The sequence below is a fragment of the Brassica napus genome, chromosome C7, assembly GCF_020379485.1.
Source record: "Brassica napus cultivar Da-Ae chromosome C7, Da-Ae, whole genome shotgun sequence".
NCBI classification, from domain to species: Eukaryota; Viridiplantae; Streptophyta; class Magnoliopsida; order Brassicales; family Brassicaceae; genus Brassica; species Brassica napus.
The window spans coordinates 10,481,090-10,537,140 of record NC_063450.1 but is presented as its reverse complement, the minus strand read 5'-3'; the positions used below and the strand labels follow the sequence as shown (position 1 = coordinate 10,537,140).

Below are 56,051 nucleotides of genomic sequence, written 5' to 3'. Positions count from 1 at the left end.
GGAAAAGGGGAGGAATGTGATATTTCACTTGTCATGCAAACTATAAAGTTATTCTGATAATTTATGATAGGTTTTAGTATGCAGTTTTCAATTTTAATTAGTTTTTAGCATGTGCCCTTTTAGCTTAGGGATCATATATTTTTGAAATGGATAAAGCGATAGAAAAAATAGATACAAAATCAAAATTCTAAAATCTAAACTTTGATATATCAAAATTTTTGTAAGAGAGAAGTAAACAGATGAAACAAATCGAAGTATCGAACCACTATACAAGCAACTCTTGTAACCATCTTGGAGAGTTTGTTGCATCATATGGACATTTCACAGTTAAACTCTCTCCTTTAATTATCTGTGACAGGGACTATGTTTCATTTTTGCACTAGTTGGGTGGAGTAATCAATTTTAAACTTTAGTAGTTAGTCAGAAATATATTAATTAACATAAAATCAGTTATATGGTGAGCCCTATTATACGAGACCATCTCTTTTATCATATTCCTTGCTCGTTTGCAATCTGATCAGTAGGTGTACTAGTAGGGCTGGGTAAAAAAAATATAGATCCAACAATCCAAAAAAATATAGATCCAACAATCATGAAAACTAATGCAAGCATCTATAATCCTTCATGAAACACACAACATCTTACGTAGGACTAACAATTGGTAGTTAGATGTTGTGTGTTTCATGAAGTTGCCATCTGCACTGGATGAGGTTTTTGTTGTGTGTGAGACTATCTCAATGGAGAATTGTGTTATTGTTATAAATCATTAAGTGGATGACCCATAACTAAGACCAGAAGATAAGGCCCAGCCGGCCAGGAGGTTTAGAGTCGGTCAGATTGGCCCAATTTCCTTTTCCATGTTTTAGTAGTTTTCCTAATTATATATGGATTAGGTTTTTGTACTCTTTTCATATTTCTATGTTTTGTAATCCCTATATAAAGGGACCTTCTGATTTATTAATAATACACACAATTTCCCCATACTTTTACAACACGTTATCAGCACGATTGTTCTCTGCAATCTAAAGCTAAAAGTCCGACCAGTAAAACCCTAAAAACCTAAACCGGCGACGATCTAAGGCGTTCCACGTCTCGTCTCAACTCCGACGATCAGCTCCGCACCTAGACGTTCCCCGTTCACGTCCGACGTCCTCAACCAGCTCACATTCCCGAAGGACCAGCTCGTACACGCATGAAGCCGACGAACGACCCCGTTAGCAGTTGGCGCGCGATCCGACAGCAACCAACCCGCGTCCGTGCGTGTGCAGCTCGAGGTTCATCCGTTCATCTTTGGTGGTCCGTTTCAACCCTACAAAACAAAGGTATACCGATTAATCTGAGAACATAATGATCAAACCCTAAAACCCCTAATCCATTATTATGGAAATCCGATTGTTCATGATGAAACCTAAAAAGCTATACCTTAAAAAAACTGATCATCTTATAACCACTAGTTTGAAATCGATTCCTTAGAACATGTTGATTGTTTTATTGATTGTTCTGATCTGAATTTAAGAAACCCTAAATTCTGGACTCAAAACCCTAAACCTAAAATTTGAATCATGTTTTTAATTGTTCTTGTTTGTTTGAATGATTGATGATCTGAGGTTTTAGGATTGATAGATTGATTGAATAATCTAATCTCGAATTTAAAATCCTAAAGACCTTGAAACCTTGATTTCATATTGCTAAAACTGGCTGCTTATATTGTTTAAATTGAAACCCTAGACTTTATATATTGTTGCATAATAGAAACCGATTGTTAAGTTTGTTTGCATAACATATAAAGCTGAATGATATTATTAATTGCATTCTCGACCAGCATGATATATAGATTGCATAACTTGTATAGTTTGCATCATGATATTATATGGCCGTGTGGCCTAATCTTTTTGTTACATATAGAATCATAAACTAGGACTGTTCGCACCATGGTCAAATAGATTTTATATGGTCAATACTATTGATTGATTTATGGTCGTATAAGACTTGATTGTGGCCAACATTCTTGTTTGTCTTACGGTCGCATGATCACATTATGAAACCCTAAAATCTGATTGATAATGTGATTCAGATGTCGAAAATCTCAAATCTAGACTATGCTGCCCTTAATCTCTCTGGAGATAACTATTTGCAATGGGCGCTAGATACAAAGATCAACCTGAGGTCAAAGGGACTCGGTGATACTATCATCGAGGGCAACAATGAGAATGATAAGAATCGATATAGGGCGATGAGTATAATACGCCACCACCTCATTGAAGGTCTAAAATATCAGTACCTTACCATGGAGAATCCACTAGACCTTTGGACCGCTTTACAGCGGCGATATGATCACCAGAAAACGGTGCTACTACCAAAGGCTAGATATAAGTGGAAGAATCTCAGATTCATGGACTATAAATCTGTGGATGAATACAATTCAGTATTGTTAGTTTCAATGATGAGACTATGTGGTGAAGAAGTAACCGAGAAAGAGTTACTTGATAAGACCTTCTCCATGTTCCATTCCACAAATGTGTTACTGCAAGAGCTTACACTGATCTGATCTCGTGCCTACTTCTGGCCGAGGCTAATAATGAACTCCTGATGAAGAAACAGTGAGATGAGACCTCCCGGATCAGCACCATTATCAGAAGCCAACAAGGCTGAACAAGAAAAAAAAGATCCCAAAGAAAGCAACCACGTCTATAATGAAAGAAGATCACACGGCAAAGGCCGTGGTGGGTACAAGGGACGTGGTGGTCGTGACAACTACTCATACGGCCGTGGGCATGGAAACCACAATAACTGTGGTCGTGGTTCCAGCTATGGCCGTGGAAGAGCCATTTTTGGCTGTGGTCGAGGCGGCATATCCAAGCCTCCTTACTCGACCAAATCCGTTTGTCACAGGTGCGGGATGAGTAACCATTGGGCTAAGAATTGTAGAACCCCTAAGCATTTATGTGAACTCTATCAAGAGAGTCTTAAGAACAAGAACCCGGAAGCCCATATGGTTCATGATAACGGGTATGATACTGATGATGATTTCGACCATGAAAAGGATGACCTTATGGATCATGAGACTTCAGATTGTCTCAAAGACTAATTCGACATCTTGTTTGATTGTTTTTATGATTGCTATGTGTTTCATTACTATTGATGTTTTGGATTTATAATATGAAGTTTTATTTTATAAAAGTTTTACAAAAGTCAGATTATAAATCTTATTATATATAGAATGAAAGATGAGATGAGTATACTTGTGGTGGATAGTGGATCAAGTCACACAATTCTTAGAGACAAAAGATATTTCATAAATCTCACAATGCAAATTGCCAATATACATACCATTGCGGGTGTAGCCAGCCTTATTGAAGGCCACGGCCAGGCATACATACTGATGCCTAAGGGCACTCATCTAGAGATCAAAAATGTCTTATATTCCCCCAGGTCTAAAAGGAGCTTATTGAGTTTCAAGTACATAAGGTTAAATGGTTTCCACCTTGAAACATGGGAAGAAAGAAGTAAAGAGTTCCTTAACATTATTTCGATCATACAAGGCAATAGAAAGATCCTAGAAACCATACCTGCAATGTCTACTGGTCTATACTATGCAAAGATCAGTATGATCGAGGCTAATGCCTGCGAAAATTTCACTCTATGGCATAACCGGCTTGGCCATCCCGGTGCTAGTATGATGCGAAAGTTGATAATGAATTCTCAAGGGCACACATTCAAAGGAGTTTTCCCAAATAATCTCACATGTGTAGCATGTACACAAGGGAAACTCATTACTAGGCCATCACCAGCCAAAGTTAATAAGGAAATCATAAATTTTCTGAAAATGATTCAGTGAGATATATGTGGACCAATACACCCACCTTGTGGGATATTTAGATATTTCATAGTCCTGATTGATGCACCGGCCAGATGGTCGCATGTCTGCCTACTATCCACACGAAATTTGGCAGTTGCAAGTGATGTGATATTGGGCTCATATGTGAAGCTATGGACATGGAAGACATTCAGAAATTGACCCAAGATGTTAGCTAACATGTCGAGCCCATTTTTATCAAGTTACAAGCCCAAGAAGATTCAAAATTAAATGGTTTTTTGCTTTCCAAAGAGAGTGGCGAAAATTAGGAAGTTAATTGCATGGAAAGTTTCTCTCTCCTACATGCAAGGAATGCTTGTTTCAAGAACACTCTCTCTCCTCCATGCACTAGTTTTATCATTTCCAATGTAATAAATATCTAGCTTTGTGAGCAAGTTTAGTCTCTTATAAATAAGTTGTAATCTCCATTGAAATAAAATAAGCTTTGAGTGATTATTTTTGGAACCTTGAGAGTGATTCTCACTTTTCTTTCAATGATGTTTAATATCCATTGATCTTTTCGATCCGTCTTGGTGCGTCATATCCAAGGGATCAAACCGATTTGTCCTGGTGCGTCATATCCAGGGAATCATCCTCATTGCCGTCTAGGTGCGTCATATCCTAGGGCATTGACTTGGAATATCAGAGGCCTTCCGCATCCTTCATGCGACAATTCACTCCACATCCCTTGTCTTTGAAGCTTTACGGTTTCATAGCAGCAAGGTTTATCCCCTTTACCAACTTAGAGTGTCGACTCCTCGGGAAGTTTTCATCAATTGGTATCAGAGCGACCATTCACTCCACATCCCTTGCCTTTGAAGCTTTACGGTTTCATAGCAGCAAGATTTGAAGACAAATCTTTTTGAAGAGGAGGAGTATGATGTGATATTGGGCTCATATGTGAAGCTATGGACATGGAAGACATTCAGAAATTGACCCAAGATGTTAGCTAACATGTCGAGCCCATTTTTATCAAGTTACAAGCCCAAGAAGATTCAAAATCAAATGGTTTCTTTGCTGTCCAAAGAGAGTGACGAAAATTAAGTGGTTAATTGCATGTAAAGCTTCTCTCTCCTACATGCAAGGAATGCTTGTTTCAAGAACACTCTCTCTCCTCCATGCACTAGTTTTATCATTTCCAATGTAATAATCCATGCACTAGTTTTATCATTTCCAATGTAATAAATATCTAGTTTTGTGAGCAAGTTTAGTCTCTTATAAATAAGTTGTAATCTCCATTGAAATAAAATAAGCTTTGAGTGATTATTTTTGGAACCTTGAGAGTGATTCTCACTTTTCTTTCAATGGTGTGTAATATACATTGATCTTTTCGATCCGTCTTGGTGCGTCATATCCAAGGGATCAAACCGATTCGTCCTGGTGCGTCATATCCAGGGAATCATCCTCATTGTCGTCTTGGTGCGTCATATCCTAAGTCATTGAGTTGGAATATCGGAGGCCTTCTGCATCCGTCGTGCAACCATTCACTCCACATCCCTTGCCTTTGAAGCTTTACGGTTTCATAGCAGCAAGATTTGAGGACAAATCTTTTTGAAGAGGAGGAGTATGATGTGATATTGGGCTCATATGTGAAGCTATGGACATGGAAGACATTCAGAAATTGACCCAAGATGTTAGCTAACATTTCCAGCCCATTTTTATCAAGTTACAAGCCCAAGAAGATTCAAAATCAAATGGTTTCTTTGCTGTCCAAAGAGAGTGACGAAAATTAGGTGGCTAATTGCATGGAAAGCTTCTCTCTTCTACATGCAAGGAATGCTTGTTTCAAGAACACTCTCTCTCCTCCATGCACTAGTTTTATCATTTCCAATGTAATAAATATCTAGCTTTGTGAGCAAGTTTAGTCTCTTATAAATAAGTTACAATCTCCATTGAAATAAAATAAGCTTTGAGTGATTATTTTTGGAACCTTGAGAGTGATTCTCACTTTTCTTTCAATGATGTTTAATATCCATTGATCTTTTCGATCCGTCTTGGTGCGTCATATCCAAGGGATCAAACCGATTCGTCCTGGTGCGTCATATCCAGGGAATCATCCTCATTGTCGTCTAGGTGCGTCATATCCTAGGGCATTGAGTTGGAATATCGAAGGCCTTCGCATCCTTCGTGCGACCATTCACTCCACATCCCTTGTCTTTGAAGCTTTACGGTTTCATAGCAGCAAGGTTTATCCCCTTTACCAACTTAGAGTGTCGACTCCTCGGGAGGTTTTCATCAGCAAGGCTGCTTGCTCAGAACATAAGACTGAGAGCACATTTTCCAGATTTTTCTTTAAAGACTATACGTCTAGACAATGCTGGTGAGGTCACGTCCGAGGCGTTTAATGAGTACTATATGTCCATGGGGGTAAGTGTGAAACACTCTGTGGCACATGTACATACACAGAACGGCTAGGCCGAGTCTTTTATTAAACGCATACAGCTGATTGCCCGACCATTACTCATGAGGTCTAAACTCCCGGTATCAGCATGGGGACATGCATTATTACATGCAGCAGAACTGATTCGCATCAGGCCATCTAGTGAGAATAGATATTCACCATCCCAATTACTCACGGGTCATGAGCTAGACGTGTCCCATATCAAAACATTTGGATGTGCCGTTTATGTTCCAATTGCTCCACCATAGAGAACTAAAATGGGACCACGGAGAAGGATGGGAATATATGTTGGATATGACTCCCCAACCATTATAAAGTATCTTGAGCCAACCACGGGTGATTTATTTAAGGCCAGATACGCAGACTCACACTTTGATGAGTCCACATATCCGACCTTAGGGGGAGACAACAGTCGGTTAGTAAAAGAAATAGAATGGTCTCGACCATCAATATCTTGGCAAGATCCTCGGACTAAAGAATGTGATATGGAAGTCCAAAAGATTATACATCTACAAAAGCTAGCTAATCAGTTGCCAGATTCATTTGCTGACCCGAATAGAGTGACTAAGTCGTACATACCGGCTTGTAATGCACCAATAAGAATAGAAGTCCAGAAGGGACAAGGTCAAGTTGCTACAGAGTCTAAACAAAGTTTGAAACATGGTAGATCAATTGGTTCCAAAGATAAGTAACCTCGGAAGTCCAAGAAAGGTGTTGGATCCGAGGGCATTAGGGAAACCGTCCATGACATTGATGGACCGGCCGTGCCGACCATACTGGTCGAGCCGAGTGGGCCAGCCATAACAACTGAACCAGTTGGACCAATTGTGCCATACAATGAGGTTCGGGACGCTGAACTTCATGGTACACCAGGTCCGGATAATCAAGAGATCTCGATCAATTATATAATGTCTGGAACACAATGGAACAGAAAAGATATTGACGTCGATGATATATTTGCATACAAGGTAGCACTTGAGATCAAGGATATAAATGAGGATCTAGAACCCACGTCTATATATTAGTGCACTCAACGATCAGATTTGATCAAATGGAAAGAAGGTATAAACGTGGAGTTAGAATCATTAAGGAAAAGAGGCGTTTTTGGCCCTATAATTGTGACACCAAGAGATGTCAAACCAGTGGGATACAAATGGGTCTTTGTGAGGAAGAGAAATGAGAAAGAAGAAGTAGTGAGATATAAAGCACGGCTTGTTGCACAAGGATTCTCACAGAGACCAGGAATAGACTATGAGGAGACTTACTCCCCTGTGGTGGATGCAACTACATTACGATTTCTAATCAGTCTGGCTATAAAAGAAAACTTAGATTTACGCCTAATGGATGTAGTGACTGCATATTTATATGGTCCACTGGATAATGAAATTTATATGAAAGTTCCAGAGGGCATTGAGCTCAAAGATAAGAAAGGTTCTCGAGAACAGCATTGCATTAAGCTGAATAAAGCCTTGTACGGTTTGAAACAATCAGGTCGAATGTGGTACAATAGATTATCTGAGTACCTAGTGAAAGAGGGCTATAAGAATGATCCAATAAGTCCATGTATTTTTATCAATAAATTCGACAACAAGGGTTTTGTAATCAAATCGGTATATGTGGACGACCTGGATATCATAGGAACCTCTGAAGAGATATCCCAAACAGTTGAATGTCTAAAGAAAGAGTTTGAGATGAAAGACTTAGGAAAAACTAAGTTCTGTTTGGGACTACAACTTGAGTATGTAAACATTGGAATCCTCGTGCATCAAATGGCATATACAGAAAAGATACTCAAGAAGTTTAATATGGACCAGGCTCATCCGTTGTCGAGTCCTATGGTCGTAAGGTCTCTCGACCCAGAGACAGATCCATTCGGACCAAAGAAGAAGGACGAGGAAGTACTCGGTCCGGAAGTGCCATACCAAAGTGCCATTGGAGCTTTAATGTATTTGGCTAGCCACACTAGACCAGACATTTGTTTTGCCGTGATTCTACTATCTAGATTTAGCTCTTGTCCAACTCAGAGGCACTGGAATGGAATAAAACATCTATTTAGATATCTGCAAGGAACAAAAGATCTTGGTTTGTTCTATACTGACCGGCCAAAAGAGAGTTTGGTCGGATATGCTGATGCAGGATACTTATCTGATCCACATAATGCTAGATCTCAGACTGGATATGTTTTTATACATGGTGGAGCTGCAGTATGTTGGCGATCCACGAAACAATCACTTGTCGCCACATCTTCCAACCATGCCGAGATCATAGCAATGTATGAGGCAAGCCGTGAGCTTGTATGGTTGAGGAATATGATCAACCACATCTGAGTAGATAGTGGTTTAGCCGTGGGAAAAGAAGCACCAACAGTTATCTATGAAGACAATGCATCTTGCATAGCTCAGCTCAAAGATGGATACATCAAAGGAGATAGGACAAATCATATCTTGCCCAAGTTCTTTTTCACCCACGACCTGCAGAAGGCTAAAGAAGTTCAAGTGGTTCAAGTTCGGTCCAGTGACAATTCAGCCGACCTTTTCACCAAGTCTCTGCCAACCTCAACATTCAAGAAACTTACATATCAGATAGGAATGCGCCAGCTGAAGGATCTTCAGTGATGCATTCATCAGGGGGAGTAACAGGTGTTGTACTTTTTTTCCTTAAACCACGGTTTCCATTTTTCCCTCATTGGGTTTTTGGTTTTCGTGAAAAGGTTTTAATGAGGCAACATTAAGCATGTTACAAACCTATATGGTTATGGCATCCAAGGGGGAGTGTTATAAATCATTAAGTGGAAGGCCCATAACCAAGATCAGAAGATAAGGCCTAGCCGGCCAGGAGGTTTAGAGTCGGCCATATTGGCCCAATTTTCTTTTCCATGTTTTAGTAGTTTTCCTAATTCTAGATGGATTAAGTTTTTTTATTCTTTCCATATTTCTATGTTTTGTAATCCCTATATAAAGGGACTTTCTGATTCATTAATAATACACACAATTTCTCCGTACTTTTACAACAGTTATATATGTTCTTATTTCTTTTCTTTTTTGCGAACTTATATATGTTCTATTATAGATGCTTGCATTAGTTTTCTGGTTATTGTTGATTTGTTCTTTACCTCCAACTCGTGTTTTGTAGCTGAAACTTGAGTATATATGATTGGGCTCCTCCTTTTTAAATTTTTTTAACTTTTCTATATTATTATCACTCGTGGTAAAGTTATATTTTACCTTTATATACTTATTTTTTCTTTATTGTATTTTTTTATTAATCGTGGTTACACTCACCGTGATAATAAAATATCCTTTTGTTCTTTTTATTTATATTGTGTTGACCAGTTCAGACTATAAGTGTCTAACAATGATTTAAAATTTTGACTACCTAACAATCTGTATGATAGGCTGCAAACGTTTGGTTCACCTACTATGGTGCTGGCTTGGTTAACATATAGGAGACTCCTAGATTGTTGCTACAGTTTTCGAAATAGCCAAATTTAAGAATCTTAAATATGTGACGTAGCCTATTAATTAATTTTTCGCGTTGTTGTTATTGGGTGGTGAAGCTTAAAGATATATTGAGTACTATTAAAAATCTATTATATGTTTTTGGTGTGGCCAGTGTAGTTATATTTTATGGAGGAAGTGTATGTTAATTTTTGGTCTTTGGGCAGTTTCGGGCTACTCAACTTGATTTAGGTTTGATCAATGAGAGTTGGAAACTATTTTACGTGAACATTTTCTGAATAATTGTTGGTTTTATAGCTAATGATTGAATAAACAGTGTTATAATGAGACTCATTGGCCTTCGGACTTATAGTAAGTGAATCCATATACGGGATCAAAGTCCTTAGAGCATCTCCAACCCCACTGTAAAATTTACTGTAAAATAGAGTGGAGAATGCAGTCATAAACAAACATTCATTTATAGAATAATTATTTTTTTATTTGTTCATGACTACATTCTCCATTCCATTTTGCAGTAATTTATAGTGGAGTTGGAGATGCTCTTATAGTGAGGCGCACAAAATATCTAAGCTGGACCATCACACAAACTGAAAACCACTTCGGTGGAACGCATGAGCAGAGGGTGTAAACTCTATAATAAAATGAGGTGATGCTGCGCACCAAGGATGATGGGAGGTTTTGGGCCGTCATTTGCCAGATCTGAACTCATGCTATTGTTTCCATTTATGTAAAAAAAAAAAAGCGTTGTTGTAGTGAAGACCTAAGACAGCTATCATATGTGTTGCAGAGATATGAGATACTATAACTTGGTGTTTTTTTAGTATTCTATACTCTGATTTTATGATTTATTTCGTTGTGGTTGTATACTTAATGTAGCATGCTTGAAAGAAGCATAAAGTTTCTTTGATGTTAATATATATATATACTAGGGATATACCGGCGCTACGCGCCGGATTCGGATGTTTTATTTGATAAGGATTTAAAACTGTTGTGTTCTTGTTTGCAAGGTATTTTCTGAAATAGCTATTGTTGTGTTGAAATGGCTATTGTCGGGAGGAGAAATTAGTATAATGAATGTGTATGTTTTGGGGTCTACAAATCATGAAATGGTTCGCATGTTTAGAGCAATAGATGTTGTTGTATTTTAGTGTTTTTCATTCTAAGGAAATTTGACGGTTGGATTTTATTCATAGGAGAATAGTAATCGTTTTAAATAGGGGTAGGTAAGAAAACAAAAATGAGACAGTAAGACCAACAGCATTTTGAGGAAAAGGATCTTGACTGATTTGTTATTTGCAAATGTGGACGTTGTTATGATATACTGTTTATTTGGGTTATTAGGGATACCGAGAGCAAAGTTTTGGTTTTTGGTTGTGTTTATTGTAATGGGTATGAGTTTGATTTTGATTAAGGTTTGTAAGAGCGAACTTATATTTGTAAGGAGTAATTTTTACACACGTTACAACAAAATATCAAATTTCACACTTAACGTAGACATAAAGGACGTAAAACATTTGTGGATATATTTTTGTTCCGTACTTAGATGTTTAATATGTGCGGGAGTTGGTGCTATTTGGACTCCAGTCTATATTATTTGTAAGCAAGGCTTCTTAGGGTGTGGCCCATTAAAGTTATGCTAAACTCTGAAAGCCCATAAAGGATATACTCAAACAAAGCCTTAAATAATCGATTGTGATAATCATTCATATTTCGTAGCATGGGAATAACATATAGTTTTATTTTTAGCAGCTAAGAAGGGCTTGTTATATTATTTTGCAAATTATTTTATTAAAATTCGAAAGGGAAACTGGAAACAAAGCAATGGTTACAAATTGAAGATCAACATAAATCTTTAACTTGTAGCACAAAACCAAAATGAGAAATAAAAAGAAAATGGAAGACGTGAACGTGTAAACGCCAAGAACGTTTGGCGTATAGCTTGTTCTCTAAATCCAAGCGATCAGTTAAGGCCCAACATCATCACAAAGAACTTGGTCAGCAAAAAGAAGTGGAGACAGTTGGAGCAGACTGTGTTGTCCTCTGGAGGATGGCAGTTTAGATCTGGCCACATCTTCAGAAGGGAACTCACGTAGATATCCTTCATGTGAAGATCGAGGCGTTCGAGAGAGCGCTGGAAATTTGCCATGCAATCTTCCACCACTGAAAAACCTTGCTCATCACTGAGTTTGTTGATGATTTTCACCCCTTTCTCTGTTTGGCCGATGGCCATGAGGAGAACACCATAAACGTACCTTCCTTTGAGGTGACCACCCTTTGAGGCTATGCGGATGTGATGTAGACCTAGGAACTGATTTTGAGAATGTAAGTATTCAAGCATACCTTTAACAAAGTGAGCATCAACATTGTTGGCTTTGAGGCAGCTGTCCATCAACGTTTTGTATCGGGTAGCTAGAGCGGGCTTCTTTACCAAAGGTGAGAGTTTGAGATCTTTGGCAACAAAGTAGTTGTCAAAACTGAAGTTGAGGCTCTTGGAAGTGATGATTGTATTGAAGTAGTCGATAGGGGAAGTGGTGCCTACTTTCGAAACAATGAACAGACGCATGTCTTCAGGCATGGTCTGAAGAGTAAGCATATTAGCTTGTTTTGGATTCATGGAACTGATGAGAAATGCTAGAGTATTGTATTTTTCTTAGGATGTTTCAGTACGGTGCTTTGCGTTGGTCATTTGTTTATATAGGACCGAAGAGGAGGTGTGCTGGTTGGTTTTCATTGTGTTAGTGGATTGTAACTTATTCGAAGGCATAATTCTACATTTACGTTTTTTTTTGCGTTGATTGTTAGTACTTATGTTTTAACGTTTCATGTAATCTGGATCGACTGATTGGCAATGGTTAATAAATCAATTTTTGTTAATATTCACAGCTATTGTTTATGAGTATGATTGTTGTATTTTTGTAATCCAAACTAAAAGATAATTTATATTTTGTTATGAAATAAATAAACATTGTTGTAAGGTGTACATGAGATAAGTTTGTATGCTGTGGTTAGGGTTTAGATTAATTAAGAGTATGAAATAAATAAACATTGTTGTAAGGTGTACATGAGATAAGTTTGTATGTTGTGGTTAGGGTTTAGATTAATTAAGAGTTGGCCTTTTTTCTGGCAAATGTGATTTTACTCCTTGTGTTTTGTTTTTTTTTTTATTTTCAATTCCAAAATGTCAAAATAGAGAATGTCTCTTACGTTACATTAAACACAATGATTGTTGTATTAATACGTGTCCATTAAAAATTCGGCAAGGAAGCCCAAATACAATTTTGCACACAAAAGGCAACATTTTGTTGCGGCCCAATCGAGATGAAATTTTTTTAAAAAAAAATAGGAAAGCGTGAAACACTTCACGCGAGCAGAGAGTCGAAACGCGTGAAACACGCAAAGCGAATAGAGAGTCGACACGTGGCGAGAAAACTCCTCTTCTCAAGAGCGACGTGGACGCATGAAAAGGCAGATATGTCAACTTTATTTATAAAGATATTTTTTTTTCTTTTCTGATAACTCAGGAGTAAATCTCAGGCCCAAACAAACCCAGACTAATCTCCTAGAGGCATGTGACCCATGGATAGACTCACGCACCGGCTTTCAAAATGAGCCGAATGCAAGGGCTCATATCCATGTGGGGTGTCCAGATACATCATGCAGTAGTTCCCTCCAGCAGGGTTCAGACTCGAACCTCGATGCAGGAAAGAACCCGTCTTTACCATTGGGCCATGATGTTCCGCACTTTGATGTTAATATATGCATTGCAAAAGGTGGTCGAATACAGATACTGCGCGTCTGCGCGCACCCCTTGTTTGCTTTGTTTTTATTGTCTTGGTGGTTGATTTTCCAATTTCTTATTATTTTCGGCTCCCTTGAGTGACCCGCTGGTCATGGCAGAGACTCTAGGTGTTCATAAGAGCTCTGAAACCCCACAAAAGGTTAAGGATTCGCAGAAACAGTATCTTTTTAAACGAATAAATGAAGGAGGTGTGTTTGGCCAAGTTGAATCAAGTTCAAGCTCGGGCTGTGGTGGATCTAGGAAGGAAATTTTGTATACGATGTCCAATGAAAAATCAGCAGCTTGGGATTGTTAGCATGGATTAATTTACATCTTAAAGGGCATTTATTCCTGGTAAGAAAGTCTGTTTCAAAGCTCTCTCTCTCTCTCTCTCTCTCTCTCTCTCTCTCTCTCTCTCTCTCTCTCTCTCTCTCTCTCTCTCTCTCTCTCTCTCTCTCTCTCTCTCTCTCTCTCTCTCCCTCTCTCTCGGTGAAGAAAAGGATCTAAAAGGAGAGTCAAGAGACACATTGCACATGTGAAGCACTTTCCATTGGCAAAAGATAAAAAGTAGACTAATATACCCTTACCGAAGGCAGTTTGATGTTTTCCTTCCCAAAGGGAAACCGGTTTGGTCTGAGTTAAGTGCCTTAATCTTGACCGTCGGATCTATATCTTGTTTTTTTCAATCAAAGGCCAAAATTGAAACATGATTATTAAGACAGCTGTGATAAAGGACGTGAGTTTGTTGTGTTGGGTGTGGAGGATGCGACGAGCATACTAAAGTTTATGTCTTTAGTGGAGCTGTTCTTGGTAGAAATTGAAGGTGTCTGATTAGTTCTTGTTTTTGGTCAGACGTTTATCGATCCAACTCATCTCCTTAATAGTTGGTTGTTGTGTTTCAGGTTGGTGCGATGGAGGACCAATGCATGGTCATGTGCGGCGAGTGGGTTTGTGATAACGGAGGGAAGTGGGATTTTGTGCTTGACAAGCGTCAGATGGCGCGTCTGGTTCCTTTGTACGAAGGAATGAGCTTGCGAGAGCTTCAAGGAAACGTCTTGCGTGAGTTTGGCGTTGAGGAGGGTTTGTTTGTGGCTGCTCTTAGCTACTGGCCGCTATCGAGCTTGGAGCTAGCGACCGGGATAAAGACCCCGCCGGTATTACTGACAAGTGATGGAGCCCTAAGGTACTTTCTGCAGAATTTGAGAGTGAAAGGAGATATGAATTTGTTTGTGAGATTTGAGAGGAGCAGCACCAATAATGATTTCGTTGATGATTCCGAAATGGGTTTGTAACGCCGGCGACATGTAAACCAAAGTTGAGTTCTTGCGCAACACGAAAAAGCACAGCTTTTGTTTGGCCGGCGACTTCAAAGTTGAGTTCTTGCTCGACCCAAAAGAAAGCACCTTTTGTTACGCCGGAGACTTGTAAACCGAAGGTGAGTTCTGCCTCGTCTAGTCATTGTTTTGGGACGACAGAAGGTCCAAGAGATGCTCGAAAAGAGGCTCCCGAGAAGACTCCCAATGCGCGTGTTGTTAATCTTGAGGAAGTTGAGTTTGTACGTGAGGTTGAGAGGGTTGAAGAAGTAATCAATTGTGGGAGTGCGTTCAGACAGGAAGAAGTTCTAGGCGGCAGTAATGTTGGGGAAGATGCGGTTGATGAGAGAGACGTGAGGCCTAGAGGGTATGACAAAGAGTTTTGGAGTCCACTTCTTAAAGACGACTTCTGGGGGTCTAATGCTGTCAATGTTATTTACAATGAGGATGAGATAGTGGAAGATTTGATAAAGAATAGTGGTGGTAGAAGCAGCCTTAAGACTGGTCCTGTGATGACAAACACCCGTGGACGGGTACTAACAACTATAATCCGTGGACGGGTGGGGAGAACAGTGGTCCAAGTGTGGACAGGATTCCACGGGTTTCAACAAGAAAACTTGAGGAAGTGGATGACGAGTAGTTTGACATTCCACCACTTTTTGATGACACAAGCTATGCTGCAGCAGAGATACCAGACATGGACTTGGACGAAGGTGATGGGAAGATCTATGTTGGGAAGGTGTTTGGTAACAAAGAAGATTGTCAAATATCACTGGCTATATACGCTATAAGGAATCAGTTTCGCTTCAAACAGACTAGGACAAAAGTTGATTCTTTTGTGGTGGAGTGTCCTGACCCAAGGTGTGATTGGCGTGTGACAGCCCATGAAATTAGAGGTTGTGGCTATTACGAGATCAGGAAAGCACAACTAGATCATAGCTGTCCAATTGAATTTAGACAGGGCTATAAGAGTAAAGCTACAGCATGGGTGATCACAGCTGTGTACAAAGAGAAGTTTGGTGATCCCGGGAAAGGGCCAGTGGCGTCAGAATTGCAGAAGCTTGTGCTTGAGGATCTTCGTGTGACTGGTTCTTACATGAAGTGTTATAGGGCTAAAGAGAAGGTTGTAATCGACATTCATGGCTCTGGAGAAGATTCTTATCTGAAACTGCCTGAGTATTTGCACATGTTAAAATTTGCGAATCCTGGAACAGTGGCTGATATTGAAACGGAAGTTGATGACGATGGTGATGAGCGGTTCTTTTATCTGTTTCTTGCCTTTGGAGCGTCTATACAAGGTTTTAAGAAGCTACGTCTGGTGCTGGTTGTAGATGGAACACACTTAGGAGGCAAGTACAAAGGTGTGTTGCTCACGGCAAGCGGACAAGATGCAAATTTTCAGATTTTCCCTCTAGCTTATGCTATTGTGGACAGCGAAGATGAAGAATCATGGACTTGGTTCTTGATGAAGTTGGAGAGGATATTAGGTGATTCTCCAAGGCTTGCGATCATATCTGACCGTGCATCATGCATTGCAACATCTGTGAAACGTGTGTACCCTTATGCTAATCACGGTTACTGCATTGTTCATTTGGCAAGAAACGTCAACTCCCGTTACTCAAGCAAAAACTTGGCTAAAATGGTAACATCAACTGCAATGGCTTTCCGTTTGGGAGATTACAGGGATCTGTTAAGCAAAGTAATGTCTCAGAGGAGTGAGTGTGGAGTGTATCTGGCTAAGATTGGTTTTGTTCATTGGTCAAGGGCTAACTTCCTTGGAGACCGCTACAACATCATGACTAGTAACATAGCGGAGCAGCTGAACCATGCACTCGTGGAGGGGAGAACTTCACCTATTATGGAGTTGGTTATTTTCATTCAAAGGATGATGACAAGGTGGTTTAGTGCAAGGAGAAAGAAGGCGGAAAACCACAAGGGTATAGTTAGTGTGGAGGTGGACAAGGTGATGACAAACAATATGGCAACGATGAAGGGGAGTAAAGTGAATTCTTCTACTGAATGGAGTTGTGAAATTATAGGTAAGTATGGTAGGAAAGAACGTGTGCATCTTGCCACTAAGCAGTGTAGTTGCAAGTATTTTGATAAAATCAAAATACCCTCTGGCCATGCTATGATTGCTGCAGACAGTTTGGGAGTGCGTTATGAGACTTTGGTTGGTCACTACTACAAGACATCCACATGGAGGGAGACATATGCTGGGGTAATCAGTCCAGAAGGGGACCCTCGTGACGTGGATATCCCTGAAGATGTGAAGAAGATGATGTTGATGCCCCCTTGTGACAAAGAGACAACCAGGTTGCAGAAGGAAGAACAGGATTCCCTCGATTGGTGAATATCCGGCAAGGCTCTTGTTTGTAGATTCACATAAATTGTGGTCAACATCCGAGCCCTTTATAAACACATGTGCTTGTGTCAGGTAACGAAGAAGATGAAGCTGGTTCCAAACAAGTGTGGTAGGTGTCGCATGGAAGGGCACAACCGTTCCAGCTACACCAACCCCATATAGATTGACGTGGACGGCAGTAACGTGGATGCTGGTGTCGAAACATGAATGGCTTGAACGTGGATGATGGTGTTTTTATGTGGATAATAACGTTTTTTGAGAAATAAAAGTTGTTTAGTTTTTTGAGTTTATGAATACTCTTGTTTAATGTTTGATTGTCGACCTTAGGATGGTGGGTTGAGAATAATTGAATACTATGGTTTTGAGAATAATTGGATGTTTAGTGTGATTTGTCAAAGATTAAATTCAATTTAACCGTGGTGGACCGGATTAGGTTGGCTTGAAACTGATGTAATTCAATTAAAATTGTGGTCGGGCATAACTCTGTCCACAAGATGATAGTACTTCTACACCGTCCACAATAGTTTTTAACGTTCTAAAAGAGCAGAGACTGTTTGTTGGTATGTAACCCACAACAGTTTTTCCCAACAAACACAGCAAAACCCAAAAATAGACGTCATTGCACATCTGAAAAGAAAGCCTAAAGCAAGTACTTAGAGTTAGGTTTCCAGATTACATTGTTTGTGGGTTAGATTCACCCCACAATCACAAAAAGACGATATTGTTCTGAAAAGAAAGCCTAAAGTTTGCATAACCGATATTTTGTGGAAAGTGAAAAGCCTATGCTGGAGAGTAGTAAGCAGGCAGTACAATGGTCTTGTAGATGTCAAGCACGAACTGTTTACGGAAATCATCAACATCGCGGTCTATGATGCTTAACAAGTTTGTTGGATCCCCGTGTGCGTGCATTTCCAAGAATTTGGCAGTAACAGGTCCACAGTCGCCTCCCCTTTCGTTGATGTAGAGGTCTTTGATACGATGCCATGTAAAAGGTGCAAGGCCGCGGAACTGAGTGAGCTGGTAGTTTGCAACCTTCTTAACAAGGTAAGGTAACGCCTTGAGGACCGGAGCCATGAAACGACCAGCAGTACTGTCCTTGTACAAAGTGGGGAGAGGGTCTGAGACTTCAACAACGCCCAAGTCGAGGTTTATCGCAAGACCAACCCAGTGTTTATCACCCCATATCATGGGTGTGTAGACAGTCAACACATCTTCCATCCATTTCTTCCCGGGCTGGAGAACAAGACCCGTCAGCTGCTCGTCCCATGCGAAGGTATCTCTCTTTCTTGACTTGTTGGAATCCTTGGATATTGCCTGGATTCCAGAAGTAAGGTGAGGGGTAATGAAGGCAAGTTTTTGCTCTTCGAAGAGGCGACTATACTTTGCATCTAGCATGTGCATGAGGATTTCCATGTGCTGCAAAGAAAAATAGAACAAACTCTTGTTAAGCAAATGACATGATAATAAGTTCAAGCCACTAGTGTAAAGGTAAAATAAATTTCATAAATGTGAAAAGAGATGTGATGGAAGTGTACGTAAGTTGTTGTCCAATTCATAGGCTGTGCTAGTTGGATTAGGAAGTTGTTGGAGAAGTCGAGTTTGGAGGGAGTTATATGGAACCTGACAAGGAAAGGTGGTTAGGTAAGCTTTAGCAAGCAAAAGAGTAATCACATTTTGAAATGCACTTACGCAGCACTAAACTTCAGAATGATCTTTTTGAAAATATCCCACTCAATTTGAGATAGTGGGCTTAACAGGTCTGGCGCAGGGACAGTCTTGCAGCACAAGAGTTGTTTTGCAAGGTGGTCTTCTTCCATTGATGGAATGTGCTTGGGCGTTTGTGGAGATGGAGAGCCGTCGCTCAAAGACACAATGTCGCTGTCGTCAGTTGGTTGAGCCTAAACAGAAACAAGAGGAATTACTTGCATGAGAACCAAAATACATTCTAAGTAGACAGTTTAAGCATATACATAAAATCACTGAAACTGCACACATGTACAGCAGAGAAATGTTGGGTTTTGGGAACTGAGGAAGGTTTGGATGTAGCGGTGGCTGAGAATGCGTTGATTGTTGTCGCATGGCCTACGAAACCTGGGAGACTGTCAAGTTCGGGAGTTAAATGGAGGGGTGACAAAGGGAAGATCCGTCTAAGCGAAGATTAATTGCATGATGTGTCGTATTGGGGTTGGCTTAGGACGGGGGGTCAGGAGTAATGGCTTCGGGGCAGTTTGGGTGGGCACTAGCATCGTAGATGGCCGAACAAGGACGAAGAGATGGGGGAGTAGTTGGATTTGGAGCATAGGGGGTGTGCTGAGAGTTGAGTTGTGGACGGGTGAGCTTTGTACAGGCGGCTTTCGGGGATTAAAAAAATCATGGACGGGAGAAACACTGTGGGAACCAAAATTCGCACTGTCGATTTCCGTTTAAATAAGGAAACTAGGAAAACCCTAATTTCCCAGAGGTCCCGGATATCTGCTAATACCACACGCCAAGCAAATCAGAACACAATAATGACGACGAAGAAGTATAAAAATCGTAAGAAGAGAGGAAAGAGAAGTCTTATTCCGAATTTGCGTATGAGCGTTTACAACAAGGTATAAGCCTGGGTTCGAGAGCTGTCGGCGAGATTCCTAGTTCTAGCAACCCTAAGAGGGCTAAACCTAATTGAGTCGCAGCTCGAAATAACAAAAACGGAAAGTTGCCTAATTGCTCTAAGTGCTAAGTTTTCTCTGAAAAAGTTCCTCTTCATGCCTCTCGCCTAGGACCCCTTATATACTGGCTCCAAGGTCGGTTTACGCCTTTCCTCTTCTGCCCTTAAGCCGCCATAGCATAAAAATGGAGATATTCCATTTTTTTCGATTTTCGTAATTATTTTCAAAATTTCGTATTTATCCGCGGAAACTTGACATTTATCTTCCCTTGCGAACCAAGCGTAAACCGACATGCGGTTTACGGGCTGTTGGTTAAGAAAATCGTAAGTTGGGCCTCGAGTCATGTCTTAGGTCCCTTTGGGCCGTCTTTCGACTCGAAGCGTTTATTACGGCTTCTTTCGATAACGAATGAAATTTCCGCGGTTTTTACGGTAAAGTTTGATTGATAACTTAGAAATGGCGGGGAACGTGAGATGGGTTCGCTACGGGATTCGGGAGATAGCATCGAAGGGTAGACGAGAATGCTTGGACGTATGTCGTATCGACGTTTCGGAAGAGCTCGGTCGCTACGTAGCGACCAAGCGGAATGGACGTTTGGTCGCTACGTAGTGACTGAGCTTTGGCTCGAACTCGGTCGCTACGTAGCGACCGAGCGGAGCACGTGTTTGGTCGCCGCGTAACGATCCTTCTCGAGCTCTTGTCCGATGATTCGCTTTTCTTCCGCAAAGCTTTTCGTAAAGAAGAATCTATTTCGAAAAAGTATTTGTCGAAGAAGTTTTCTACGTTTTTCTTCTTCGGGGATTTGGACGTCAACTTCGTCGTAACCGTTTTTGACCCCAACAAACACTGATGGGGGATGAAGGTGTTTGGGAATTATGGATGGGTGAGGTATGAATGGGTGATGCATGGATGGGTGAGGTATGGATGGGTGAGGTATGGATGGGTGAAGCGTGGACGGAGGTAGCGTGGACAGGTTTACCAGTTGTGGACTTGCTGTGAGAAGTTGAGCCGTAGAGTTGTGCCGCGTATTGTCTGACGACCGGCGAGTGGCTGTGATCTTCCTCCATAGGAGCTTGCAACTGTGACAAGGTGAGGAAAACACACAAATTAAGTAGATAAAGCCTCACAGTTAATGGAACCTACAAGAAGTAGCATATAAATAACATTACCGTATGGTGAGAGGAATCAGCTTTTAGCTCCGTGTGGCATACATCGTGTGAAGAGACAGGAACGTTGACGTTTGTTGCTTCAGTTTGACATCCTTTGTGTGCAAGAGCAGTGTTGCCTTTCTTTACCAATCCTTCTCCGAGTAGGGTGTTGAAGGCAGAGCGCTTTAAAGAAGTTGTAGTCTTCTTGCTCTTAAGCAATTTGCGAAGCAGCTTTGACTCCTTTTGAAGCTTGGAGACTTGATCTAAAATTGCAGAGAGGAGCTCCAGTATTTTGTCTTCTGATGTGCTGGATGGAGCCGCGGCATGAAAGTAGCTACCGATGTGTCTCTGCTTACGGACCGTGTCTTTTTTCTTTGATGTCTTCCTTGCTTTGAGAACTTTTTTGGTGAGTGGTTTTGGCTTGTAGGCATTTTTGGGAGGTGCTTCCGGCTTAGTCTTCTTAGCTTTGGGTTGATCTTCATCATTTGTAGTAGTAGTGATAAAGGGCTCAGATGTGACTCCACCATGCCAAAGGTCGTTCGTGAAGGGGCGATGGTCAGGCCAAACTCCCCATCCAGGTTGTGGTTGGCTATTTATTGGTATCAGCGATGTGACCTGAAGCTGGAGTTTACCAAATTAACATTAACACAAATGTCAAAATCTTCAGAAGATAACAGCCATGCAAAATATAAAGAAAGTTAGTATATCGTTGAGTATATAACTTACATCAGGGTCGGCTTCAACCCTTATAATATCGATGGCGCTGGGCGCTGGGTGGAAAGGAAGATTGGGGCCGTCTAGGTCCATAATTGTACGAGAATCAAACGGGATTGAAATTGTTGACTGTAGTTTTGGCACCGCCTGGTATGCAAGGAGTTGTAGTGCAAGGGGGAATCCTATAAGCCTCAATGTCTCCTGCTTGAGGAGCTGAACCATTACTCCGATTGGGTCTTCACATTTCAAAGGAACGAACTTCGGAGGCTTCATGCAAGCAATAGTCTTGATAAAAGACTCTCTACCCCAAGGGTGTGAGCAGAAAGCGTCAACGTCTTGGACCATTCTAACGTACTTCAGAGTAGAGCGTGGCGTTTGTTGATGAGCAATGAGGACACCATCGACTATTATTATCAAAGCAAGCTGTAGCTTCTTTCGCCCTGGCATGTGTCTGTCGGTCTCTAGCTTGTGACGCAAATCAGCAATGGTTGTGAATCTCTATTTCCCTATCAACTTGATCCAATCAGGGTCTTTGTTTGCTGTAGAATGGTCTTCTTTATCAAGGGTGTATCCAACAGGGAAAGCTCCACAAGGCAAACCGGTAATGGTGCCAAACTCCTGGAGGCCGAACTTGATTGGATCGCTTCCGAAAACAGACCAGAGTGTGTGTTTGTCTCCACAGACTAGTTGTCTGGTCAACATGGCGTGTATCAATTTACCCGAAGACAGAAATTGACGCGCTGGGAGGTCAAATAGCTTCCCGAAGCAAGAGCTTCTAATATACTTGAACTCTTCGGTGTCGCGAAGAACATGACGGATGAAAGCTAGAAGCTCTGGCTTCGAGTAAATGTTGTGGCGTCCACTAGGGAAACAGTTGGTGGCGAATAGTCACGGTGGGAGACGGTGGTCCGGTTGGTTGTTGCCTGTAAAAACCGAGGGAATAAATTTAAAAAAAAAAACTAAAAGGAAAACTATGTAATCGATTTTCTGGGTTTGAAAAAAACATTAACAAAAACCCTAAAAGTGTCGATTAAGATGTAATATAAACATATACTACTGTATCTGAACAAAATAGGTGTATATTAGACCAAAACGAACCTTGCATGACTTGATGTGGAGGTGCAGAAGATGACGGCGCCGGATCTCTGAGAACGGCGGTGTTACGGAAGCGATAAATGCATCGGATGTCAGAGAACGGCGGAGTGACGGAGTGACGGAGTTTGTGAAGAACCGAAGGAGATGGAAGGAGAGACGGTGAAAAATTTAGATCTAGGGTTTACAGAAAATCGCCGCAAAGAGGCGTTGGAGAGAGAGTGAGAGAATCGTGAGAGAGTGAGAGAGAAATGTGAGAGTTTGAATTAGAGATAGGGTTGGTACAATTAGTAAACTGATGAATAGGATTTAGACCGGTTTGGTTTTCCTATTTACTCTATCATAAGGGTATAGAAAACAATGACTAAAGAAGAAGTATGTCACATGTGCAATGTGTCTTAGAGAGTAAATCCAAAGACACAAAGTGTCTTGGAGCGTAAAATTTTTTATATTTTGTTGTTTTTTTGGTCAACAGTATCTTTTTTTTTGAACAACAGTATCTCCGTAATATTATTTGAGAAGTCAGTTTCTTACATGGCGCACTCAAGTTAATTCTCACAAAACTGAATTACATGAATGCCTTTAATAAATTAAATTTACTCAATTGCCATTACTAAAAATTGTTTTATTTTCTGTTTTATTAATAAAAGTTTGATTACCTTTTAATTTAAATTTCATTTTTATAAAACAATATAATCAATAAAAAAGTAAATATATAGATTTTCTATTTGTAAAACGATTTTTTTTTGTTTATATCTTCCCAAAACAATATAAATAAAATATCTATATATTTATGTACATGAATTTTTAAAATATTATAGATTATGTTAGTTAATGCAACTTCAACATTTTATTTTTTTTCTATATTTTCAAAACAACATATATCAAATTTTATAAAATTTAGAAAATTTATTTGAACTCTTAGCAGATGAATCGAACTAAATGAAGCTAAGAAAATAAAAAAATATTATACCTTAACTAAAAATTATTGTTTAATTTTACAATATATGGAGATCAACATACCATGAACCAATCCAAATAATTATACATAAAATAACATATCTAATTAAGAAGAAAATATAATGATACTATACAATATTATTTTCATAATATAAATTAAAATAATTTCAACCTTATAAACCAACATGTAAATATTTATATCCATGCATAAAAACATAATGCTGCTTAATACAATTTTTTTTCATCATAAATATAAATTATAAAATTACTTAAAAGTTATAAACAATGAAAGCAAATATTTAAAATTATAGTGATTTGATTATTTTGTAAACATTTATTCCAGTGCATGAGCACGAAATAATCACTATTATATATATATATATATATTATTTTTTTGACTATATATAATTGAAGCGGTCACCAGCATCACCTATTGTGTAAGACTGTACAATAGTTTGTAAACTCAATACTCTCTTTTCTCTTTTTAATACTTCACATCATCTTATCTTTGTTTTGCCTAATTATTGAACATTCATGTCTCTTTTAATTTTTTCAATAATTTTATTTAATAAAATTTAACACACTAATTCACCAATTTAAATTCAAAGTTTCATCTTTTATAATTTAATAATTATATTAATAATAATTAACTTAAATAACTCAAATAACATAGTTTTAAATACTTTTATTTTATTTATTTATTTATATTCTTAAGTAATTTTAAAATAATTATGAAATTAATAAATTTTGTCAGTTTCCCTAATTTCTCTTTACTCAGATTTTGAATCAGAGGTTTTAAAGCTTTGGATGATTTTAAAAATCGAAAAAGGCAGATGTTGACTAAAACAAAGGTTGAGTATCCTTCCAATAATCTTCCATCATCTTAATGATGAATTTGAAAGCTTTGTGCTTTCCTGCTGGATCTGCTTGCATATGAAATCTGCCTCGAAGATGATCTGAACAGCTTGCGGCCTCAAATACACCATACACTTGAGTTCTCTGATTCAACCAAATCTCATTAACCAGAAAACGATTCACGCTTATTACACCAAATAAATTTAGGTCCTTGATAGCCCAAATTCATGAGTCTACAGTGTTGAACAACACTATCAAACTCATGCATTCCTACGATGGTAATGCATGAATCTTTATAACTTGAATGTTCCTCCCCATCGAATATCTCATTAAAATACCCTATGATTATCCACTTCTTATTTCTGAACATCGGTGAATCCTGATGAAACTTGATACCACCCCATAATTCTCTCCTATTCTCAGATACATTTTCCGCATATACAAAATGAACAAAAAAATTCTTCAGTCTCCCCTTCAAGAAGTACAAAGACAATTATTATTTGATCTAATTTAAACACCGACGTTAACCTGGCCTGAGGGCTCCAAACTACCCATATCCTTCTTTTTCAGTTAAACTCATAGTTATTGAAGAAAGACCAGACCAACCATTAAAAACCGTGGATGCAATCTGCACAACCTTATTCCTTGACTCTAGTCTCTATTTTGAATCCAATAAAGTGCAGAAAGCAATATATCAGGCCCAAAAAGCTGCGGTAAAGACCAGGCCCAAAGGCCTAACTTTTAAACAACTGCTGTATCTTATCTCTCTCTCTACCACTCTAGCTCTTCACCTTCAGCGAAGAAAGTTAAGAAACTCTCTCTCTCCGGATTGTTCAGACTAAAACCCTAAAAAGCTAGAGAGATGGACAGTGGTGCCACTTACCAGAGATTCCCAAAGGTGAAGATCCGTGAGCTGAAAGATGACTACGCCAAGTTCGAGCTTCGTGACACCGATGTCTCCATGGCGAACGCTCTCCGTCGCGTTATGATCTCGGAGGTCCCCACGGTCGCAATCGATCTGGTCGAAATCGAGGTTAATTCCTCTGTTCTCAACGATGAGTTCATTGCTCATCGGTTAGGTCTCATCCCTCTCACTAGCGAGCGTGCGATGAGCATGCGCTTCTCTCGAGACTGCGATGCTTGCGACGGAGACGGACAGTGCGAGTTTTGCTCTGTTGAGTTTCGTCTTAGCGCTAAATGTGTCACTGACCAAACCCTAGATGTTACTAGTAAGGATCTGTACAGCGCTGATCCTACTGTTACTCCTGTTGATTTCGGTGATTCATCGGGAGCTGATTCAAGCGAGCAAAGGTATCTCCTTTTTCATCCGTTTTGTTAACAGGAATGTGATATTGACTTTGTTATTAGAGGACAGGTTTTCAGATTCGGTTACAAGGGTTTCTGTCTTAAAGAATTAACCTCATTACCCTGATAAAAAAGACATCCATTTGGTTTGTGTTCGGACAATATCAGAATAATTGAGTGATGAAAAATGCTTCCTTTATGGTTTTAGATGCATGAATCTTTTTGCTTTTGATTGTTTTGGTCTTTTCATTTAGTAGTTTTTTGTTCCCGACTGTTTCTTTCTTTTAATTTCAGGGGAATCATCATAGTGAAACTGAGACGGGGACAAGAACTGAAGCTTAGGGCGATAGCTAGGAAAGGAATCGGGAAAGATCACGCTAAATGGTCTCCTGCAGCCACTGTTACGTTCATGTATGAGCCTGACATTATTATCAATGAAGATATGATGGACACTTTGACAGACGACGAAAAGATTGACTTGATTGAGAGCAGCCCGACCAAAGTTTTTGACTTTGATGCTGTCACCAGACAGGTTAGTTTGGACATTTGTGAATGAATGTCATATCTACAAGTTTATAGCTTTGAGACTTCAGTATGACACTCTTCCTACTTTTATTGGTGTATAAATTTTCTCTAGGTGCTTAGTGTGTTTAGCTAATTTCTGGGCAGTCATCCTTTACATCATAGCTTCTCACTATTGCTGTTAATGACACTCTGCTTCTTTAGGTTGTGGTGGTTGATCCAGAAGCATACACTTACGATGAAGAAGTGATCAAGAAAGCAGAAGCCATGGGGAAACAAGGGCTCATTGAGATCCGTCCGAAAGATGACAGTTTTATATTCACTGTTGAATCCACAGGTGCAGTGAAGGCTTCGCAGCTGGTACTGAATGCCATAGATCTCCTGAAGCAGAAGCTCGATGCAGTCCGTCTCTCAGACGACACTGTTGAAGCTGATGATCAGTTTGGCGAACTAGGTGCACATATGCGCGGAGGATGAGCGTGTGGTTTAATTTGTGCTCCATGTTTTCCCCAGTTTGTTTCGGGTTTGAGTTTATGTTTGGACCAGGGCAATCTATTTTACCGTAGCGGGACACTCTTCTTAGATAACTACTTATGAAGCAGGTGGTCTTCTGTTTTGGCCCCTGCAAACTGATCCCTTCTTAAATCTTGTTATTATGTGATTCAGACTAAAGTTTATTCTTGCTCCATGTGTTTATGACATGACCCGGCTATAGAACCGATGCCATTTACCTGAACGGTTATGTTTCGAAATAAGAGGGAAAAAATTGTACTAATTTGGCTATAGATCTAATGCCAATACACTTGGGGGTTATTGGTTTAAGATTTAAAAAATCTTATCAAAATCTATTGTTATTGGTTTAAAAACTTTTAAATTCCATTCAAATCCGTTATTATTCATAAAGTTTTTATTATGGATTTTATCATTCTATTGAATTCTGTTGTTATTGGGAGGTGAATTCCTTATGTTTTTAAGACTAGACTTTGAAAATATCATCTATTCTCATAAGATTTTAAAAATCTGTGTAATAAGAAAAACATGCACATATTACAACTAAACTCACGTGAACACATCAAACCAAATTCAATAATGGTGAATCAACTAAACTCACATGATCTGTAATTCATTATATTTTTATAGTTTCTTATTTTACAGAATATAAAAAGAACTATAAAATAAATGGCCAGAAGAAGTAGATACATGTATGTAGCTGGACACGAAAAGGAGAAGGAGAAGAGAAGAAGATATGGGTATCATTGTGTCAATTACGTGATGTTTGTATATATGGTTTACATTGAGATTTTGTTTTTGGAAATGTTCTGAAGAGATTGTTATACATTGCTTTATAAGAAGAAATATTTTGAAAATAATATATTATGCAAATCCATAAAAATCAATAAAATCTACAAAAGTCAATTCAAAGTATTTGATAGAAATTTGGAAAATATTTGTTAACTCTACTTAACTTCTAAGAATCATCTGTCAACTTTTAAAATCACTTAACTCCTTCTAAATTCTGATTCTAATAATCCCCCTTAGAATCATCACTTCAATGGCTAATGCAATTATTTGTTTGACGACATCACTAACGTCGAAACAGCGGGGGCAAATGGACAAATCCGATTCTATAAATTTGAATGATTAACGGGAAGACATCTAGTAAACAAGCAAGTCTGCCAAAAAGCTTCTTCTCTCTCTAAACCCTCTGCCATCTCACTAGGTCTCCAAATCTGAATTGTGCTCGGTGGCCGGTGTGCTCTTACGCCGCCGGTCGCCACCCCTTTTCTTCTTTTTGTCTTTTGCTGTAATATAAAGATCCTTTTCGGGTTAGCCGATATCCTTTTCCGTTGCGGATCTTAAGCTTTCGCTTTGGCGATGTGTTTTTGTTGTGTTGTACTTGCTTTTTCATCGAAGCTTTTCTTCAATCTAATTCTTTTATCTTCGATGAAAAACGTTTTAAATCACTTTCCATTGAAGCTTATATGAATCCCGATGACCAATTGATCGGATTTTTTTTTTTACCGTTTCACTTCAAACAATTCTCCAGAGAATCAGTCTTCCTTTGTAATTTAGCCTCTTATGACAAGAACTGAAGCTTAGGGCGATAGCGAGGAAAGGAATCTGGAAAGATCACGCTAAATGGTCTCCTGCAGCCACTGTTACGTTCATGTATGAGCCTGACATTATTATCAATGAAGATATGATGGACACTTTGACAGACGACGAAAAGATTGACTTGATTGAGAGCAGCCCGACCAAAGTTTTTGACTTTGATGCTGTCACCAGACAGGTTAGTTTGGACATTTGTGAATGAATGTCATATCTACAAGTTTATAGCTTTGAGACTTCAGTATGACACTCTTCCTACTTTTATTGGTGTATAAATTTTCTCTAGGTGCTTAGTGTGTTTAGCTAATTTCTGGGCAGTCATCCTTTACATCATAGCTTCTCACTATTGCTGTTAATGACACTCTGCTTCTTTAGGTTGTGGTGGTTGATCCAGAAGCATACACTTACGATGAAGAAGTGATCAAGAAAGCAGAAGCCATGGGGAAACAAGGGCTCATTGAGATCCGTCCGAAAGATGACAGTTTTATGGATTTTTACAGTCACTTTGAAGGAGATCAAGAAGAGTTGGCGCAGTAGCGGTCCAACAAATGTTCTCTCTTCAAGCGAACTGAAGCTTCCCTGGTCTTAATCAATGGTGAAAGAAGACATTTCTGCTCAGAAGGTCGCGGTTGGGATGGAAAGTGCCTTCAGATTGGGAAGAACGAGGTTCCAAATCTAAGAACGACACCATAGTCTCTCAAGACGGAGGAGCATCACAACGGAGGATTAGTGGTGGAGCGGTGCCGGCGTTTCCAACTTACTCATGGAAGCCGCGTGTCCGACATACGTGTCACTAAGATATTAGAAACTAAACACGTCTTGAGTAATTGTCGGTCTTTTTTAAGGGTTTAAAGTTGTAATTTTATATTTTGTATTGGGCCTCCATGACTATAAACCTGATCTGTGTAAACATGCCCTTTTGGGTTGTTTTAATGAAAACCGGTTGAAAAAAAAAAAAAAAAAAACGGGAAGACATCTCAATTTCTTATGGTCTAACATCTTTCATGTAGAATTCAAAAATACTCAACTATCAACAAATACTATTTAAATATTCCTTTGTTTGCTCTAATTCCATTTTCACCATTAACTTTGGCCTCATCCATTACACCCAGAAAAAAACATAGCCTCATCCACTAAAATTGGATTTAAGTTTTAGCCATGTTTGATTAGAAATCATATTAGCTTCTTTGTACTTTTGCTTTTCTCGGTGTGGTTATACAATATTTTCTTGTGTTTATTGTGTAATTTACCAAACATTAGGTGTTTGTGTTTGTTGGCGTAGTAAAACTAAATTTTAATATTTAGAGTATGCAATCATGTATTACTTAAGTTCATGCAACTGGTGTTTGTTTTTTCAAGTAAAAAAACTGGTGTTTGTTTTTAATTACAGTGTAACATAATTTTCACTTCTCTCATAACACTCTATCATACTTTATGCTTGTGGTGTATTTCCAGGTAATAAAATTCCTAAATTACCTTTTCAATTCTAACCAGAATGAGTAGGTTTCATTTGATTAAATCACTATCCAGATTCTATTTTTTTTTTCTCTTCTCATCTCTCATCTTTTTTCTCTTCTATTCCTCCTTTTCTCATCTTTATCACAGAAAAAAATCAAAGACATAGTAAGTATCAACTACCAATTGTAAGATTTAATGTTCTTTTGTTTCTTGTCTTTTACTTCTTTGTTTTTAGATTTATTAATTTTTTCAGATCTAGAAAAATGGTGGTGTTATAACCGAAGGTGATGGCTTACGAATTGCTGGTGGTGGTGTGACGAATCATTGTTCTCCTCGTTGCCGGTGGCAGAGCATGATGGAGGAGCAGAAAAGCTTGATGGTGGAGGACGAGACAAGACGTGGTTACGCTGGACTGATGTTGTTAGACAGAGGAGACGCCGGAGTGGCCACACCAACTTTGACCATAACAAAAAATGTGCAAAAACCTATAACCCTAACCACACCAACTTTGACCATAACCTCTTTTTTCACAACGAAAATCCGGACCACACCACCCACCGATCTGTTATTCATAAATTCTTTGACCACATGATCACTGGCCCTAATCTCTCTTCTCTAAACTGCAACCCTGACACAACAAGTTTAATACTGCGACATCAAGTATGACCATAAAATCTCTCTTATCTTGTCCCTCTTTTTCTATGATTTGTATTTATGTTATTAAGAGCCTTAGATCAAATTAGCTTAAACCCTATCTTACGGTTACTATTGAAGCCCAATACCCAATAAACATAAATTAGTAACAACTAAAGCAACTAACTAAATGTTCGAACCATCACGATATCTCTTTCTTACTCAAAGGCATTTCCGTCCGACAAAAGCAGCCAAAATCCAAAAATAAAGCATATAATACACTTCAAGTGTAAAGGGCCTAAATATGTTAAAGTATCATGACAAAATAATCAATTATGTAACTCTTTTTTTTAGAATTTGTATTATATAAACACCATTACTGCATTATTAAGACTACTAGCTACATAGTCCCCGCGCAAGCGCGGGGTCGGCTACATTATAGGTGCATTGTATAGTTTTGTTTACGGAATTTTATTATTTATTTATTTTTTTGTCTATAATGTGATGGATGAGACTTTAGAAATTACATAGGTTAATGAGTTTGATATAAGAATGAACGACGAAGTCATATGTTGATATTTTTATATCTTATATGTTCAAAGTTGAGGGTGATGGAAATTGTTAGTGTTTACTTAGGTAGTTGTTTGTATATAAATCAAATAGTACATGAAAAAGATAATAAATTTGGATTTAAAAATTTAACAATTTAAATAAACAATAAAATAAATTTTTCCTCTTATTTCACCAGTTGTTTTTAGAAAAACATAGAATTGTAATATATTTTAAAAAACTTATAACATTTTTAGAATTACATACTTAGGAAATTATTTTATTTATATATATTTTTTATGGACTTTGTTATAGATGATTTGGGGTTGACAAAAAAGTCTGAAATATGGCCCAATATATAGATTTTTTAAAAGCATGACTTTAAAATGTTAGAGTTTCAAAATAACTGGGCCTTGAATATGTGGTTTAGTCTGATACTGAGAAACTGTTAGGACTTCAACTCCTCTTTTTCTCTATGTCGGGAATGTGGGCACTAATTTTCCGATTTATGTAGGTAAAATTGTTTCTTAGTTTGTGAGATTGAAAAACGTAGATTGATTTTAAGCATGATTGATGAGAGGTTTACTTGCATCAGCTTCGTCTGCCGTGGGTGTTAAGTTTCGTCGGCGCCAAATGTTAGATATGCAAGAGAGAAGGTCTGAATATGTTAATTTCTTGTTTTGTTTTTTCTTCCCTCATGTTTTGTGGGTTCCACTCTTTGCTCAGGCTGTACAAAAGATAAAGTCTGGCTAGGCCGTCTCACTTCTCCGAAGTATTCCCTTGATCAACCTCCCACCAACATCTATCTTCTGATTTTGTCTTGAAGTCGAGCAGCTTCGAGAAAAATTAGCTTCCATCTGTTGTTCCGCTTGGAATGGAGAGTTCTGAATTGCCGCATAAAAAACATATTGGCAAATGACTAATGATTGTCAACAACTATCACTATACTAAATAGAAAAAAAAATCAAGGTTTTTTGTTCTGCATAAACTAAAATCTTACAACAGGGTTGTCACGGTCTTTTTTCAGGAGCAAAATCTTTTTCTTCCCAGAAACCATAGTCAATGCAATCCTTGGGAGAGAGCTATCCATGACAGAGGCTAAATTTGCGTAGATGAAAAAAATTGATCAGAAACACAGTGGATTTTTTAAGAATAAAGAAAATATGGGATAAGATTTTGACTAATTACCAGTTTCAGTTGTTGGTATGTCATTCCACTTGAATTTGCCTGATTGTAATCTTGCTTGGAGCTGCCAAATATGCTATGTTTACCAGTTTCTAGGTTTATGTTCGTAATCACTTGGCAATTGTCGAACATTCTAATCTTGACTGGAGATTGATCTCAGGAGCACCCGTGATGACTTCACCAATAATGGTTAGTGAGATGAAATGAATGAGGAATGGATGATCAATTATCGTGTACATGCTTGAGCACCTAGCAACCTCAAAATGATCGACTTTCACAATGGAACCTTCTTTCAAAGATGGCATGTAATGGCTAGCACGTCCGACGGGAGTAAACCCATGAATCACAAAATCTGCAAATAATATTATTCAACTAAGAATTAGGAAATCAATTAAAATAATTACGTTAAATAAGTGTGATAGATTGAAGATTAACTTACCTTTTCATCAAGGATGAGAACCGTGATTCCCACAAACTCCTTGTCTTTCTTGAAGTTCAGAGAATCCCAGAAGCGGAGAAAGCCAGATGCTATGCTCTGACTACTACGGCCAAGAAGGAGAGACTCGAATGTTGAGTGACGGACGCCGGGACGCCGGTTTGAGAAACTGGAGAGGCAAGGAGAAACATTTTCTAGAAGATGGTTAAAGCTAAGAGGAATCAATGAGTTTTGTGGAGATGCATATTGGATTCATCAAAGATGAGAATCATATATATATGGTTTACAGATGGGCTACAAATCAGGAACATTTATGCTAAAGCGATTTAAGATGGGGACAGGAAGAGTTCACCGGTGAAAAAATAGATTACGAACACACACGGCGCAACTCTATAACTCAGACTTGTTTGAAACAATGATGAAAAGAACCCCAACTCATGTTAAACGACAACAATTTACAATATAGGAAAACCATAATTGTTGCAAACTTGAGCTTTTTTTTTTCCATATAACGTGATGAATTCCATTAAAAATGAAACCCATAATACACTTGTAGGTCCGATCCTCAGAGGAAGTCGAAGAAGCAAGGGCCTCCGACCTTCATAAATATATATTAGATTCGGTCATCAATGTCAGTTAGCTTAGTGGTATAAATGTTGGTGTTTATATCTCAATAACTCGGGTTCGAGCCATGAACTTGACATTTTTTCACACTTTTTAAAAGTAGAGTCCACAAAACGCTGACGCGCGCTGGGGAATGAGCAAAAACTCAACTATTATAATATAGATTAGCATATGAAAAGAAATGACAATACCCTAAATTAATATTAAAATACCTTATCATTCTGAAATATTACCGCACACCAAAAAAAAAAGAAAATAGTAAAATTTGCATTAATTCAAGTTCTAAATAGTATTTTTATTTTATATTTGAATTTAATGACTAAAGTTACGATTTAATATTTAGACGGTGAAGTTAGGACAAGAGTTTAGTATAATTTAATCATTTTATTTTTGTAATTAGTACTAGTTTAGTCATTTTTTATGTGTTAATTTTGTCATACTATTTTTTTGGTGCTATCTAAATCTAAGTCATTTGCCGAAATGATAAATACTGAAATAATCCTCTCATCTAGGTTACTCAAATGGTTTACTATTCAGAGTTTTATATTCAGTTTGTGAATCAAATAATCGTTAAAATGTCAAGTCTTCCCAATATCACCACTGAAATGATAAGTCCGAATTTGCTTCTAAAGACACATCACATGTCAAGAATCAAGATTCCCATTTTATAGCCAACCAAAGATGACTCAGTCCTACACGAATAATTAAAAAAAGTAACACAAAAGTAAAATATGACGTGTGCATAGACGTGAGATTCGCCGCCTAGAACTCCTTTAATTTATCTGATCTTTTCAGTACGTGCCGCGTGTGTATATATATATACATCTCGAATGTCCTAAACTCGAAGGACAAATCAAGACCAAGGAACACAAGTTCAATCCTGACAAGAAATCCTCTGTTCTGTCTGATCGGATCTTCAATATTTTATAATTCTTTTCATTCTGCTTTCTTTTGATTGTCTGCAGCCAAACATGACTAGCGAAGTCTCTGAGCGGATTCATGTGTGTTTCTTCCCCTTCATGGCTCACGGCCACATGATTCCTATTCTGGACATGGCCAAGCTTTTCTCTAGCAGAGGAGCCAAATCAACCATCATCACAACGCCGAGCAACTCTAACATCTTGGAGAAACCCATTGAAGCATTCAAACACCAAAACCCTGGTCTCGAAATCGGAATCAAGATCTTCGACTTCCCTAGCGTAGAGCTTGGATTGCCTGAAGGGTGCGAGAACGTTGACTTCATCACCTCATACCAAAAGCCTGACGCAGGTGACTTGTTCTTAAAGTTTCTTTTCTCTACCAAGCATATGAAACAGCAGTTGGAGAGTTTCATCGAGACAACAAAACCGAGCTGTATTGTCGCCGATATGTTCTTCCCTTGGGCGACGGAGTCCGCAGAGAAGTTCGGTGTCCCAAGACTTGTGTTCCACGGTACATCTTTCTTTTCCTTGTGTTGTTCTTACAACATGAGGACTCATAAGCCACACAAGAAAGTTGCTACGACTTCTACTCCTTTTGTAATCCCTGGTCTCCCGGGGGACGTAGTCATCACAGCAGAGCAAGCCAATGTTGCTGACGAAGAGACTCCGATGGGAAAGTTTATGAAAGAGGTCAGAGAATCGGAGTCAATTAGCTTTGGTGTTCTGGTGAATAGCTTCTACGAGCTGGAATCGACTTACGCTGATTTTTACCCTAGCTTTGTTGCTAAAAGAGCTTGGCATATCGGTCCGCTTTCGCTCTGCAACAGAGAGATAGCGGAGAAAGCTGGAAGAGGCAAGAAGGCGAGCATTGATGAGCAAGAATGCCTCCAGTGGCTCGACTCTAAGACACCTGGTTCAGTTGTTTACATGTCCTTTGGCAGTGGAACTAACTTCACCAACGAGCAACTGTTAGAGATCGCTGCTGGTCTTGAAGGCTCTGAACAAAACTTCATCTGGGTGGTTAGGAAAAATGATAACAAAGGTAATATGGATAACTCACTCAAAATTTCATTGTTGCTATACCTCATTTGATAGCATGGTGTTGACTGTTGAATTACGTAACAATTATTTATTGTTATTTTTTGACTAATTACATAACAATTATGAAATGAAACTTGGTGTTGATGCGGTTTGGGACAGGTGAAAATGAGGAGTGGTTGCCTGAAGGGTTTGAGGAAAGAACGAAAGGTAAAGGGCTGATCATACGCGGGTGGGCTCCACAGGTGCTTATACTTGACCACAAAGCGGTTGGAGGATTTGTGACGCATTGCGGATGGAACTCGGCTATTGAGGGCATTGCTGCTGGGTTGCCTATGGTAACTTGGCCGATGGGAGCAGAGCAGTTCTACAACGAGAAGCTTTTGACAAAAGTGTTGAAAACAGGAGTGAACGTGGGAGCTACGGAGTTGGTGAAAAAAGGAAAGTTAATTAGTAGAGAGGAAGTTGAGAAGGCAGTGAGAGAAGTGATAGTTGGTGAAGAAGCAGAAGAAAGGCGGGAACGGGCCAAGAAGCTAGGCGAGATGGCTAAAGCAGCTGTTGAGGAAGGAGGATCTTCTTTTAAGGATTTGAACAAGTTCATGGAAGAGGTGAATGGTAGAAAGTAGAATAGAGACAGAACATGTGTTCATGTTGTTTCATGTTGTGAGGTGGGTTCTTAGCTTTATTAGCTTTAGCTACTATTGTTGAGTTATGTTGAGAGATAAGTCTATAGTGTAAGAGCATGTTTATTGCTAAAACTTTAACTGTTGCTTAAGTGGTTCTTAATGAATTTTTAAGTATTAAAATTAAGCTAAAATAATGTTAAGAAACACTTAATTATAGTGGTTTATTGGTAGTTGCTTAATTTAAGGTTCTTAACAATAAAAAAATATTAAATTTATTTTTAAACATAAAATTTCAGTTAAACATAACATTTTAAACATAAATTTTAAAATACAAACATAAAATCAGGAAAACAAAAATTACTAAAAAAACGATAATAATTTGAAAGAGACATCGAAGCTCAGTTGTTATCTTGATCACGTCCAAATTTACGCCATATATGTTCAACAAAATCACATTTCAGTTGTTGATGCGCTTGTCTATCACAAATTCTTGTTCGAACACCTATCTGATTGGCGATATTTGTAGGGATGTCTGTTGAATATGTGAGATCGATATGTGAACTTCCGCTTCCTTCTCCTTGTTGAAAATCAGAAACTTCGTATTGAGTGTAGTCATCTCGTTCGTTTTCTACTATCATACTATGGAGTATGATATATGCTCTCATAATCTTTCCAATCTTGACTTTATCCCAAGAAAGTGCCGGATTTTTAACAATGGGAAATCGAGCTTGCAAGACTCTGAAAGCACGTTCGACATCTTTTCGGGCAGCTTCTTGACGTTGAGCAAATAAAACTGCTTTAGGCCCTTGTGGAATTGGAATAGATTAGATAAAAGTTGCCCATTTTGGATAAAGATCATCGGTGAGATAGTAAGCCAAATGATACTCTCTTCCGTTGACCGAGAAATTCACTTGCGGAGCTTGACCATTTATTATGTCATCAAAAACAGGTGAGCGATCAAGAACATTGATATCATTTAAGGTACCTGGAGGTCCAAAAAACGCATGTCATATCCAAAGATCATATGAAGCAACCGCCTCTAAAACGATTGTCGGTTTTCCAGAACCACAAGAATATTGCCCTTTCCAAGCGGTGGGACAATTCTTCCACTCCCAATGTATACAATCGATGCTTCCTATCATCCCGGGAAATACACGAAGCTCTCCAATATGAAGTAGACGTTGAAGATCATCCTGTGTTGGTCTTCTTAGGTACTGATCGCCGAACAAATCTATTACTGCTTCGACAAAATTTTCCACACATAACCGAGTAGTGGTTGCACCGAGCCTGAGGTATTCGTCGACCGCATCAAGCGCAGAACCATATGCCAACACACGAATAGCTGCTATACACTTTTGAAGTGTAGAGATACCAAGCCTTCCGAGACCGTCCTTCTTCTGGCGAAAGAATTGAACTTCATTTGAAAGACGATCAACAATATGCATGAACAATGGTTTGTTCATTCGAAATCGTCGTCGGAATAGATTTTATGGATACGTTGGAGCGTCACTAAAATAATCATTCCATAATCGGAGATGACCTTCTTCACGGTTTCTTTCGATAAAAACTCTTCTTTTTCTTGTCTTCTCACCCAAATTCTCAAATGCTTCATCGAATGCTTCATCGAAAGTTTGATCAAAATATTGATCGAAATTTTCATCCATTGACTCTTCGAAATTGTTATGAGAAGAAGATGTCATGAGATGAAATTTTTTAAGATTTTTATAAGTGTGCTTGTGATGAGAATTGAGAGAATGGACAGAATTGAGAGAATGAAAAATAGTTTTTTATAAGTGAAAATTGTTATGAAAACTTAAAGAGAATTGAGGGAATTGAGAGAATGAGTGTGTTTGTGATGAGAATTTAAAGAGAATGGAGGGAATTGAGATGATGAGTGTGATGGATGATAACTTGCAAGAAATGAGAGAATGAGAGAATGAGAAAGTTAAAAATACTATAAGTGTGATTGCGATGAGTCATTTTTATAAAACTCTAGTGACATCTCCGTGATGCAAAATAACAAGAGGGAAATAATACAAAACTCTCGTGTTTTTCTTGTTCTGTACAAGTCAGCCATGAACAGAAAAATACAAAACTCTTGTGACAGAAAAATACAATAGTACAAGTCATTCACAAGACAATACAAAACTCTCGTGTTCTTCTCTGCCTCCGGCTGTCGTGTTCTTCCTGCCTCTCCACTCTCGTGATACAAGAGTACAAGCCATCACCTCACTGCTGTCTACAAGAGTACAAGACAACATTATACAAAAACCATTTGTTAAATACAACTAAGCAACAACAAGAACATCAGTGTCATAGAACAAGATCAGCAACATTTAAGCATTACATTTAAACAACTAAGCAAAACAGAACAAGAACATCATCCGCTTACAACAAGAACAAGAACATTTAAGCATTACAGGAACTACATTAAACAGAACAAGAACAAGTTTTAACGAAATAGAACAAGCAAGAGAACAAGACAACTAGAATCAGAACAATTCATTGATGAGTTTTTTTTTTTGAGGGCTTCCTCATACTCAGCCAAATGTTCTTTTTTTTTTCAATAAGACTCTCAAGCAGTCTCATCTTAGATAAGCGTTCTTTAGCTTCCAAATCCTACGGTTTGATTGTCCACATATTTTCAAACTTATTCACAGTCTTCTCCTCAACAAACGTCATCTTCCCACTCGCCTTTGAGGCTTTAACACCCGGTGGACGCTTCTTAGAATCTGCTTGAGATGCTGAAGAATCTGCACCATCCTCACATTTTCTTTTTTTTAGAGGTTCCTTCGTCCTTAGCAGATGAAAGCTCACACCACTTCTGGTCGTTCCTCAGCTCCTTCCAAGCATGTTCAATGAGGAATTTCTTCTTATGGTTGTTGTAAAATATTTGATAAGCTAGTTTGAGCACATCGTTTTCGTTTTGACCAGAAGTCTTCTCTCTGCTTGCAGCTTCATAGGCTCCACAGAACTTGCAAACGAGATCATTGATCTTGTGCCAACGGTGCTTGCAATGACTACCCTCTCTCTGTTCGCAGCCACCATCTTGACGACTTTCCGTAAAGTAAGCTGCTACTCTTGTCCAGAAAGTGCTTGACTTTTGCTCAGTGCTATCTACTGCATCTTTGCTCGTGTTTAACCACGAGCTGATCAGCACAACATCATCCGCTGGTGTCCATTTTTTTCTTTCTCTACGGTTAGCAGGAGTGTCTCTAACGAAGGCTGAATCAGCTGTACCTTGACTGGCAAGAAAAGGAACTTGGGTTGAAGAGAGGTCGACACTATCTTCATAGGATCCAAAGGCAATATCTTGTTGACTATTGAGTAAATCAACAAACTTTGGATTCTGCATATATGGATAGGAATCCATATACGAAGATGATAAAGAAGAGAAAAATTAAAGACAAAAGGGGAGGAAGTGGGAAGAGAAGGCCCCATGCGCTTGCTCAAGAAAGAGGAGAACGAGAGTGTTTAATAGGAGGAAGAGAAGCATTGAACACAACCAATTCGAGTGAACATATGTCTAACGTAATTATCACACAAGACCATCGATATGTATCAAACCATAACTACAATTTATTATCTTAACACAACCATAACCTAACGCATTCATCACACACGCATTTATTACGGTTATTACCTAAACTAACCATCAACATTTACACCAACGAGAACAAAGAGAGGGGTTTACATGTATCAACAATCGTAGGACTTTGCTCTCATGAACCTGGATCAAGCATCTTGATCAAACAACCTAAAGACAAAAAAGACAGAAACAAATCACTTCCAAAACAAACAACATCATATTAAGATAAGAGCTCTCGACAGAGAATAAAAAGCAACATCAACAAACCACAAACAACCAAATGTAATTAACAATGCTTCATCCAATTCACGAGACCAAATACATAGGTTTTATCCAATTCAACAGAGCAAAGACAAAGGTCTACCTTTATCATGTAGCTCTTGATCGTGTGGCTTTTGTTATGAATAATCGTGTGGCTTTTGCCTGAGAAACCTTGATCATGCCTCTTGATTCTTCCATCTCACAACACAAAGACAGGAAAAAAATCAAAACAAATTATTGCATGTTCCTCATTTTAATTTTCTCGATCTGTTCGAGATAACCAAAATCAAATACATGCAAAATTGAAATATCCAAACAAATATACATATTAACAACGCTTGAGAGAGAGAGAGAGCCGTTTTTCGCCGAGGAGAGGAAAGAAACAGAGAGAGAAAGTGCCGTTTCCCTTCCTCAACGACAGCCACCGACAGAGACGTGGCCTTATCGTCGAACAGAGCCACCTATCGGGAGAGATCTCGCCTTTCGCCGAGGAGAGGAAAGAAACAGAAAGAGATCTCGCCGTTTTCCTTGGTGGACGAGAGCAACAGATAGAGGGGACGTCGTTCGCCTTCGACAGCCACCGAGAGAGACGCCGCCGTTTCATCGAAGAGAGCCACCGATCGCAAGAGATGTCGCCTTTCGCCACAGAGAGAAAGAGAGAGAGAGAAAAAAAGAAAAGAAGAAACGCGACGGAAGCCAACGACACCTGTCCTCCAGCCATTTACTTTGCGACACGTGCACGGTAAGGGGCGACGCTTCCCGTGCTTAATTAAGCAACGCCTGTTCTCTTTTTATCTTTTTTTTCTATTATTTTAATTGCAATTAGCCTTAAGCAACAACCTTAAGCTACTGCAATAAACTTGCTTTACATAATAAATTTATAATTGTTGGAACCTCTGTTTCTTGTACAAAATGAATAGGCTGACTTTTTCGGTGGTTAATGGTTGTCGTTGCCAGATTAATAGTTTGTTGGAAAGGTTGCAACGAGCATTATATATTCTTGAATTGAATGAGAGAGGGAGAGAGCAAGTTGAAATGATCAAAAGACAAAAGACGTCATTTCCTTCCCACATGATTTTCTTTGGTCAAAGGTTTCAAAATTTAACTGAATGAAAATCTGATGACCAAAAAAAGACAAGGAAAAGAACGTGAGGAGAAGGAAAAAGTACTTTTAATGGGGGCGGTAGCCGTTAGGTTTCGAGCTCCAGTCTTAATGGGGGCAAAAAAAAGGATTTGGCCAACTAAGCTATAGATATACGTGATGTCTAATGCACAAACATTAATTTGTAAATTTTTGTGGGGGCAGCTGCCACCTTCCTATCCTACTTAGATCTGCCATGGTTCGGCTCCCCCACGTGCGTCGTCCACAGCCCGCTCAGCATGGGACATGTCTAGTCGCACTAACAAAGTGAAATTAAGAGTTAAGGAAAGATATATCATATTTCGACTCCATGTCGTTTACGGAAACGTTTTCAAATTTGACTTACTGTTTCATTTATTTTAGGGAAGTTTACTCAAACATAACATATTTTAGGAAAATTGACTAGAACCATACAAATCTTTTTTTCTATTACTGGCATTTTTTAAATACCAAGCGTGCCATTTTTTACGTTATCAGAAAAATGGTATTTACAAGAATGCAATTACTTTCCGTTGCCACATAAGCAAAAACCTGGCGCTACGTAGGAATTGGGTTCCGTGTTTTCTTTAAGTCAGCCGTAAATCGTAACATACGTCATTACGGCTGATTTATTGCTACGTGTCGGCTGAATTAATAAACACGGCTAACTTAAGAGGAAATGGCTAACTTAAGAACATAAGTCAGCCGCCCGGTACGACTGATTTACAGAAATGTGGCTGATTTATGGGATAATGGATGACTTACATACACAAGTTACAACTGACTTATACATCGGCGGTATGATTTCTGGAAAATCCGGCTGAGTTGTAGTTAAGAAATGGCTGAGTTATGTTTCCCTGACTGAGTTAATGAACATCGACAGGTTGAGTTATTAAATTTACGGCCGACTAATGAGATGTTGTTACGGCTGAGATTATATTTAATCAGCTGTAATATGATGGATTAACAGCAAACTCAGCTTATTTACGGCTGACTTATTAGTGAAAGATTAATTACTAGAATGGCATTCGTTTGATGGCTGATTTATGTGACGATACGGCTGATTTATAGTTTTTCAGCCTAAATACGGCTGATTTATTAGCAAAAAATTAATTACTGAAATAGTATCCACGGTTCGGCTGAGTTACATTGAACATAATGGCTGATTTACTTAGGCTGAGTTATATATTCGTTTGTCAGCTGATTAACTGATTTTCAATATCATCCGCCATGTCATCAACTCGGATTTGCCATGTCATCACTAACGAACGAAATTTAGAACTTTGTTTATGAGACTGTTCATGTTCTTCTTCATCTTAGTTATCTATAGTCTTCATCTTTCTCAGTTGGTTATGGATCCGGTAATTATTGTTTCCGGTAAATGGATTAAGAAAAACATATATGTATTCAACGTCGACAGTAGAGGGTGTAGAGTTCTTCATTTAGATGAGAAAACAACACATGAAGATTTCGCAAAGTCTGTTCTCGATGATTACGGATTGAATGATTTGAGGGATCATATTCAGCTTAGCTACATGTTCTCGAATAAAGCATTGAAAACAATGGTGCACAACACTCCACCAGTTTACGTGTCCAATACTCGACAATTGCAAGGTTTTGTAAGCCTAAAGAAAATCGAACGACTATGTTTCTGTGTGGAGATTACGGAGAACAAGGATGACAGAGCAAGAGAGAAGAGTAAAACATTTTTCAGTTTTAGCTCAGAAGTAGAAGCTTCAAAAGTTGAGTCCAGAGACGAAAATTACATTGGGAGTTACGATGGTTGCAGTTTGGAGAAGGAACAAGAGGACAATGAGAATGACTGCTCTAATAATGTGCAAGGAGAAAAACACGATGTAGTCGGAGAAGATGAAATACACAAAGAAAACTAAGAAGATGATGAATTTGAAAGCCGATTTGATATGTTCGACGACTCGGATGGTGCATCATCTGAAGATGATAACTTCAGCTCATACGGTGAGTCTCCTACAGAAGACGGAGATTCACCAACGCTACCTCCCAAGAAGAGATATCAGAACTTCTCGATGAGCGGATCTAAAGGGAATCTGGAGGTTCTAAGGTTGGAGATGTCGTCGATAGACCTTGCGGTAGGGCAATGATACGAGAGTAAAGATGATTTGGAGAGACGACTGAAACTTCTTACAGTGAGGCATCGATTTGATTTTGATGTAGAAACATAAACCTCGACATCATACGTTGTTAAGTGTTGGGTTGATGGATGCCTCTGGAGAGTTCGTGCTTCTACCCAAGGGGAATCCCCGGCGTTTTATGTTTGTATTTACGATTCGAATCATACATGTTCTGTAACTGAACGTTCTAATCGATCTCGACAAGCAACACCGGATATTTTAGATGAGTTGTGCAAGAACTTTCTCGGCGTCGTTGGTTCGGCTGTTCGCCCTACGAGTGTCGGAATAGCTATCACTAAGCAGTTTGGTGTAAAGCTAATTACTTTGTTGTGGCTGAGTTATGTTAACGATACGGCTGAGTAATATGAAACGTAGCGGCTGACATATTTATACAATGCGGTTGGGTTATTATAATGGTAGATGCGGCTGAGTTATAATAAATATAGGGCTGAGTTATTTTTACGTTATGGTTGTCTTAATTATATGATGCAGCTGAGTTATGTGTATTGTTTTCTCATGTGAACAGATGGATTATTGAAAATCACACCGGACGCTGAAATTTGAAAGGGAAATCGATGAGGGAACACCTGAGTGTGGGTTTGAAAGCTTGCCTTCTTACTTATACATGATAAGAAGGGCAAATCCGAGTACAGTTACGCGTCTTCAAATCGATGAGCTTGGAAGATTCATGCATGTGTTTCTTGCGTTTGGTGCGAGCGTAAATGGGTTTCCTTTCATGCGCAAAGTTGTTGTTGTCGACGGTACGTTTCTTAATGGTAAATACAAAGAGACGCTACTCACAGCACTAGCTCAAGATGGTCACGTTCAGATTTTTCCAATAGCCTTCATAGTGGTTGACACTGAAAATGATGATTTGTGGCATTGGTTTTTTACGCAACTAAAACTTTTGATTTCTGACGACGAGGGTCTTGCGATAATCTCTGATAGGTATAACTCAATAGGGAAAGCAATTACAAATGTGTATCCGTTAGCTTCTCGGGGAATATGCACCTACCATTTATATAAGAACATATTGGGACAATAAAAAGGAAAAGATGTATTTCGTCTAGTGAAGAAAGCGGCGAGATGTTTTAGTATGTCTGACTTTACTGCGATTTTCAAGGAGATTGAAGCGATTAATCATGCACTCCACGGCTACCTCCAAAGAGCTGATGTCCGACTGTGGACGCGTGTTCATTTCCCGGGCGAGAGGTACAATTTAATGACTATGAACATAGCGGTACAAAGGATTGATGATCATCACACTGAAGTTAAATATGGATCTTCCGGTGAGTCTTTGTATGTTGTTAATTTGGTAGAGTGAAAGTGCACATGTCGGCGTTTCGAAAGCTAAAAATTAGCATGTGTACACGCAATCGCAGCTGCAGAGTACATGAATGTTTGTCGTATATCCATGTGCAGTCCTTACTATAACAGCGCTTATTTGGTGAGCGCATACGCTGAATCGGTCATGCCGGTTGACTCAGCGCAACCTGTTCCAGAAATCGTAGATAACCAACCGTGCTTGCCCCGTCTATTCGTCAACAACCAGGAAGACCTAAGAAAAATAGGATGAAATCTGCTTTAGAATTTGCACTTGCAAACAAACGTCCTAGGAAAGAACCCACATGTTCTCGATGTAGACAGAGTGGACATAATGCGAAAACTTGTCTGATGTAAGCAAGTATTGTAGGGATTTTCATGTTTTTGTATTACGGCTGGGTTTTGGGTTTTAATGTTCTTCTATTACGGCTGGGTTATTGATTTGCAAGTTTTTGTATTACGGCTGAGTTTTTGTTTTCATGTATTTGTATTACGACTGAATTATTGTTTTTCATGTTTTTGTATTACGGCTGGGTTTTAGATTTTCATGTTTTTGAATTACGGCATTGTTTTGGATTGTCATGTCTTGGTATTAGTTTCAGCCGTATTTTTACACGCCAAAAAAATGGCGGCATAATTAGCCAGTTACAGCTGAGGAAAACATCGAAAAACGAAATGTCTGTACTTAATAGTCCCTACATAACTTAATAGCCCCTACGTATTTATTGATTCTTAAAATACGAAAGTCGCGAATTAAATTTCTCTTTCTTGCTGAGATTACTCATGGCAGCCGAATTTTATCACACGCATAATTATGGTCTCGATTTCTAATGCCAGCTCGCTTTTTCAAACGCAATTGTTAAAATTCCCGTCAAAAATACGAAACGTTGCAAAGTCAATTTCGGCTAAGTTATTATAATAAACGGCTGATTTATTGAATGAAATACATTACAGATGGGTTATGGAATAACTTCCCGTCCAAAATAAGAAACGTCACGATATGAAAACCGTTTTACTGCCGATAAATAAGGTACTTCTCGAACAATTACATGTTCAACTCTCTATTTTTTCACAATTTCTCTCTCTCTCTAAATCAATTTCACCCCTCTGAGAGTAAATGAAATATTTCTCTCTTCTTGAATTGGCTGAAGAAATTCAGTCGTTGGTGGTTGAACGTGTGGCCTGTAACTCCTTCAAAGATCTCTATGGCCTCAAAGCATCATACAAGTCGATGAAGGGTTAGCAGAGCGGCGTAGTGTATACCATTTTTACGATGTATTATCTGTTCCCTGGGGACTCAATATGCCTTCTGAGTTGTTGAAAACTTGCTACGCTGAGAGAAATCCAAGCACACTTTATGTAAAGGGTGTACAGTTTTTCTTCTCATTCCGCCTTAAAGAAGAAGGGCTTTCTCTCATGAAGCGTGCAGCAGATGCAATATATGAGCGTGCTATGTATACACACGCAATGACTCGAGCAATCTTTTGGTGTGATGGGTAGTATTTTGCTGGTATTCCAAGAGAATCAGTTGACAGGATCGGGAAACTAGTGCGATCTGTGAAATGGGGATGGAGTTTGTGGCATTCTGACGAGTTCCGCCAACGTAGGGCCCTGTTCATTTCAGCTTATCTTCCGTCATTCTACAGTTGTCAATGTGCAAATCTTGTGGAGCGACAATGTCTCTGCTTGTGGCACATTGATGTGACTAAGGATGACAACATGTGTGACCGCTGTTTCTGGATCAAAGAGATGGGCATGTTCTAACGTGATTTTGAACCGATAAGCCTGTTTAGGGACACAAGGAAGTGGTGAAGATGTAATGTATCAGAATCTTAACTTTTTATGTTCTTTGCTATGCCATTATGTATGTCGAACAATAAATTAATGTAATGAAGGCTGAATTATTGTTTCTTTTGGCTAATTTATAGTTTAATTATGGCTGAGTTATTGTTTAATGACGGCTGAGTTAAATCTGACTTAATAAACGTTATGGTCTGAGTTAAACCAACCTAAAAGTTAAGGCTGAGGTTATTGACTGAGTAATTGTTATGAAATACATTAAGTGCTTCTCCCGTGATCTTGAACCGATAAGCATGTTTAGGGACACAAGGAAATGGTGAAGATGTAAGGTGCATCTTTTGGTTTAATTACGGCTGAGTTTTCGTCACTTATGGTTGGGTTTATATTTAATTGTGGCTGAATTATCATTAGTATGACAGCTGAGTTATTAAATACGTTAAGTCTGAGTTACATAAAACATATGCTGACTTATGATTACAAAACATGACTAAACAAAGAAGTAGTAGTAGTAAAGTAACGCCATTCCAACCCCACAAATAACCACATTCCTCAAACACCGACCCTGACTCATACATTCTTCTCCTTTTCTCTCAGATTCCGTCTTCATTCCTTCAATTTCTTTCTCCAACCGAGCAACGTTAAGTCTGAATTCCGAGATGTCTTTGGTCATGCCACTTATCAGTGACTTAATATCCTCAACCTCTTCCACCAAACACTCATCCGCCCATTTCAATAAATGTCTCTGTTTTTACCAATATAACTAGATCTAAGTATTACGTTACAGAACATGCGAAATAAGAACTAAAACGAACCTTATTATATCATTTTGCGCAACAATAGTACAATCTTCCTAGATTTGTAGCGCTTCCGGATGTAAATATGTAAGAGGATTCACCACACCAACATTTTTTCGGCGTTCCTCTTTCCGCATTCAAACGTCGTCTTTAAGAATTTCTGGAAACGCAGGATGAGGAAGACGTTTTTATTCTCAAAAAATTTCATAAACATTAGTGCGACTTTAGGGTGAGTAAGAAGACGACATCATGAAACAGCGATGTTTATTTTTTTTCCTTTTTAAGTATTAAATATATAAAATTTCAATGTCTCGATATTGCAAAATCACTCGACACATGCGTGCCAGCCGTATATTTCAAACTCATAATAATTAGTCTCGATATTCTTATATCGTTGTCGGAGTTATTGTAACATTATGGTTGAGTTAGAAACGGGTTTCCTTTCACCTTTAAAATTAAAATTAAAACAAAAAATATAAATCGTCTTGATATTATAAAGACCTCGATATTAAGTTTGAGCTGTATTTTCCTGCTGAGTTATCTTATTTGTTTTGGCTGAGTTAACTTAAAGTTGTGACTGAGTTATATTAACATTCACAGGTGAGTTATGTAAACGTTGTGGTTGAGTTATGTTAACAGATACGGCTGAATTATATTTACATTGTGGCTGAGTTATAATACATAATATAAAAGAAATACAAATTCGACATGTCGAATTACATTCCGAAACATAAATTATTAGGTTCAAAATACGGACAAGGCATCACTTTCAGAAAACAAAATTGTCAGGACAAAACTCTTCAAACATGTGGACGAAATCACGCTAAACTCTAGTTAGCATCCACAGAGGCTTGCCGCCTCCGTTTGCCCAAGTTCTCTTCAAATGGCGCATTTGGCAACGAAATAGCGTTCTGGCCACAAGATTAAAATGTGTCCAAACTGTTGAATTATGCCTTCGATCCCACATGTTTTTGTGCTACAACAAAAAAGATTACAAAATTGTTGTTAAGAACACACATGTAACAGAGTGGACAATTGTTGATATATCTAATTTGGAAACATATCCCGTCCTTACAGCGAGTTGAAGAAACCATCATTCCTTAAAATGATCGGGAATGACGCGGTATGTCGGCCAACCATGAACCCATCCTTCTGCAAGAATCGACGGGATGACGACGGAGAGATCACTTAAAATTTTGAACCAGGTAGTGCTGGTTGTGTCAAACAAGTCACCCGGACCAGGGTATAGAAGAGGGAGGTTTTCACGATTTGCAGAGCTTAGTATCGCATTGACACTGTCGTCTAACCTCGTTGAATAACCAGGAACAATCGGCATAACTTTTGATGGGGATAGAGAGATATTGTTTAGGTTTTTTCTAGAGAGAGAAAGGCGTAAGAAAATGTGTAAGAGAGGGGACAATATATAGAGAGGTATAGAACATCGAACGTCGCCAGTTAAAATTTCCCAAGATTCAGTTATCTTTTTCCCGCCAAACGTCAAGATTAAGTTACACTTCATGGCTGAGTTCCTTTAACATTTACTGCTGACTTAGTAATTGGGGTTTAGGGTTTAGGGTTTAGGGGTTGCTTATGTAGGGTTTAGGTTTGCTTTTTTGGGGATTTAGGTTTAGGATTTGGATTTATGGTGCAAGAAATATAATAAATAAGACAAATTCATAATAAATAACACAATAATAGTTTACGAGTTTTGAATTATGCTCACATCTTATATCTAAATGTAAACTTTTAAGTAATTGTAAGACATCATATACCTCAAGATCATGATCGATTCTAAACTCGTTAATTCAATAAAAAAGACACATTCAGTTGATTATATATTCACTTCAAATTGATAATTGGAATTTCAATATAACATTTTAAAGTATAAACATTTCATTTTTTTATTCTAGGGTATGTTTGAGGTATGGCTGAGTTATAATAGCGTAATGGCTGACTTATACTAATCGATACGACTGAGTTATATAAACATTTTTAGATTTTAGGGTATGGTGGATGTATGGCTGAGTTATTTAAATAGATACGTCCGAGTTACATATAACCTTTCGGCTGAGTTATATGTACATTTTTGATTTTAGGGTATGTTTGGGGTATGGCTGAGTTACACATCTACGACATGGCTAGGTTATAAAAACGATAAGATTGAGATATATTAGCGAAAGTAAAATACTTAATAAAATTAAACAACTTAAGTCAAGTACAAAATAACAAACACATGTTCAATTGGACAGCAAATTGTTCATCCCAATATTTCCTCCTTCATCGAGGATCTATGCTGCCATCTTCATCCGTAAACCTTGAGTATTTTTATCGTTTATCCCATCAAAAGTTACACCATGCGCTAGACACTCCACAAACTTCAACGAATACACCCCACAATCGCCAATCTGGGTGTTTTGTGGAGTGTATCTTTTGCTCCTCCTTCTGAATGCAAACTTCTTCTTACTAGGGGCTTGGAGATTGGCAGAATAAGTTCACTCAACATCGCAGGAAGCATAAGCGTCAGCGGTTTAAATGAATCTAGTATTCTCTGCTCACTTTTGGGTGTTACCTCTCCAAAGATTGGATCGTAGCAATCAATTTTCTCCTTCTTCAGATCCACGTGATACACCACCCAGTGATTTCTGCCGGTTTGAAGACATCCGTACAAGTGATCCACATCTTCATACCACTTCAAGTTTGTTGGAAATTCAACGGGAATCTTACAGTTTATTAGATCTTCATAATCATTGCCTTTGAACGTGATCATACTAGGTTTTATTTTGAACTGCTTGAAATCGTGAACCCAAAAACTTAAGAACCAAACGTCAAGGAAGGCAATCCGCTTGGACCAGAATGGGCTGGGATCTCGCATGGACCTTTTAATGAGGACGTTCATATACGCAGTGACATGCTACACAAAGAATATTAACAAGTCAGCTGTAATCAAATATATAAGTCAGCCGTAATATAATAAAAGAATATATAACTCAGCTGTAATAGAATATATAACTCAGCCGTAATAAAGACTTACATTATCAAACACCCATCCATATTCCTTTTCCAGCCACGGTCTTTCATGGATGAGTATGTTGTAGAAGTCACTCTCATGATCAGCTGAGAGGAGTAGTGGTTTATCTGCTGGTGCTGGTGGTTTGGGTGGAATTACCTTAGTGTGTTGCATAAGTTTTTCCAATAGCGCCGGATCAACAGGTGCTAGAGGATCATATATTGCTGATGAAGGCTTAACATTCTTCCTCATGCACGTCGTTACATCGTCTCAATTGTACGGAAAAACTGGTGGTGAAGAAACTGTCGTCAATGCAAACTCTTTTGGAGATAATTGAACACTTTTCTCCCGATATTCCCTTACTACGGCAGATCTAACCACTTCCTGATTCTCAATATTAGACTTCGGCGCCAATTCGTTCTCTTCCTCAAGAACTTCGTCGTTCACCACAAAAAAGTCATTGTCCTCTCCAGATTTTTCAACCATGCATCTTATTACATTGGTACGTGGTGGAGTCACCTTTTTGTTCTTTAACTCAACCTATTTTTGCTTCTTTCGCTCAGCCTGTTTTTGCTTCTTTAACTTAGCCTCTTTTCTCTTACCGTCAGCCTTCTCCTTCCTCTTCAACGCAGCCTCTGCCTGCACTGCTTTTTTCTTATCAGCGGCATTCTCATCCTTTACAGTACGCCTGCCCCTGCAGCCGCGTCCATAGGCTGGAACCTTAGCATCCTTATCATTCTTAGTAGCCTTTGCTGGAGAAACATATACGAAATCAAGATGACTATCAAGATCAGTAGCTTTAGCGACACTACCAAACTCCTCAGCCAAAGTCCTTTTCACCCCTGTAGCCTTATCAAGCTCCTTGGCCAAATTCTTTTTCGGTCCTAAAACCTTACCAGGAATCTAAGCTAACGTTGGACTATTGACAGACTTCTGTTGTGTATTCTGCTGCGGTGATGCCAACGATAAAGACTTTTCTTCGCTGGCATTTGAGAGGTTATCATTGTCATCAATGGTCTTCTGGTCTACCCCCGGAACTTTCAGACAATCCTCCACTAAAGCTTTCACCATGTCATCAATGGTCTTCTGGTCCATTAATGGCCTATTCCGGTCTAACTCGTAAGCGTTAAACCTTGAGTCAATCTGATCAAATTTTCTGGAAATATTCTCCAGAGTACTCACAATGGTCGTCAGAGTTGCTTTGTTCTCCAAATCTTTGCTACCTTCCTCCTCGCAAGAACCCTTTCCCGTTGCAGCAGCTTCACCCTCAAACATATTATCTTCATTCAGTGTCTTAACTTTCTTTTGTTTCTTAGTGAGTGACTCAGCTTCTGACGAAACTCCACCATGCATTTTCTTCTTCTTCTCATTCCCCTTTCCTTGTGCATTCCCCTGCACTTCCCAAAAACCTTTCACAAATCTACCTGCATGTATGTCTGTTATCAAGCTAACGAGTTGTGGGTCGTCAGGTTCACTCGACCATTTAGGAAACATCTCTTCAACTGAGTCCTTCAAAACCATTCTCCTCACACGCACCTGCAACACCAGGTTATAATAAAACTCAGCCACCAAAATAAGACAAAACTCAGCCATCAATTAAAATAATCCAGCCACCAAATAACACATAACTCAGCCATCAAGTAGCTCAAAACTCAGCCATCAAATATAATAATCCAGCCATCAAAAAAGTCAATACTCAGCGTTAAATCTTACCTCGCCATGCTCTTTGATTTCGGCAGACAACAATTTATCTTGCACGTGTACACTTTCCACCCCATCGCAAAAGCGGAACGTCTTTATTATTGACCACGAGTTGTGGATACGACCTCATGGCTTCATCGTCGAATACCCTTATTGCACTTTCAAAGGGTATCCTTGAATTGTGATGCAAACAATAGAATCCCATGGCTTGAAGAAGTAGCAGCCCCAACCACTTACGCTTTTTAAAACTCTAAAGCGGACAGAACTCTAATGATGCCTTCAGTTCATCTAACTTGGGTCCCATCCCAAGTGGCACCTTCAACTTCTCCCAAAACTCTTTGTATTGATCAGTTTCAAAACTTTTTGTTGCCAATGGACATGTGTTTAACCCATTGATCTCACCAAACTCGAGCAAGCTAAACCTGATACCTCATCAACCACGAGACACCATATCTCCTTCTTATGTACTCGCAACTGTCTACATAGTAGATAGTGTGCGGTCCTACCAGACCACATGCTTTCGCGTCCAGGTAGCCTAGCAACTACTCCAATGGGAGAGTTCACCAGTTTTTCCCACACATCAAGTCATATTGTTTCTCTAACGTGGGGGAAATGTCCTGGACGGAAATTGTGATTAATATCTTTATCTTCTAGGTTAGAAGACCCTTCAGGGTAAAGTCTTGGAGGGTAATCCCGTGATTTAACTTTAGCAACATCCATTTGATCATATAACCCTACAATAAATCAGCCACAAGATAACAATAACACATCCATAACATAACAATAACTTAGCCACAAAATAAAAATAACTCAGCCACAACATAACAATAACTCAGCCATAACATAAAATTAACTTAGTCACGACATAGCGATAACTCAGCCATAACATAACAATTACTCATTCATAACATAACCCTAACTCAGTCGCAACAAAACCATATCACAACCACAACATAACCCTATCTCAGTCGCAACAAAATATATAACTCAGATGAAATATAATATATAACTGACCCACAAACTCAATCAAAACACAATATAAAACGTCGCGACATCCTACCGGAAAAGATGAACTCGTAGATAAGAATGCGGCAAAGACGATTTCGTACAAACGATTGAAGACGACGATTTCGGAGAAGACGATATCGGAGAAGACACAATATCAACGACAGAGAGTTAGTTCGAGGAAGAGGAAGTAAACACAATGTCGACGAGGATTTCGGAGAGTGGGAGTATCCTTGCGGTTCTTTCTTCGAGACGACAATGTTCTTCGTTCCTTTTTTTAACCCCTATGTAATCGTGGAGAAGGAGACGGTTTGATTTCTATTTTCCTAATGTGGATTTAGTGTTTAAAAATAATTTCAATTAGAAAAAACAAACCAAAGGCCCTTATTGTCATTTACTAGGGGTGTCCAAACATTCTAGTAATTTTAAAAGGATATATAACACTCTAGTAATAAACCAAATTTTCTATAACATTCTAGTAATTTCCTCTTTATTTTATTTATAACATTTTATATACTTCGTCATTTTTAATTCAAGATTATTGGCTCCTACAATCTTAACTTTTAACTGCTTCTTATATGAAGCTCGAATCGGATTAAAATTGAAAAGGGGTTCTATAAAACTATTTTTCAAGGATTTATAAAACGCTTTTGGTTTTATTTTTTGAATGTTTTTTGCGATTTGCTTTTATCACCCCCACAAAATGTTTCTTGTTTCTATTCAAAATGGTTTTGTGCTTTGTTGTCAAACACATTTGCGAAACGTTTTAATACTTATCATATACGTTCTAAAAATGATTGCTTTCCACAAACGCTTTCAATGAGTTTGTGATGATGTAAAATCTTACATAAATGGTTTATGTGAACACTTCTAAGCAAGTTTGCAAAATGTTTTCTGGTTTCTATCGATATTATTAAGTGATTGTGAATGCGTTTTAAATGATCTAAACAACACCAAAACTTTTATTGATTAAAAAATTATTTTTAAAAAAAATAATTTGATAAATGTTGATGTACTAATCCGTTTTCTCATTTTTCTTCAACATAATGATTACCGATAACACCAACATCACTTATCAGACTCTACTCAACATTTCGCAAGTCCAAACGGGTGCAACCGTAACAAATGTTGGAACAACAATAAAAAATGTTGCAGGAGGTAGCGATACCAATGAAGCCACGCGCCGTAGCCTATGCAGTGCTGGTCTTTATCAAGTGGGTGCAACTGAAGCCACCACAAGTGTTCCAGTTACAAATCCAATTTTTCTGGCTGTATGATATACCATGGATTTTACCACTTTTAGACCATGTTATATTTTCTATTTAGAGTCTATTATATGTGTTTGAAGTTTGTTTTAGAATCTTTTCAGGTCCAACTACGTTTTGGGATACTTTGAAGATTCTAGAGCTTTTTGAGGTGTAGAGCTGAGCAAACGTGTCAGAAGTTTAGCTTTGTATGGAGACCTTTCCAAGATGTGATTGAGCTCATATTTTTTGACCCAAGACAGAGCTTTAAGTTAGATTTCCAATGCCACCAGTTTGAAATTCATCTGACGGTTAGATATAAAATTATGATCTTTTTACCGAGGAGTGGTTCGTCCGACTCGTAAGAGGAAGCTGTCGAAGATATCAACTAGTTTCGAGTGACATGACACCACCACTTGTGTGTTGATCGACACTCCTCCAAATTCAGTCCCGACGAATTTTAATTAAGATCCAAATTGCAGTTTTGTCCCTTATTTACAAAAGACCCCTGACGTGTTTATGACCTACATTATGTTTTGTTAAGCCATTGTTGATGGCTATGCTTATTATTATTACAGAGGAGAGAGATTAGGATTGGAGAGAAAAAGATCTGAACACTTTCAGAGAAGATCTTAAACTCCATTCATTTTTTACTCTATTTGTCTATGCAATTTATTCAGATTTCAATTATGTTCTTCATGATTATGTCTGAGTAATTGCATTGTTAGACTTAGGGTTCATCAAGGGTTTCTTTATGGATTGTTAAACTGTAGTACTGTTAGGTAAATCAATAGATTCTTCATCTAGTTGATCTTAATGTTATGTTTAGGATTGATCATCTTAAACTTAGAACCTAGGTTAATTGGCACAAGTGAGAGGTTGGACTATTCCTGAATTGAAACTTAGATGAAATAAACAACTAGGTATATCAGAGTAAACCCAGGAGGTTAGAGAACATATCAAACTCGTGCTCTAAATCTTGTTTAAAAGTGGTATCGATCGGTACTCCAAAGGTATCGATCGGTACTCCAAAGGTATCGATCGACACACTCCTCAGATTAAAATACGAGAGTAAAAGTCTTTGGTTTAAACATTAGATAATCTTGCAGTGAGATCTTATTGATTATAACTTGAGTTTGAGTTCATAGCTGTTTTTAATAATTCCCTGATAGTTGAAATAGTTTACATTCCTAAAGAATCTAAGAGTTTCCAAAAGTTTAGCCTTTTCACCATCGTGATAACTTACAATACAATTGCTATTTCTTATTTCTTGCATTTCAATATTACCATCTAGATTTAATTCAAAAACTAATAAATCTATTGAGTAATCATAGAGTTTCTGTGGATTCGATCATTAAATATTACAATTGAACTTCTTGTTTGAAAGAGTAGTTTAAGGTTAATTTGAACATATCAATGTACCTGATGCAGTCACTGCATGATTGCTGGCAGAAAAGTTTGATGGCAAAGACTTCAAAACGTGGCAGAATAAATTGTTATTCTTACTCACAACAATGAGGTTGGACAAATTCATCAAGAAAGGCAAGCCCTTGTGCCTCACGAGATTTATGATGTACACACTCTTGGTATTGTGGAGATATGGGCGCAATCTGACTTCCTATGCAACAGATGGATTTTGGGTCTTTCAATTGATCCATTGTACTGAGTCTACAGTGATATTCCCATGGCAAAAGATCTACAAAGATCCTTGGACAAGAATTATAGAGGTGAGGATGAAGGATGCAAAAAGTTTCCAGTTGTGAAGTTTCTTAACTTCAAAATGGTGGGTTCAAAACCCATCATGGATCAAGTTGAAGCTTTGGAACTTTTGTGCCATTAATTTTTGTTGAAAGAATATCCATCTGTGAGATATTCGTGACTCTTTGCTTCATCGAGAAGCTCCCTCTAACATGGCTGACTTTCAAGAACTACCTGAAACACAAGAAAAAACCAATAAGTTTTGAAGAAGTCATCATGAGGCTTCAGATGGAATAAAGGAACCAAAATGCAGACAAGCTCATCATTAAATAGCATAATATCAGCATGACCGAGTTGAAAGGC

General features: G+C 38.5%; 8 protein-coding genes, 1 long non-coding RNA gene and 1 pseudogene across 10 annotated transcripts; 7 read left to right on the top strand and 3 right to left on the bottom strand.

The window, feature by feature from the left end:
- Positions 1-2,074: 2,074 nt before the first annotated feature.
- LOC106448125 lies at positions 2,075-2,548 on the top strand. Its single transcript, XM_013890051.1, has one exon. The coding sequence runs from the start codon at positions 2,075-2,077 to the stop codon at positions 2,546-2,548; it is 474 nt and encodes a 157-aa protein (XP_013745505.1).
- A 57-nt stretch (positions 2,549-2,605) lies between these two features.
- Positions 2,606-3,088, top strand: LOC125590404. The gene has a single exon (XM_048763966.1). It carries the CDS (start codon positions 2,606-2,608, stop codon positions 3,086-3,088), a length of 483 nt encoding a protein of 160 aa, XP_048619923.1.
- A 4,974-nt stretch (positions 3,089-8,062) lies between these two features.
- On the top strand, positions 8,063-8,872 carry LOC125590403 (secreted RxLR effector protein 161-like). The gene is made up of 2 exons (XM_048763965.1): positions 8,063-8,543; positions 8,589-8,872. Exons 1-2 carry the CDS (start codon positions 8,063-8,065, stop codon positions 8,870-8,872), a joined length of 765 nt encoding a protein of 254 aa, XP_048619922.1.
- A 2,803-nt stretch (positions 8,873-11,675) lies between these two features.
- LOC106448126 (F-box protein At2g35280-like) lies at positions 11,676-12,290 on the bottom strand. Its single transcript, XM_022706591.2, has one exon. The coding sequence runs from the start codon at positions 12,288-12,290 to the stop codon at positions 11,676-11,678; it is 615 nt and encodes a 204-aa protein (XP_022562312.2).
- A 5,661-nt stretch (positions 12,291-17,951) lies between these two features.
- LOC125590402 lies at positions 17,952-22,131 on the bottom strand. Its single transcript, XM_048763964.1, has 6 exons — positions 21,697-22,131; positions 20,992-21,591; positions 20,668-20,901; positions 18,861-19,069; positions 18,707-18,791; positions 17,952-18,587 (listed from the first exon to the last, which is right to left on the bottom strand). The coding sequence occupies exons 1-6, from the start codon at positions 22,129-22,131 to the stop codon at positions 17,952-17,954; spliced, it is 2,199 nt and encodes a 732-aa protein (XP_048619921.1).
- Positions 22,132-25,361: 3,230 nt separating this feature from the next.
- LOC106445647 (DNA-directed RNA polymerases II, IV and V subunit 3) lies at positions 25,362-27,154 on the top strand. Its single transcript, XM_013887237.3, has 3 exons — positions 25,362-25,902; positions 26,191-26,428; positions 26,623-27,154. Exons 1-3 carry the CDS (start codon positions 25,454-25,456, stop codon positions 26,893-26,895), a joined length of 960 nt encoding a protein of 319 aa, XP_013742691.1. The 5' UTR covers positions 25,362-25,453; the 3' UTR covers positions 26,896-27,154.
- A 1,296-nt stretch (positions 27,155-28,450) lies between these two features.
- LOC106448063 (DNA-directed RNA polymerases II, IV and V subunit 3-like) lies at positions 28,451-29,160 on the top strand. Its single transcript, XM_013889995.3, has 2 exons — positions 28,451-28,708; positions 28,903-29,160. The coding sequence occupies exons 1-2, from the start codon at positions 28,586-28,588 to the stop codon at positions 29,062-29,064; spliced, it is 285 nt and encodes a 94-aa protein (XP_013745449.3). The 5' UTR covers positions 28,451-28,585; the 3' UTR covers positions 29,065-29,160.
- A 5,053-nt stretch (positions 29,161-34,213) lies between these two features.
- Positions 34,214-36,176, top strand: LOC111207824 (UDP-glycosyltransferase 73B5). The gene is made up of 2 exons (XM_022706213.2): positions 34,214-35,374; positions 35,533-36,176. The coding sequence occupies exons 1-2, from the start codon at positions 34,384-34,386 to the stop codon at positions 35,994-35,996; spliced, it is 1,455 nt and encodes a 484-aa protein (XP_022561934.1). The 5' UTR covers positions 34,214-34,383; the 3' UTR covers positions 35,997-36,176.
- A 69-nt stretch (positions 36,177-36,245) lies between these two features.
- LOC111207825 lies at positions 36,246-42,262 on the bottom strand. 2 transcript variants are annotated; one of them, XR_002660071.2, is made up of 4 exons: positions 40,172-42,262; positions 39,950-40,037; positions 39,691-39,753; positions 36,246-38,235 (listed from the first exon to the last, which is right to left on the bottom strand). It is a non-coding gene; the product is annotated as an uncharacterized LOC111207825 (long non-coding RNA). The 2 variants fall into 2 exon arrangements; XR_007325949.1 differs by having other exon boundaries at positions 39,950-42,254.
- Positions 42,263-54,452: 12,190 nt separating this feature from the next.
- Positions 54,453-56,051, top strand: part of LOC106449362 — a 5,597-nt pseudogene continuing 3,998 nt past the window's right edge.

Coding starts and splice junctions, on each gene's coding strand:
- LOC111207824 (XM_022706213.2), top strand. CDS start 34,384: ATGACTAGCGAAGTCTCTGAGCGGATTCATGTGTGTTTCTTCCCCTTC. Junction 35,375..35,532: donor TAGGAAAAATGATAACAAAG/GTAATATGGATA, acceptor GGTTTGGGACAG/GTGAAAATGAGGAGTGGTTG.
- LOC106445647 (XM_013887237.3), top strand. CDS start 25,454: ATGGACAGTGGTGCCACTTACCAGAGATTCCCAAAGGTGAAGATCCGT. Junction 25,903..26,190: donor GCTGATTCAAGCGAGCAAAG/GTATCTCCTTTT, acceptor TTTTAATTTCAG/GGGAATCATCATAGTGAAAC. Junction 26,429..26,622: donor TTGATGCTGTCACCAGACAG/GTTAGTTTGGAC, acceptor CTGCTTCTTTAG/GTTGTGGTGGTTGATCCAGA.
- LOC125590404 (XM_048763966.1), top strand. CDS start 2,606: ATGAGACCTCCCGGATCAGCACCATTATCAGAAGCCAACAAGGCTGAA.
- LOC106448125 (XM_013890051.1), top strand. CDS start 2,075: ATGTCGAAAATCTCAAATCTAGACTATGCTGCCCTTAATCTCTCTGGA.
- LOC106448063 (XM_013889995.3), top strand. CDS start 28,586: ATGTATGAGCCTGACATTATTATCAATGAAGATATGATGGACACTTTG. Junction 28,709..28,902: donor TTGATGCTGTCACCAGACAG/GTTAGTTTGGAC, acceptor CTGCTTCTTTAG/GTTGTGGTGGTTGATCCAGA.
- LOC125590403 (XM_048763965.1), top strand. CDS start 8,063: ATGGACCAGGCTCATCCGTTGTCGAGTCCTATGGTCGTAAGGTCTCTC. Junction 8,544..8,588: donor AGCAATGTATGAGGCAAGCC/GTGAGCTTGTAT, acceptor ACATCTGAGTAG/ATAGTGGTTTAGCCGTGGGA.
- LOC125590402 (XM_048763964.1), bottom strand. CDS start 22,131: ATGCCAGGGCGAAAGAAGCTACAGCTTGCTTTGATAATAATAGTCGAT. Junction 19,070..20,667: donor CACCTTCATCCCCCATCAGT/GTTTGTTGGGGT, acceptor GTTTCTGTTTAG/GCTCAACCAACTGACGACAG. Junction 18,792..18,860: donor ATTCTGAAGTTTAGTGCTGC/GTAAGTGCATTT, acceptor TTTCCTTGTCAG/GTTCCATATAACTCCCTCCA.
- LOC106448126 (XM_022706591.2), bottom strand. CDS start 12,290: ATGCCTGAAGACATGCGTCTGTTCATTGTTTCGAAAGTAGGCACCACT.